Genomic DNA, 72089 nt, shown 5'->3' with positions numbered 1-72089 from the left:
GGAATACAAGAAACCAGATCACACACCATAGTATGAGTACCAGGTAATGCTTAGTCAGTGACTGGATGGAGCATGGAGATTAGGCAAGTTAGGTTCACTCAGATGCATAGCATGGGCTCACAGTAATGGAGGTGCAAGATCAGGTAGGACACAAGAGGAGGAGGACCTTGCCCAAAGGCTTACAATCTAGGTAAATATTTACGTGTTTTTTTTAGTTTTTTTTTATTGTAATATTTTTTTTTGTTTTTTTTATTAAACATTTTATTTGGGTATTTTTGGGAGGGTGGGATGTAAATAGTAATTTTTTTAGGTAAATATGTGTTGATTTTTATTTTATTTTTTTTTGCATTTAGATGTAGTTTTACTTTTTGGCCACAAGATGGAAGCCATGAGTTTGTTTACATGATATCATTCTAAGCGTAACATGTACGCTTAGAGGGACGTAGGGGACCAAAGAGACAGAAAAAGCTAGGCTTCCGAGACAAGCCGTCGCTTTTTCTGCAGGGGACATGAATCAATCATCGGGCACCATGGCCCTATTGATTGATTTCTGGGCTAACGATCCGCAGCCGGGAGCGCACGTGCAAATGCGCGATCGGCCACGGGAGCGCACATGGCCTCCTGGACGTAGCTGCTACGTCCAGGAGGCATAAATGGTTAAAGAGAAAACAAACAAACAAAAAACATACTACCTGATCTGGTGGGAAAGCCAGATCAGGTAGCATCTATTTCATCTAGTTTCATTTTTATGAAGAAAAACAAATGGTTGTGACCCTGGGGTCACACTGATGCAGATGAGAGCACTGAGAGGAGGGGATGGAGGCGGAGAAGAGCCATTGAGAAGGCTGTAATAGGCAGTGAAGGGACAGACGCAGGAGAGCCTCTCCTGCTGAAGAACTCACTTCCCTTTAATCTATTGACAAGTTGCTTGTCTGTAGATTTGAAGGAGGGGGACTAGTGCAGCAAAGGGGCGCTGAGAGCAGAGGGGGACACAGAGGCATGTCCTTCAGATGGGAACATGCCTCTGTGACCCATTTGTGACATGAAGAACCGCCTCAGGTACACGTTAAGGGCCTAGAGCCATACTGTCTGTAATGGGTTAACTGCTTGCTTTATTTTTTATAACAAAAAAAAAGGACCAGTACTTTTATTCTTCATATATGGCAGTGACATGTGGCGTCCTCTTTCTGCTGAATCTTTTCCACCTATTGAGAAGAGGCAATGGCCCATATGCAACTAACTTTTTCTCCTAAGTTTTCTCCTAGGAGATAATTTTTAAACTTCTATTTATAACAACTTTCAACACTTTGCAATTGAAAAAGTACAAAAAAAGGTGAACAAGTACTATCAAGGAGTATTTTCTTACTGGTGGTTTGAAAGGTTTTTTTTATTGACACGTTTGAAAATATAATCTAGGAGAAAACGTAGGAGAAAAAGTTAATTGCATATTTGCCAATGTGATCCACAGCACAGGAACAACATCCTATCCAACCTTTAAGTGGTTTTATCAGAGCTACAGCACAACAAGTGGATTCCACAAGTTTTTATGAATGCTTCTTCACTTGAAAGTAAAAAAAAAAAAAACTCTATGCCTTGAGCTCTGATTTAACCCAGTTGGATTTGATTTTTGAAACATGCAAAGGTTTAACTGATCTGGCAAGAGAAGACTACTTGCCCTTTCTCAAAAGTCGCCCTGTAGTCTTGTAAATTGTATCAATGGATTACACTGATCATTTGAAGCACATCTTTTGGACTGTATAGATGTCTGGGCATGCTGCCAAAGAGAAGGATTTCCTGGATTATCCTATAAGGATTAGTAGTGATCCTGAGCTCCTGCTAGTGTATAAACTTTATTATTTATATATTATTTTTTTAAATAAAATATAAACTTTAGAAAAGAGAGATTAGCGAAGCTTCACACTCATTCATTAAGAATCAAAACCTAATTTATTATTGGTAGAGAGTTAATTGTAATCATACTTCGACTTGGGTAGCCTACCTTTGCTTTCTGCTTAAGCTTTGATGGAATTTTAAGTTATTCTCTTCAACCTCTCTGAGTGTATGAAACAGCATATTTACTATTATGGATTTATTTAGCACCAATGTTTTCCACAGTGCTGAACATGTAAATATTTTACAGACAAGTTGAATAAACACACGAGGTCATTATGGATCAAAGTACAGTTGAATAGCACAGCTTGTAGTAACTACCGTATATACTCGCAAGCAAGCCGACCCGCATGTAAGCCGACCCCCCCCACTTTTACCCCAAAAAACAGGAAAAAATGATTGACCCTCATGTAAGCCGGGGGTAGGAAACGCTGGCCGCGTGATCCCCCCAGTATGTCCCAGTATAGCTAGTATAGTGCCCAGTATAGGTAGGTAGTGCTCAGTAGTGTTGGGCGAACATCTAGATGTTCGGGTTCGGGCCGAACAGGCCGAACATGGCCGCGATGTTCGGGTGTTCGACCCGAACTTCGAACATAATGGAAGTCAATGGGGACCCGAACTTTCGTGCTTTGTAAAGCTTCCTTACATGCTACATACCCCAAATTAGCAGGGTATGTGCACCTTGGGAGTGGGTACAAGAGGAAAAAAAATATTTAAAAAAGAGCTTATAGTTTTTGAGAAAATTGATTGTAAAGTTTCAAAGGAAAAACTGTCTTTTAAATGTGGAAAATGTCATGTTTCTTTGCACAGGTAACATGCTTTTTGTCGCCATGCAGTCATAAATGTAATACAGAGAAGAGGTTCCAGGAAAAGGGACCGGTAACGGTAACCCAGCAGCAGCAGCACACGTGATGGAACAGGAGCAGGCGCAGGAGGAGAAGGCCATGCTTTTTGAGACACAACAACCCAGGCCTTGCATGAGGACAAGAAGCGTGCGGATAGCATGCTTTTTACCGCCATGCAGTCATAAATGTAATAAAGATAAGAGGTTCAATAAACAGGGACCGGGCGTCAACGCTAACCCAGCAGCAGCAGACGTGATGGAACAGGAGGAGGCGCAGGAGGAGAAGGCCACGCTTTCAGGTGCAACTCAGGCCTTGCATGAGGACAAAAAAATGTGTGCGCAAAGCAATGCAATGAGTAGTTTTCAGGACACAATGGGCTATTCGGAGGAGCTATTCCCACCCCCACAATCTTCTACCTGTGAAAGGTCAATGGAACAGCCACAAATGTTGTGCCCGGATTCACAACCTATTTCTGTGGAAAATGCACCTCGCACTGAAATGCAAGGCGAGGCCGAGGATGAACATGACGTCAACAACTCAACATGACGCAAAATGGGGGCGGAACAGAAAGCTGCTTTCAATGTTTTGAAGGCCTTAATTGCCTCCGGTGGCCAGTTAGATGCATTATTCATCACACCCAAATCCCAGAGCAATGTGTGCAGGAATTTGAATCTCAGGAGGTGTACCGAGATCATCTGGACAAGTGACCAAGTGACAAAGTGACTAGTGACAAAGTGACAAAATGACAAAGTGACAAAATGACAAAGTGACAAGTGACAAAATGACAAAGTGACAAGTGACAAAGTGAGAAGTGACAAGTGACAAAATGACAAAGTGACAAGTGACAAAATGACAAAGTGACAAGTGACAAAGTGACCAGTGACAAAGTGACAACTGACAAAGTAACAAAATGACAAAGTGACAAAGTGACAAAGTGACCAGTGACAAAGTGACAACTGAGAGGTTGTTCTGGGGAGCTCCACTGCACTCATTTGCATATGAGGAGAGGTCTCGTCGGGACTGCTGATCCTCCTCAGCTTGCTCAAAGCCTTGAGGGTTCCTGAAGATCCTCTGCTTGGAGTTCGCCGGGGTTCAGCTTGGTGTCGGGGTCGGCGGCGTCCTCCTCACTCCAACGTGGCAGATCTTCTGTTGAAGGGAAAAAAAAAAACCGTTGTTAAAAGTCCAGTGCCGCTTCTGAAGGACTCACCAAGAGATGCAGGAGCGCTTCAATCCAGCGCACCATCGCTCGCTGGGTGATGTCCCTGCCTACGCGCTGGAATTCTACGCTGCACATGCTAGCACGCTTTTGCGCAGTGCCGAGGCGCATTCCAGCAGCTAGTAGCTACCAAGCTTCTGTGGATCTGATTGGGCCACCATGTTGGATCTCTGCCAAGTCCTCCAAAATTTTGAGCAATCCACGTTGCGTGACTGAGCAGTGACAACTCTACAGTCAGCATTACAATACCACTGCTGTGTTTACTGAAGAAATCAATGTTGAAGATGGAAACCGCTGGCATGATGCAAGTGGGGGATTCTGAAGATGAAAACGATCAGCGTGATGATACCAACATCAGGCAACCTGCCTCAGGAAACGCTGGTCCCAGCTATGACAAAGAACAGGACGAGGAACAGCTGGAGTTGGAGCAGGAATTGGATGCCCCCACTGCCGAGGGACAGAGCGGTGCACGTTGGACTTCCACAATTTAGCGGGAAAGGACAGCAGAAGAGGAAGAAAGTGATGCTGGTGACGAATATGGTGCATCACAACAATCACAACGCTTACAAGAACATGAAGATAGAGGAGTCTGGCAGGACTCTCTGGCACACATGGCTCAATTCATGCTAGACTGCATTGAACGCGGCCCGCGCATTATTCACTATTCATTATTATTCATTATTCTGGAATCTGGACAACACCAATTACTGGGTTTATACCCAGTTTATACAAACACAATGTTAAAAAACTGATTGAAGAAAGTGTCAGACAGGTCAAAAATGGAACAATTCCAGCAGGCCCTTGAGGATGGAGACTTTAGAGAGGAGATTGACATCCTCGTCCTTCTCTAGCCAGTTGTACGCCGACAGACTGACTTCAGCAAACCCAGGAGGACCAGGAGGGCAGCAAAGAACACAAGCTGCTGCTAGTGCCCAAAATGGAATGGTATTGGCAGTGTCCTTGGAGTGGGAACATTTTCTGACACCCATGCAGCAGCCCACAGAACAGCAATCGGGCAGTTCCACGTCCTCCAACACCAATCGCCTAGAGAAGATGGTCAAGGTCCAGGACTACATGTCAGATGGCGTAGCTGTGTTGAACAATCCATCTGCAGACAGACGGTGAGTGTGACAGGCAGCACAGAAGGACCATGGCAACTCACTCATAGTACCACAGTTTGATAGTGCTGCCCAAAAAATTATATGGATCCGTGGACCCGGGCACTGCAGGCAGTACTGGGAAGTGGGAACGCAGATTTTAGTACCTAAACACACGATACAACATGTTTTCCGGGGTCGGACTCTGAGGCACATACAGATGGTCCCGATCATCATCCTCATCATACAACTTTTCTCCTGAGTCTGACCCACCCACCACCTCTGCCACCCCAACATCCCCAGACACAGACCCCTCATCGTCCTCAACATTAACTTGGGATGCTGGCCTGAGCCCGACCTCCTCCTCCACATCAGGCCCCATCATCTCCTCAATGGCAGCCCTCATTAATCGTTCTGGCGACGGACCGATGGACACAACATTCTCCTCCGGAGAGGGCTGCTGCTGACCACTGGCTGCTGTAGTGGATGTTATAGCTTGCGTGGGGCGTTGGCTGTTGCTGTTGTTGGGAGTGCTGCTCACAGCGGAGGTCTCTGAGGAACTCATGGTGAGCTCATATAGTGGTTGGCGGTGAGTGGAGTATTACTGATCCCAGCAATATACACACTGACTGGCAGAGTACGCAATGCTATATAGTCTGGCTGAGCGGTGTACACAGAGTGGCAGTACACACAATGCTATATAGTCTGGCTGAGCCGTGTACACAGAGTGGCAGTACACACAATGCTATATAGTCTGGCTGAGCGGTGTACACAGAGTGGCAGTACACACAATGCTATATAGTCTGGCTGAGCCGTGTACACAGAGTGGCAGTAAACACAATGCTATATATAGCGTGGCTGAGCGAGGTACACAGTGGCAGTACACACAATGCTATGTAGTCAGGCTAAGCCGTGTACACAGAGTGTCAGAAAACACAATGCTATATATAGCGTGGCTGAGCGAGGTGCACAGTGGCAGTACACACAATGCTATATAGCCAGGCTAAGCCGTGTACACAGAGTGTCAGAAAACACAATGCTATATATAGCGTGGCTGAGCGAGGTGCACAGTGGCAGTACACACAATGCTATATTAGTCAGGCTAAGCCGTGTACACAGAGTGTCAGAAAACACAATGCTATATATAGCGTGGCTGAGCGAGGTGCACAGTGGCAGTAAACAATGCTATATATAGTGTGGCTGAGCGAGCGGTGTACTACTGTTCCCAGCAGCGACACACAATGACTGGGGGGGACCCTGGCTAGCGTGGCTGGAGAGCGAACTACCCTGCCTGCCTACCCAAAGCTAAACCCACAGACAAATGGCGGAGATATGACGTGGTTCGGGTATTTATTTACCCGAACCACGTGACCGTTCGGCCAATCAGAGCGCGTTCGGGCCCGAACCACGTGACCCGTTCGGCCAATCACAGCGCTAGCCGAACGTTCGGGGAACGTTCGGCCATGCGCTCTTAGTTCGGCCATGTGGCCGAACGGTTTGGCCGAGCACCGTCAGGTGTTCGGCCGAACTCGAACATCACCCGAACAGGGTGATGTTCTGCAGAACCCGAACAGTGGCGAACACTGTTCGCCCAACACTAGTGCTCAGTATAGCAAGTAAAATGCCCCAGTATAGCTAGTATAGTGCTCAGTATAGCTAGTATAGTGCTCAGTATAGCTAGTATAGTGCTCAGTATAGCTAGTATAGTGCTCATTATAGCTAGTGAAGTGCCCCAGTTTAGCTAGTATAGTGCTCAGTATAGGTAGGTAGTGCTCAGTATAGCTAGTAAAATGCCCCAGTATGGCTAGTATAGTGCTCAGTATAGCTAGTATAGTGCTCAGTATAGTGCTCAGTATAGCTAGTATAGTGCTCAGTATAGCTAGTGAAGTGCCCCAGTTTAGCTAGTATAGTGCTCAGTATAGTGCCCCATTATAGCTAGTATAGTGCCCCATTATAGCTAGTATAGTGCCCCCAGTATAGCTAGTATAGTGCCCCCAGTATAGTGCCCCCAGTATAGCTAGTATAGTGCCCCATTATAGCTAGTATAGTGCCCCCAGTATAGCTAGTATAGTGCCCCATTATAGCTAGTATAGTGCCCCATTATAGCTAGTATAGTGCCCCATATAGCTAGCATAGTGCCCCATATAGCTAGCATAGTGCCCCAGTATGGGTGGGTGGGTAGGCGCTGTCCCTCCCCGCTCCCCCCGCGGCCGCCGCCGCTGCTGCTGCTATTACCTTAGGCGGTGCCGCTTCCTCTATCCCCGTCCTCCTCCGGTAGTAACTCATTCACAGCAGCGCGCCTCTCGCTGCTGTGATGACGAGGAAACCATAGAGAGCGGCTTCCTGTAGCGCGATGCCGTTACTATGGGAACCGCTCTCTATGGTTTCCTGCGTCATCACAGCAGCGGGGGGCGCGCTGCTGTGAATGAGTTACCGGAGGAGGACGGGGATAGAGGCAGCGGCGCCGCCTAAGGTAATAGCAGCGGGGGCCGCGGGGGGAGCGGGAGGGACAGCACCTATCCAACCACCCATGACTCGCAAGCAAGCCGACCCCCCAACTTTTGGCCCACTTTTGGGGGGTCAAAAATTCGGCTTGCTTGCGAGCAGGGCTGAGCTCTCGGATTCCGAATTTCGAGTTTGCCATCGGAATTTGGCAGTTCCGAGTAAGCACTCGAAACTCGAAAATTCTGCAATTCCGAGTACCGAATTCGTGTTTACATTGAAGTCAATTGTGCTAAATTCCGTGGTGAATTGTGAAGCCCCCTTACATGCTATCATCACCAAATTTGGCATGTATATTAAGCAGATGAGTAGGAACATGGTAAAAAAAATTGTGAAAAGAGCTTATAGTTTTTGAAATAAACGATTTTAAAGTTTCATAGGAAAAATGATTTTTAAACTGTGTAAAATGACACTGCTGCAGAGCAGGTTACTGCATTCCGAGTTCTGTATACATATTGTATACATTTCATGAAAACAGACAGCGTGGGGTCCCCCCTCCCAAGCCTCCTTAACCCCTTGTCCCCCATGCAGGCTGGGATAGCCAGAATGCGGAGCCCCGGCCACGTGGGGCTTCGCACCCTGAGCTATACCAGCCCACATGGTGCATGGTATGGGGGGGCTCTGGAGGAGAGGGGCGGCCAACCTCCCCCTCTCCCCCAGAGCCCTTGTCCAATCCATGGACAAGGGGCTCTTCCCCACCTCCGGTGCCCCAGGAGGAGGTGGGGGCCGCCGACGTCCTGGGGGGTTCATGGTGCCATCCGGGGTTCCCCTTTAACAAGCGGACCCCGGAAGCCGCCCCCTTCCCAGGAGAAATGAGTATAGTGGTACACAGTACCCCTTACCCATTTCATCAGAGTTAAAAAAAGAAATAAAAACACGACAACGAAAAAAGTCCTTTATTGTTCTAAATTAACCAGGGATACTTACCTTGGGATAATCTCACGCCAGTAACCTCAGGAGTGGTCCCACGCCAGTATCCTCTTAGGATATCTCACCACCCTCCCACACTGACTAACTCCCACCACTGAATGGTCACAGTCAGCCTCTGCATCTGTATAGCAGAGGCTGAGAACACGAAAAGTTTCCCTTTAAAACAAGAAATTTCGGCAAACAGTTATGCAATCAAAATGGCCACTGGGAAATCCCCGATCGCTGGAGGCCACACTAGAGTGGCGAAACCAGTGATTTTTCACATAGATGGTGGGTCCATGTGACCAGAGCAGGAGGTGCCCTAATCCCCTGGACCCACCCATTCATGTGAAATAACGCATATTCTGAAACTCTGAGGTGGCCTCCGGGGAACGGGGATTCCCCAGCAGCCATTTTGTTTATGACACTGTTTGCCGAAAATTCTTGTTTTAGCAAACAATTTTTGTGTTTCTAGCTTATGCAATACAGATTGCAGAGGCTGTCTACAGCCATTCATCCCCAGGAGTTCTGCAGGATCGGCAGGTGCGCGGGACCTCCTAAGAGAATAGAGGGGGGCACAGTGCAGGAAGGTGGGAAAGTGGGCACAGAGTGGCTGGGAGGGGGGGAAGCCTCCCCTCCCTCACCTAGGGCCCCCCCTTGCGCACTCCCCCCCACCTCCAGAATTTCAGCCAGCCAGCAGAACGGCTTACCGAGAGCGGTAGCTCTGTGTGCCGCTGGTCTGGTATTCTGCACTGACACTGTCCAATCACGCTCTCGCAGTACTTCCTGTGAGAGCGTAATTGGACAATGCAATGCAGGAGACCAGACCAGCAGTGGCACACAGAGCTCTTCTCTCGGTAAGTGATTCCCGCTCTCTGCCGCTGCTGGCTGCAATTTTGGAGGGGGAGCACGGAAGGTTGACCCTAGGTGAGGGAGGGGGGAAGGCTTCCACTCCTCCCCGTCACTCTGTGCCAACTGTCCCCCCTTCCAGCATGGGGGCCCCGACTAACTGGTGACCTGCCTACCTAAACTGGGGACACCTATAGACCTGGGTTTATCTATACTGGGGACACCTATATACCTGCCTACCTAAACTTGGAAACTTGGCAGCGAGCGGGAATCACTTACCGAGAGAAGAGCTCTGTGTGCCGCTGCTGGTCTGGTCTCCTGCATTGCATTGTCCAATTACGCTCTCACAGAAAGTACTGCGAGAGCGTGATTGGACAATGTCAGTGCAGAATACCAGACCAGCGGCACACAGAGCTATCGCTCTCGGTAAGCCGTTCCGCTGGCTGGCTGGAATTCTGGAGGTGGGGGGGAGTGCGCAAGGGGGGGCCCTAGGTGAGGGAGGGGAGGCTTCCCCCCCCTCCCCGCCGCTCTGTGCCCACTTTCCCACCTTCCTGCACTGTGCCCCCCTCTATCCTCTTAGGAGATCCCGCGCACCTGCCGATCCTGCAGAACTCCTGGGGATGAATGGCTGTAGACAGCCTCTGCAATCTGTATTGCATAAGCTAGAAACACAAAAATTGTTTGCTAAAACAAGAATTTTCGGCAAACAGTGTCATAAACAAAATGGCTGCTGGGGAATCCCCGTTCCCCGGAGGCCACCTCAGAGTGTCAGAATACGCGTTATTTCACATGAATGGGTGGGTCCAGGGGATTAGGGCACCTCCTGCTCTGGTCACCTGGACCCACCATCTATGTAAAAAATCACTGGTTTCGCCACTCTAGTGTGGCCTCCAGCGATCGGGGATTTCCCAGTGGCCATTTTGATTGCATCACTGTTTGCCGAAATTTCTTGTTTTAAAGGCAAAATTTTCGTGTTCTCAGCCTCTGCTATACAGATGCAGAGGCTGACTGTGACCATTCAGTGGTGGGAGTTCGTCAGTGTGGGAGGGAGGTGGGATGTCATAAGAGGATACTGGCGTGGGACCACTCCTGAGGTTACTGGCGTGAGATTATTGCAAGGTAAGTATCCCTGGTTAATTTAGAACAATAAAGGACTTTTTTCGTTGTCGTGTTTTTATTTCTTTTTTTAACTCTGCTGAAATGGGTAAGGGGTACCGTGTACCCCTATACTCATTTCTCCTGGGGAGGGGGCGGCTTCCGGGGTCCGCTTGTTAAAGGGGAACCCCGGATGGCACCATGAACCCCCCAGGACGTCGGCGGCCCCCACCTCCTCCTGGGGCACCGGAGGGCTCTGGGGGTGAGGGGGAGGTTGGCCGCCCCTCTCCTCCAGAGCCCCCCCCATACCATGGACCATGCGGGCTGGTATAGCTCAGGGTGCGAAGCCCCACGTGGCCGGGACTCCGCATTCTGGCTATCCCAGCCTGCATGGGGGACAAGGGGTTAAGGAGGCTTGGGAGGGGGGACCTCACGCTGTCTGTTTTCATGAAATGTATACAATATGTATACAGAACTCGGAATGCAGTAACCTGCTCTGCAGCAGTGTCATTTTACACAGTTTAAAAAACGTTTTTTTAATGAAACTTTGAAATCGATTTGCTCAAAAACTATAAGCTCTTTTCACAAAAATTTTTTTTACCATGTTCCTACTCATCTGCTTAACATACATTCCAAATTTGGTGATGATAGCATGTACGGGGGCTTTACAATTAACCGCAGAAGTTAACACTATTTAATTCAATAGAAATGCACTCGGAACACGAAACTCGGTTTTCGCATGCGGTACACGAAATTTCGACGAAATCGGAATTCAGCTGTTCCGATCAGCCCTACTTGCGAGTATGTACGGTAATAGTAAATTAATCAGCAAATACAGCAATACTAAGATACAATAAACGAGAGGTCCCCTATTACACAAACCTACAGTCTTATTATCATAATGCCTAGTACACACCATGCAATTTTTTCTGTTAGATTTTTCTGTTAAGGTGCATACACATGCACTACTGCCGGCAACGACGGGTACGCCAGACCCTCCCGCTGGGCGGACGTTCAGCCGACAGTAGCACGTGTGTACACGCTGTCGGCGGACTGATAAGGCTGTTTCTGAACAGTCCGCTGAGCGGATCGTTTAGAAACAGCCTTATCAGTCTGCTTGAAAGAACAAAGTGAAATCGAGAGCCCAATATGGTGTAATATTGTTGAGTTGGTTGTGGTTTAAAGAGAATCTGTACTCTAATATTCTTACAATAAAAAGCATACCATTCTATTCCTTATGTTCTCCTGTGCCCCTATGTGCTGTTTCTGCCACTCCCTGCTGCAATCCTGGTTTGTAATGAACAGTTTTAGGCAGTGTTTACAAACAAAAGATTGGCTTCTAACCAGAGTATCATAGGCTGAGAACTAGCTTACTGTGTGACTCATGCAGAGCTTGGAGGGTGTGTGTAAAGCTTCTGCCAATGACAAGCAGTGCTGCACATTCCACAAATTCCAGCCTCAGCCCGACAGACACGAGAGAGGAAAGGAGAAAAGATTTATTACAGAGACAGTGCAAGTAGGAAAGGCTGCAGTAAGACAGGCCACATTAGAACAGGTATTGGAACTTATAGGATAGAAGAAATAAGGCTTAAAATTTTGTTACAGAGTCTCTTTAAAGCAAAATATTTAGATATACTCACAAACATGGGTTACCCATAGGCAACCACTTCAAGTGCAGGTGGGGAGTATTAGAACCTGACCCCACTCAGGTTTTTAAGATGTCGCTCTCTATAGATAGGAAACGGGGTAGCACCCCTCCACCGAGGGTGGAATCAAGATTGCAGCAAGGCTTGGTGTACAGAGGTGCCAGAGTAGAATAAAAACTATCTTAAAGAGGGGGATGTTCAGGTGGACTTACCTCCCTCGAAAATATAAAACTCAATTGAGTCACAATATATCAATACAAATATTTTATTTAACTCCTCTTAGTGCCACGCGTTTCGCTGAGGTGTGGTCCCGCTTCATCAGGCAAACAGGAGTATAACTCAATGGGTCTAAATGCAGAAGTGAGCGCCTCACTTCTGCATTTAGACCCATTGAGTTATACTCCTGTTTCCCTGATGAAGCGGGACCACACCTGCGAAACGCGTTGCACTAAGTGGAGTTAAATAAAATATTTGTATTGATATATTGTGACTCAATTGAGTTTTATATTTTCGAGGGAGGTAAGTCCACCTGAACATCTCCCTCTTTTAGACGGTTTTTAAACGTTTTTATTCTACTCTGGCGCCTCTGTACACCAAACCTTGCTGAAAAGCCTTATCAGTATGCCTGACAGAATGTACACACGCACTACTGTCGCTGGAACGCCCGCCCAGCGGGAGGGTCTGACGGACCCGTCGTTCATTGCGGTAGTGCGTGTGTACGCACCTTTAGATTTTCTGTAAGATTTTCTGTAATTAGATTATTTTCTGTAAAGGACTGGTAGAGACTGGTCATTATCTCAATCAGCAATGCTTAATTGCTAGGCAGATAGATGGTTAGATAGATAATTTCCAACATGTTGATAATTATCTATCTGGCAGGTAAATCTAAAACAGAAAATCTTACAGAATATTGTATGGTGTGTACTTGGCATAAGGAATTTAGGGAGTAAACAGATATGATTGTGGGTTGGGGGCTTGATAAGCTGTACATTAGATAGAACACATGTGCATGTTCTTCATGCTTACACAGTTCAGATTATAAGCTTGCTTGGAAAAGTGAGTTGTAAGCCTTTTACACAGGCACAAGGACTGTTGCCTGGCAGGGGTTGGGACCTGATCCCTGAGGCAACAGTGCAAGCTGAGGCTGTACAGACATGTTGCTAGCCTCTAGGCTAGCGACACATTCTGTGGCAATTGGAGGGTGAGGGATAGCTAATTGATCAGCACGCAAAGAGTGTCACAGGGTGGGCGACATGAATGGGGAGAACAATGCCCTAGGCCAAGTAAATCTGCCAGGAAGATCACTCGCCAGCGTGCCATTGGGGATCGGGGGGCTGCTTTACACACCGTAGATCACAAGTGTTCAAACTCTAGTTTTCAAGGGTCATATTTTTTCAGTGTTTAGTGCCATAATTTCAGCATGGGGCAAAAATCCATCAGCAGCAGTATCAGAATCTTGTTGTGTCTACGCCAAGAAGAATATCAGCTGTGATCAGAGCTAAAGGTAGACCAACCCGTTATTAGAGGGTGTCTATTTTTTGACCACTCAAGATCATGTATGATCTTTTTTATCTATTGTAAGCAATTGCTGACTCTTTTTGTTTATGATTCAAGCAGATGTTTCTGATCAAAATAATGAATCCTTCATAAAAATTTTATTTTTAATGGGCATCTTTAGAGCCTTGAACTATATCCTCTGATTTTTAGTCAGTTGAGGGACTGACAGAAAGTGGCATCAACTGTGAAGCAAGAAGAGAGTTAGTCGAGTGGAGTAGTACATTTCCAAATGGATGGAAGAGGTACCTGCTAACTTATTGGTAGACCACAGAGCAGGGTATTGCAATAGTCTAGTTGGAAGGACTGTGGAGTCAGTACAAAAATCATCCGCCTCCGTCTTCTCAGTTTATGAAATGACCAACTCCGACTCCAGGTACCTAAATTGCTCTTACTCCTCGACTCCATCTCCTTAGTCTAATACGGTACTTACCAGGATTGTGGAGCTGGTACAAAAATCTTCCGACTCTTCAATTTATGAAACCGATGACTATGACTCCAGGTACCAAAAATTGATCTGACTCTGCCTCCTCGACTCAGGCTCCACAGCCCTGCTAGTTGGGAAATGAAGATGGTGTGCGCTAGCATTTTATATGCATCCTAAGTCAAGAAAGAGCATGTGAGAGATGCTTTTTTAGTTGGAGACTACAGGAAGCAGTTAACTTGTTAATGTGAAGTTTGAACGAGAGTGCCAAATTATTACCCCTAAGCGTTTAGCTTGAGGAACTGGTGTTATTGGGGTGTTATCAATAATAACTGTTTTGTCAGGAAGGGAAGCTGAGTTGCAAGGTTCATTGTTCCAGTAAATGAAGCAATGCTAGTTTTCCTGAATATAAGTGGTTATACCTTTGCACATTTTTTACATAAATAATAAGTCTATCACAGCAATGCAAATCAGTTCAATAAGTATTTGTAAAGTATTTAGGAAATACCTGTTTTGACACAAAGCTAATGTGTTTCAGATCATAAAATTATCAACTGCAACATCTGCCCCTCTGTCATGTAAATGAGGCAAGGGACCATGAAATGTTAATGGTTTATCTGACTGGCATATTGACAAACAAGGAAGCAGTGACAGTCTGTATTGGTAGACTGAACAGTCACTGGTGGGTTGAGGGCGGGGGGCATTACTAAAGTAGATGTGTCTGAAGCGTCTCTAGCAAGAACTGTCTCTGGAAAGTACATGGAATAACTGACTACACCATATTTATTTATTTATTGTATTTATAAAGCGCCAACATATTACGCAGCGCTGAACATTAATTTAGGTTACAGACAATATTTAGGGGTGACAAACAGCAATATGACAATACAGGAATACAAGAAAACCAGATCACACACCATAGTATGAGTACCAGGTAATGCTTAGTCAGTCACTGGATGGAGCATGGCGATTAGGCAAGTTAGGTTCACTCAGATGCATAGCATGGGTTCACAGTAATGGAGGTGCAAGATCAGGTAGGACACAAAAGGAGGAGGACCCTGCCCAAAGGCTTACAATCTAGAGGGAGAGGTAAGGACACAAATGGTAGGGGACCAGAGTTCAGCTGTAGGTTTAGGGCACTTGTGAGAGGTAGTAGGCCAGAGTGAAAAGGTGAGTTTTGAGGGCTTTCTTGAAGATATGAAGACATGAAGATATGAAGACTACTATATACATTTCCCAGGTTTCCACTTATTAGCCTTATTTATTTTTCTATAAAACTACACATTTTGACTGGAAAGACATAATGGCCACCTGCAACAGATCCTGTTAGTACTTGGCAGAGTGTTACCACACTGGGGACAGACCATGGCCCTTTCTTACCTAAATAACTGAACTTGAAGTCTATGGACTCTTCTGTAGCACAGAAAGGGCAATAAGTCTACTTTAACACTGGATGCATTGCATTGCATTCTCTGGAAAAACAAGATCTCAACGGATGCACTTTATGCCTGCCAATGCATTTCATACAGTGATTCATACAGTACATTGACTGTATGCTTCACTGCATTAATGTGTGCGTTACACGGTGATGCACTGCATTGCATTATTGCCAATGGATCTGTCGCATTGCACTGCTAACGTGCTGATGTTAACAGTACCATTACAATATAATTGCATTGCTTTAGCAATATGATCATATAATCCGACGCAAGGCAACAGACCAGTGTGAAGGTAGACTAAGAGCCAAAATTTGCATTTAAACCAAGGGAACAGACACCCCTTTTCGGTGCTTACACAGCATCTGCACTTCAGGAAGCGTTACCACCAGTGACGTCAAGCATTGATATTGGGCTATGGGGTTTATTCTATAGTCTGTATTACAGAATGTTAGGCATGGTCCAGGCCCAGATTTACATCACAGGAGCCTATAGGCACAGATGTCCTGGAACCCCAGACTCCACCCTCCATGAACCTACAAACCCCCACCAAACTTCCAACTGTGACTTCTAACTTACTTCCCTCACCCACCATAGATAGCTGCAGGTGCCTCTTAGTATTAGGTAGTTAGAGGACCCTCAGTATTAAGTAGTCAGAAGTGCCCCCAAGTATTAGGTAGCTAGAGGTACCCTCAGTATCAAGTAGCTAGAGGTGCCCCTGACTGAAGGGAGATCTCGTCAGTGGAATGCCAAGAGCAGGGCGAGTAACCTCTCATTTACGCTCTGCTCAGGCCTCTGCATAGGTAAGAGGGAGGCACTTGGGGAGGGGAGTGATCTGCCTTTCTTTGTCCCCTCCGTTTTCTATATCATAGACAGTCATTGCTGTCAGTTCTCTATAGAGATTCATTAGGTTGCTAGGGACGCCGTAGCCTTCCCTGGGATACGGGGAGTCGGACTTCCGTGGTCCGCGCTCTCTATGGTTGAGAGTAGGCAAGGGGCGTATGAATCCCTGTCACTAAGACGTAGGGGGTGGGACCCGTCTAGCCAGTTAGCACAGAGCGTGTGGTACACGCATCCCATTGGCCCGTGAGGTTTGTTGTATGCCACTTTCGCCCCTCCTCTTCCGGCCGCTGGAACGCAGTTGGCGTTCAGGAAGTACACTTTGTGGCGATGGTGGGTGTGCTGGGTATGGCGTCCTCCTCCCTCGGCGGCTGTTTTCCGTGAGTACAGTATTTAAGGGGTTATGCTTGGGGGGCTCATATGTCCTGAGGAAGCGCTCGTTTGCTGAGTGCGAAACAGCTGTCGACTGTTTTAGCTTGCTTGTCCCTCTCTCTCCTGGTACCTGTTGCTGTTGATGCCTCATATCAGCTTTTAACTTGTTTAAAATAAAGGTCTATTTTACTGGATGTGCCCAGCCGCTTTCATCTACACTAGTACCTGGCTTTGAACTGAACCTTGGACCTGGAGCACTCCGGAGTGACCAAGTGTGGTGGTCCTGTGCACCTCCTTCTTCATTACTGTGGATTCGGAATTTTTTTTGCTCTGAGGTAGCACGGACGCACTTCGGATTACCGACAGTGAGGATAACTTATTCAATGGCACAGTCTGCCTTAAAGGAAGGCCGCCGGGATGTGGAAATATTTCCTAAGGAGGGTGACAAATTAGCTCCTTGCTCCCAGGAATTAAGAGGCCTTGAAAATCGTTTGTATAACGTGATGGAGAGAGAGGTAAGGAAATACTGGACAATTGTAACCTTGAAAAAGTACAAGCATGTTAAGAGAGCTCCGAGGGGAGTTAGATTTTATAAACAACTAATGCAAGCAAAGACACGGCCGTCTGCAAAGGAAAAATGTGACAACTTATTCAAAAGATTTATTTTAGCCTTCCTTGATGTTGTAATAGAAGAAAATGAGATTGACTATGTTGAAATAACGGATGAAATTGCAAAAGTAAAATCGATCATTTCTGCGATCTCAAGTGAGGAACAGCTCCAGGAGATTATAGATCGGATTGAGCAGAAACTTGTTCCTGTTCAGGACCAAGTGAAAAAAGATAAAAATGAGAAATTTGTCAGAGATCGTTTGGATTATGAACAGGACAAGGTATTTTCATGGAGAAATGGTTATAGGAACGGTAATGGAGGCAATAGAAAGCGGCACCAGAGACGTAGGCGTAATTCTAAGAACAGGGGATCCTCTGATCCAGATACCTCAGTAGGTTCGCTTGGTGGTGCTTTGGCCTCCGGTAGAGATACTAACAGCTCGTCTGAGGACGATCTCCCTTTGGGAGAAGGAAGATCAGGAGAAGTAAGAGGAAGCAAAAGGGGCATATTAAAACAAATCAGTTGGAACAAGGATCAACTCAGGAGATCAGAGCGCAATCGGAAGAAATAAAAGTCTACAATCTATCTGGCACTGATCTGAATCCCGCCTGTTTGTCTCTGTTAACCAAGGGTTTGACATTCTGCCCTACTGCCTCTTTCGACTTTATAAAATTTGAACAAGAACTGTTCCTAAACTCTAGAAAGTTGTCCCTCCACCGTTTTTTTCAGAGTCAGAAGAAACCCCAAATTCAAACCATCCCTAATTTTATCTCTGTGCCCCCCCTAATGGGTGACTGTTGGAACTACTGGGACACAGAAGCTTTAAAGGATTTATGCGAATTAACTGGCGAATATGGTCCCAATTTGGTTGATACCAACCGGCCGGTCCCGTACCACATAGGGGGCCGTTCTACCTTTAACCCTCCAGCTATCCCCGGGGGTTCTGTGGAACTTTTTGTTAAAAATGTGATGGAGGAATGCAAGGCACTAATCTACCCCTCCACCCCAAGTAATCTGTCTGCATCAGAAATACAAGCTTTAAAATGGTTGAAGGACAATAAAGATCTCACTATCAGGGAAGCAGACAAAGGCGGGGGGGTAGTGGTTCTGGCCACCGGGGACTATCAGGCTGAATGTTTGAGACAATTGCGGGACAGATCTACCTATACAAGGCTGCCTTGTGATCCCACCCCATCCTATAGTTTGGAATTGAAAAACTTACTGACAAAAGCAGTGACTGATGGAATCCTCGACAGAACTTTGGCTAACAAATTGGTCCCACAGTATCCGAGGAGCCCCGTGTGGTATACCATCCCAAAGATCCATAAGTCCGCAGATAAGCCCCCAGGCAGGCCAATTGTTTCGGCAATTGGCTCCCTAACTGAGTCTCTATCCCAGTTTCTAGATTTCAAACTTAGGCCCCCCTTGAGATCTTTGCCAGCATTTGTGGGGGATACGGTGGAAGTGTTGAACATTTTGAATACATTTGATTGGCAGCCTTCTTTTCATTTAGCCACTATAGATGTCGTATCGTTATACAACAGAATATGTCATTGTGATGGGTTACGGGCTGTAGCAGAATTCCTACCGGCTTTGCAGTACACAGATGGGGAACAGCGGTTCCTCTTGGCGGGTCTGGAGTTTGTCCTCACCAGGAATGCGTTCCTGTTTGACCGCCAGTGGTACCGTCAGGAGGTCGGCACGGCAATGGGGACCCCTGTGGCCCCCACCTATGCCGGCCTCTTCATGGGCCACTGGGAGGCCAACTACGTCTTTACGGCGGGGAACGCGTTTCTGGGGAGGATCAGACTCTGGATTCGCTTTATTGATGACATCTTGGTGGTGTGGGATGGTGATCGGGTTTCGTTCTCAGAGTTTGTAGCCCAGATAAATCAGAACGATGTTAATATGGCTTTCACATCAACGTGGGGAGAGGAACGGGTAGAGTTCCTGGATCTTAACATTGATGTAAGTAGAGGGGCAGTGATAACTAACACCTTTAGAAAATCCACAGCGGTCAACTCTATCCTACACTCCACAAGTTACCATCCCCCTTCAACAATTAGATCATTACCTTACAGTCAGTTTCTCCGTTTGAGGAGAAACGCAACTACAATGGAGGACTTCATTGACCAGGCAGAATCCCTGAGGGGAAGACTTTTGGCTAGAGGATATAGTGAAGAGGTGATCACTGAGGCCTTTCAAAAAGCAGCCAAGAGAGACAAGGAATCTTTGCTAACTCCCAAAGTAAAAAAACGACAGGATAGATTCTTCATGCACTTTACATATTCCCCTATGTTTGAGACAATTAAAAAGTCAATAAAAAATAATTGGTGGATCTTACAGGAGGATAAACTCTTAGTGGACAAATGTAGACAGACTCCATGTATTTCATATAAAAAAGTCCCTAACCTCAAAGACCAACTGTCCCATAGTGAGTTTGTGAGTCAGAACTCTCGTAATTGGTTAGGTACAAATAGACCCCCTGGGAACTACAGGTGCAATTCATGCTCCTGCTGTAACTTTTTGGTTACTGGCAAACAGTTCGTTAGATTTGGTAAAACGGTAAAATTTAGACAATTCATTAATTGTAAAAGTAAAGGAATTATATATGCACTTATTTGCCCCTGCCAATTTATCTATATTGGGTTATCTACACGCATGATGCAGGATAGATATCAAGAGCACTGTAGATCCTTGGGTAACCCACGAGCTAAGGGCTGTCCCAGGGTTATGGAACATATGAATAATATACATACAGGAGATTCTTCACAGTTGAGATTTTTCGGGTTGGAGGTAGTAGAAAAAGATTCTAGGGGTGGTGACTGGGTTAAAAAACTACAACGCAGGGAAAGTTTTTGGATTTCCTATTTTGAGGCGGTCGGTCCTATGGGACTAAATGAACGCAATGATTTATCAGTGTTTTTGTAGTTGCTATAGTTGTTTGTTCTTTTAATCTTATTTCTGAATTTTGCAATGTTATAATTCTGTATTTAACTCTTCTTTTGTCCCCTACTATGTATTTCAGGTCGGCGCTGAGGAGGGGGAGGCTGTCTGCAGCATCACCTACCTGTGGTATTAAACCAAGGGCCAGGTATTGTACTGCGGGCTATGCCCGTTGGGGTTCTTGTTGCCCATTTCCCTTTTGTTCACTATCAATAGTATGGTTCTACGGACACCCAGGTCCCCCCCTTTCTTTGTCCCCTCCGTTTTCTATATCATAGACAGTCATTGCTGTCAGTTCTCTATAGAGATTCATTAGGTTGCTAGGGACGCCGTAGCCTTCCCTGGGATACGGGGAGTCGGACTTCCGTGGTCCGCGCTCTCTATGGTTGAGAGTAGGCAAGGGGCGTATGAATCCCTGTCACTAAGACGTAGGGGGTGGGACCCGTCTAGCCAGTTAGCACAGAGCGTGCGGTACACGCATCCCATTGGCCCGTGAGGTTTGTTGTATGCCACTTTCGCCCCTCCTCTTCCGGCCGCTGGAACGCAGTTGGCGTTCAGGAAGTACACTTTGTGGCGATGGTGGGTGTGCTGGGTATGGCGTCCTCCTCCCTCGGCGGCTGTTTTCCGTGAGTACAGTATTTAAGGGGTTATGCTTGGGGGGCTCATATGTCCTGAGGAAGCGCTCGTTTGCTGAGTGCGAAACAGCTGTCGACTGTTTTAGCTTGCTTGTCCCTCTCTCTCCTGGTACCTGTTGCTGTTGATGCCTCATATCAGCTTTTAACTTGTTTAAAATAAAGGTCTATTTTACTGGATGTGCCCAGCCGCTTTCATCTACACTAGTACCTAAGTGATCTGCCTTTCCATCATCAGGTGCTTGTAGGCACGTGCCCAGGGCCGTGCCGACACAGAGGCTCAAGAGGCTGGAGCCTCTGGGCGGAGCTCACTGTAGTGTGGGAGGGGCGCAAGGAGCAGGTCTGTGCTGAGCCTGGCTTGCCCCCCACCACCCCCGCTGTGTTTATGCTGCGGTCACTTTCATTTGGTGAAAGGCAGGAGAGCTGGGGCGGGTGTCCCGCGCTAGCTGCAGACAGCTGTTAATCGGGTAATCAATCAGCTGTCTGCTGCTGCGCTGTCCCCAGTCTCCCTTGCGTGCATTGCACAGAACAGAGCGCCCCTCCCCTTCTATGAGTCTGTAACACTGAGGGGCGGGGCTGAGCACTGGAGACGAGAGGACCTGGACCCGGGAAATCTAAATGGAGCAGATGATTCCACAGGACAGGTAGCTGTGCTGGGAAAGGGGGGATAGGAAGGGAGAGAAGTCAGAGCAGATCATGCAGAGATTCTGCTCAGTACTGCACACACTGCCTGTTCTGCAGCTGGATCAGTTTCCCTAATGCTGCTGCTACAGTGTGTGTGCAGGATACTCTCACCCCCTCTGCAGTGAGTGTCCAGCTGGGAGCTCTGTGTCTCTCTCTCTCTCTCTCCTTCCTGGAAATATGAAGCTGCTGCATGGGGGTTGTTAGATAGCTGCAGTGTGTTATGTCAGAGCTGGGCTTCCTGGGTGATGGAAGAGCACAGGGGGGAGTGACTATGAGCTGTGTGTCAGGGCTGTGATATTGCTGGCTTCTGTCACCTGCCTCTCTCCCATTCCCTATCACTCTCCATTCCTCCCTCCTCATACTATATCTCCCCTTAACCTCCCCCCTTCCTGTCTGTAAAATTTCTACCTCTCTACCCTGGTCTTTCCTTCCCTTAAATATATCCCTCTTTAAAAGCATCCCATCAATGTTTCACTTTTAAAGTGGACCTGAACTCTTGAACAGGTTGAAAGGAAAACAGAGATAAATGCACCCTGGATGTATTCAGAGAGTTTAGCCTGTCTAATTCCCCCTCATCTGTGTTGAATCACAAGTTTTAATTTGATCTCTCCCCTGTGCCACCTGATTGCTATGGCAGATAAGGCATGTAAGCTCATTTGAAAGCACAGGATGTCAGCAATATGTCTGCTTCAATGACAGCAGGAAGTAAAAACAGTGCAGCTTTATTGCAGGATTTTTTTCAGCTGCAACAAATGTTTTTCTTTAAAAGTTCTTATGCTGTTGTCTATCTTTGAGAGCAGAGTGGAAGTTCAGGTATGCTTTAAAGTGGCCCAGCACCTCTCTCTGTTGTGCAGAGAGCCAGCCAGCATGCATCTCACATGACGTCAGTCTGTCTGTGTGATGCATGCCCCCTTTCTTATGCGGCTGAACGAACGTGCCTCTCAGCGTCTCCTCTCCTGTCTTGTGAGTGAACAGCCAGGAGTCAGGCAGGAGTGGTGGACTCAACTGGCACCTGCGGGCCTCGGCCATAGTTAGTGTGTTTGGCAATTTGGGCACTTGGCTCTCTGAGAGACTGTCTGTGAATGTGATGAGCCCTCCAGTCCCCTCAGACAAGTCGCAAGGGAGAGGAGCAGGAGCAGCACACAGAAACTGATATGATGTCAGAGTAAGACCTCTTTTCCACAGATTGTTTATTGGCAGTGAAATGCCTCTCATACTCTCCCAACTGCTCACTGCTGCCTGGTAACGGCTCACGGTTGTCTGCTAACTGCTTGCTGAGCACACAGCTCAACAGTCTGTGGAAAAGAGGCCTAACTGATGACAATTTAATTCTGCGTACCATTAAATATTTATTGGATGTGGAGATTTAGATTATAATGCTGCTGCTGTATTATGTGACAACTTTACTTTAATCAAGACACTGCCAGGTTGATTGAAACACAATGTATTATTTAGCCATCTTCTAAAGATTTAAAGAGACCCACAACTGAAAAAAATACTTTTTACAAACCTGGGGACTTTTTGACATACCTCTAGCCCCCCATAGTCTCCAAGGTCCCTCGGTGTCCTCAATGTCCCCATCAGTCGTTCGGCTGGAGCTCCTGAAATCCTGTGACTTCACTCAAAGTTGTGGCAAAGTGCGCATGTGCGCAAGGGGGGGGGGGGGGGGGGGCGCATTTGGGCAGCTCAGCCTCTGTTGATGGTGGACCTTGTCCCGGCCCTGCACGTGCCTACACTGCCTTATGGTAAATCCGGCACTGGTATGGTCAATAGTCAAAATTGACAGGAAATATGTTTGATTTGCCCAATTTCAAACTGCATATAATTTGCATGCAAGCTGGAACTATTCACATATCATTGACCATTTCTAGAGATCTTGTTATGCTAGATCCAGTAAAACATTTGTTTCCGCACCTCACTTTGCGCAGAAGGCTTTTGTCACAATAATCCAGAAGGCGCCTTACCCCGAGTGTTGCCATGAAGTTGATAGCCTCCAATTCTATAGAATCTCCTTTTGAAAGGTAAGTTTTTTCACATACGTATTTATTTGGTAGCCAGTCTAAATCTTGCTTTAAATAACTAATGCTAAGCGTGACCAAGTTGTACAGATCCTCTTGTGCATAATTTTGCTTGAGTCCTAATACCAAAATATCTTTTACATGTGTTTGCTGTAAAAGGTTGTGTATGTAAGACGACTTCAAAAAAGTGCATCTGATGCCTCAATACTATGTTAACTACAAATGAGAGGGAGTATAATTAGGTAATAAAACATCGTTGTTAAGGTTGTAAATGTTTATAGGAAAACAGTACATCTTTGAAAATAGGGTTTTAAATAATCAGGGAAATGTCAATGCCACATCAGAAAGTACCTGTAAATCTTTCTCCAAGTGCACAATCAGGACCTCAATGTCCAATAATCATCCCCTTATATTTCCATACTTCTACGGAGCAGCCATGCACAGATGTTAGCAGAGGTGCATAACACAACAGCATACAAGCACAAATCATACAGGCGCATGACTATTCACAAGTAATAATAATGAAGGGTCTGCAACACAGAAGTCCACATACAGTGGGGTGCGAAAGTTTGGGCAACCTTGTTAATCGTCATGATTTTCCTGTATAAATCGTTGGTTGTTATGACAAAAAATGTAAGTTAAACATATCATATAGGAGACACACACAGTGATATTTCAGAAGTGAAATGAAGTTTATTGGATTTACAGAAAGTGTGCAATAATTGTTTAAACAAAATTAGGCAGGTGCATAAATTTGGGCACCACAAAAAAGAAATTAAATCAATAATTAGTAAAGCCTCTTTTTTGCAGAAATTACAGCCTGTAAACACTTCCTGTAGGTTCCAATGAGAGTCTGTATTCTGGTTGAAGGAATTTTGGACCATTCCTATTTACAAAACATTTCTAGTTCATTCAGGTTTGATGGCTTCCTAGCATGAACAGCTCTCTTTAACTCACATCACTGATTTTCAATTATATTCAGGTCTGGGGACTGAGATGGCCATTCCAGAACATTGTACTTGTTCCTCTGCATGAATGCCTTAGTGGATTTTGAGCAGTGTTTAGGCTTGTTATCTTGTTGAAAGATCCAGCCCCGGCACAGCTTCAGCTTTGATTCCTGGACATTGGTCTCCAGAATCTGCTGATACTGAGTGGAATCCATGCGTTCCTCAACTTTGACAAGATTCTCAGTCCCGGCACTGGCCACACAGCCCCACAGCATGATGGAATCACCACCACATTTTACTGTAGGTAGCAGGTGTTTTTCTTGGCATGCTGTGTTGTTTTTTTCTCCATGCATAATGCCCCTTGTTATGCCCAAATAACTCAATTTTAGTTTCATCAGTCCAGAGCATCTTATTCCAAAATGAAGCTGGCTTGTCCAAATGTGCTTTAGCATACCTCAAGCAGCTCTGGTTGTGCTGTGAGCAGAGAAAAGGCTTAATTTGCATCACTCTCACATACAGCATCTCCTTGTGTAAAGTGCGCCGAATGGTTGAACGATGCACAGTGACTCCTTCTGCAGCAAGATGATGTTGTAGGTCTTTGATGCTGGTCTGTGGGTTGACTCTGACTGTTCTCACCTTTTGTCGTTTCTGTTTACCCGAGATTTTTCTTGGTCTGCCGCTTCGAACATTAACTTGAACTGAGCCTGTGGTCTTCCATTTCCTCAATATGTTCCTAACTCTGGAAACAGACAGTTGAAATCTCTGAGATAACTTTCTGTATCCTTCCCCTAAACCATGATGGTGAACAATCTTTGCCTTTAGGTCATTTGAGAGTTGTTTTGAGACCCCCATGTTGCTTCTCTTCAGAGAAAATTAAAAGAGGAGGGAAATTTACAATTGGCCCCCTTAAATACTCTTTCTCAAAATTAACTGATTCACTTGTGTATGTAGGTCAGGGGTCACTGAGCTTACCAAGCCACTGAGTTCCAATAATAGGTTCTAAAGGTTTTGGAATCAATAAAATGACAACAGTGCCCAAATTTATGCACCTGCCTAATTTTATTTAAACAATTATTGCACACTTTCTGCAAATCCAATGGATTTCATTTCACTTCTCAAATATTACTGCGTGTGTCTCCTATATGATATATTTAACTGACATTTTTTGTCATAACAACCAACGATTTATACAGTAAAATCATGACGATTCACAAGGTAGCCCAAACTTTTGCACCCCACTGTATAGTTCCAGCCTGCCTCTCTGCCACAGTTGCAGCCTGCTGCGTAGCCAGAGTTCCAGCCTGCTGCGTAGCCAGAGCTCCAGCCTGCTGCTGCTCAGCCAGAGTTCCAGCCTGCTGCTGCTCAGCCAGAGTTCCAGCCTGCTGCTGCTCAGCCAGAGTTCCAGCCTGCTGCTGCTCAGCTAGTGTTGGGCGAACACCTAGATGTTCAGGTTCGCGAACGTTCGTCGAACATCGCCGCGATGTTCAGGTGTTCGCGCCGAACTCCGAACATAATGGAAGTCAATGGGGACCCGAACTTTCGTGCTTTGTAAAGCTTCCTTACATGCTACATACCCCAAATTTGCAGGGTATGTGCACCTTGGGAGTGGGTACAAGAGGAAAAAAAATATTTGAAAAAGAGCTTATAGTTTTTGAGAAAATTGATTGTAAAGTTTCAAAGGAAAAACTGTCTTTTAAATGTGGAAAATGTCATGTTTCTTTGCACAGGTAACATGCTTTTTGTCGCCATGCAGTCATAAATGTAATACAGAGAAGAGGTTCCAGGAAAAGGGACCGGTAACGCTAACCCAGCACAAGCAGCAGAACACGTGATGGAACAGGAGGAGGCGCAGGAGGAGAAGGCCACGCTTTTTGAGACACAGCATCCCAGGCCTTGCATGAGGACAAATAGCATGCGGATATAGCAATGCTTTTTGCCGCCATGCAGTCATAAATGTAATAAAGATGAGAGGTTCAATAAACAGGGACCGGAAACGCTAACCCAGCAGCAGCAGCAGCAGCACACGTGATGGAACAGGAGGAGACGCAGGAGGAGAAGGCCACGCTTTTTGAGACACAGCATCCCAGGCCTTGCATGAGGACAAATAGCGTGCAGATATAGCAATGCTTTTTGCCGCCATGCAGTCATAAATGTAATAAAGATGAGAGGTTCAATAAACAGGGACCGGAAACGCTAACCCAGCAGCAGCAGCAGCAGCACACGTGATGGAACAGGAGGAGGCGCAGGAGGAGAAGGCCACGCTTTTTGAGACACAACATCCCAGGCCTTGCATGAGGACAAATAGCGTGCGGATATAGCAATGCTTTTTTCCGCCATGCAGTCATAAATGTAATAAAGATGAGAGGTTCAATAAACAGGGACCGGAAATGCTAACCCAGCAGCAGCAGCAGCAGCACACGTGATGGAACAGGAGGAGGTGCAAGAGGAGAAGGCCACGCTTTTTGAGACACAGCATCCCAGGCCTTGCATGAGGACAAATAGCGTGCGGATATAGCAATGCTTTTTGCCGCCATGCAGTCATAAATGTAATGAAGATGAGAGGTTCCAAAAACAGGGACCGGCAACGCTAACCCAGCAGCAGCAGACGTGATGGAACAGGAGGAGGCGCAGGAGGAGAAGGCCACGCTTTGAGACACAACAACCCAGGCCTTGCATGAGAACAAGAAGCGTGCGGATAGCATGCTTTTTACCGCCATGCAGTCATAAATGTAATAAAGATGAGAGGTTCCATAAACAGGGACCGGCAACGCTAACCCAGCAGCAGCAGACGTGATGGAACAGGAGGAGGCGCAGGAGGAGAAGGCCACGCTTTGAGACACAACAACCCAGGCCTTGCAGGAGGACAAGAAGCGTGCGGATAGCATGCTTTTTACCGCCATGCAGTCATAAATATAATAAAGATGAGAGGTTCCATAAACAGTAAACAGAATGCTATATAGTGTGGCTGAGCGAGCGGTGTACTACTATTCCCAGCAGACACAGAGTGGCAGTAAACAGAATGCTATATAGTGTGGCTGAGCGAGGTACACAGAGTGGCAGTAAACACAATGCTATATAGTGTGGCTGAGCGAGCGGTGTACTACTATTCCCAGCAGCGACACAATGACTGGGGGGACCCTGGCTAGCGTGGCTGGAGCGCGAACTACCCTGCCTGCCTACCCAAAGCTAAACCCACAGACAAATGGCGGAGATATGACGTGGTTCAGGTATTTATTTACCCGAACCACGTGACAGTTCGGCCAATCAGAGCGCGTTCGGGTCCGAACCACGTGACCTGTTCGGCCAATCACATCGCTAGCCGAACGTTCGGGGAACGTTCGGCCATGCGCTCTTAGTTCGGCCATGTGGCCGAACGGTTTGGCCGAACACCATCAGGTGTTCAGCCGAACTCGAACATCACCCGAACAGGGTGATGTTCTGCAGAACCCGAACAGTGGCGAACACTGTTCGCCCAACACTATGCTCAGCCAGAGTTCCAGCCTGCTGCTGCTCGGCCAGAGTTCCAGCCTGCTGCTGCTCAGCCAGAGTTCCAGCCTGCTGCTGCTCAGCCAGAGTTCCAGCCTGCTGCTGCTCAGCCAGAGTTCCAGCCTGCTGCTGCTCAGCCAGAGTTCCAGCCTGCTGCTGCTCAGCCAGAGTTCCAGCCTGCTGCTGCTCAGCCAGAGTTCCAGCCTGCTGCGAGCCAGAGCTCCAGCCTGCTGCTGAGCCAGAGCTCCAGCCTGCTGCTGAGCCAGAGCTCCAGCCTGCTGCTCAGCCAAGGTCAGAGATTTTGCCTGCTACACAGCCAGTATCTAAAGAGATCCAGTCTGCTCCCTGGAGAGTTTCTGTCTTCTGACTAGTAAGTGTCTTTAGATTTCCAGCCTGCTGCCCATCCAGTCCCTGTAGGGTTGCAGCACTGCCATATTACAACCAGGAGAGATTTTGTTTAATTGTCAGCCTGTTGCTCAGGTAGACTCTGCCACACTTCAGCCAGCTACCCAGGTAGACTTTTCCTCACTTCAGCCTGTTCAGACTGCCACACTTTAGTTTGTCAATCATGTAAGAGAAAAATACAGGAACACCAGGAGCCTGTTCTGGTGTAGTAGCGTCTGTAAGGTTGAAATAAGATTGCATGAATAATACAAAGTTTGGTTGCTTTATCCAGCAACCACAATCTGGGCATGTGGGGAAGTGCCATCCACACTTGGCCTTGTGAGATCTTTGACAGTCACAGCTCCCAAAAACCTTGAAAGGAGACTAATCAAGATATTTTTCAATAAATGTTATTTTGCGCATAGACACCGCATGTCACAGCCTAAAGCACAGGTCAATTAAGTGCCTTCAGGGAGAAAAGGACGACATTCAGGGCTCTTAATGGTAAACATTAACAATTGCATATATACATATCGTGTACAGCTATCAAAGGCATAAATATCAAACCATTGCTGGATGACATGCAATAAAATGTATTTTATAAAACTTACATAAATAAAAATGAAGGTCCAGATTAAAAAATAATAAAAGTATAAAGGTGGTGAGCCATGGAAAACCTCACTGGGGTCACTGGAGTTTGTGGTTTCAAACATTGTTTGTGGTTTAAAATATTGTGACATGGTTCCCAATCCCACTAACCTCAGGGAGGGACTGCACATAATAAGTGTTCCAAGTGTAATGAAAGTGTTTCGGGAGAGGGTGCATTATATAATAGTCTCTGAAAAGGCTGAAGATTAATGCCTTCACGAGTGATGTCACTGCTTTCTCTATTGTCCATCGGCCATTTTACTGGAGCCTCATGGGGACCACCATCTTGGGTGTGATAGTATTTACAGAGCGGTTGTGCGAAATAAAGTTTGTCGAAAAATATCTCGATTAGTCTACTTTCAAGGTAGATCTAAGGCTCCCTGCACACTGCAAATCCGATTTGCGATTCCGATTTATGATTCTAATTTTCCCTGAATACTATCAACAGAAAAACGCAGAAAAAATGCAGCATGCAGTAACAATTAAAAATCAGAATCGCATGTAAAAAACGATTAAAAACCAGAATCGGAATCGCATGCAGTATGCAGGGAGCCTAAGAGAGACTCTGCCGTAGCTCCAGAGTCCTAACTGGCCCTCTTTTGGAGGGACAATCCCTCTTTGGGAACCCTGTCCCTCTCTCCTTCTTTCTTTCTCATGTGTCCCTCTTTCAGGACTGTACAGTATGTACAGATCTGGGTAAAAATATGTATTTTTGTAATGAAAAATGTGTTTTAATTGATTCTAAACTTTATTACCTTCCTTTAAGGCTAATTTCACACCAGGACGTTGCGTTAGAGGGGGCGTTAAGGTCGCATAACGTCCCCCTAACTCAACGCCTGGTGGTGCTGGATCTGGACGTCAGAGTGAGCCGCGTTGTGCAGCTCACTCTGGCGTCAGTGATGCCGTGATGCGCACTCTTGTGCGCATGCGGCATCACGTGGTCCCGCCGGCCAATCGCCGCACAGAGCGGCTGCTCCAGGAAGTAAACACTGCACGTCATAACGTGCAGTGCATATTAATTAGCCATGTACCTGGCCGCTCTCCGCTCCTTCCCAACATTACTGAGCATGTGCAAGCAGTCTAACGCGGCTCAGCCGCGTCCAAAGTACTGCATGCAGTACGTTGTCTTGTGACGCAGCGTTACAATGTAACGCAACGTCCGCACTGTGAACAGCCCCATTGATTTTTCATTACTGTGCGGTGGGCTGCGTTACAGGCTGCTCTAACGTGCGCCTGTAACGTCCCACTGTGAAACCAGCCTAAATTAATATATCTTATTTTTTACATGTTAATATGAAGGAAAATGAACCAGGATAGAGATTACCAGTGTGGTTTGAATTACAAAACATCATATTTACTTATGAAATCTTTATAGTATGCATGACTAGGGGTGTGCCAGGGGTGTGATTAGGGGTGTGACAGGGGCATCGCTCAAGTGTCCCTCCTTCTTATCTTAAAAAGTTGGGAGGTATGGACTCTGCCAAGCTTCAGCCCATTGCCATACATGCCTTCTGCACTTTCCCATGCTATATACCGGTACTGCATCCTGTTGCCCAGCCCCAGAGAGACTCGGCTGCAATTCAGCCTTCTTAACCTCCTTCCAGCCTGCCATCCAGCCAGACTGTGCCACATTCCAGTCTCTTTTGACACGCCCCATAACAAAACTCAGATTTTAATAATATCCATCATAGAACAATCCTACATTATCTCACAAAAGTGAGTACACCTCTCACATATTAATACATATTTTATGATATTGTTTCATGGAAAAAGATATATAAGATATAACACTTTGATACACATACATTACACCTGGCCAATCTTTTTGCACTGGTGCAGTCACATGGGGAAGAGGTATGCCGATGCAACAGGAAGCTGAGCTTTTCAGAGTTTGCATATTACAGTCTGGTGAGGTGATGATAATTAACATGACAGTTAAGATATGGATTTAGGGCCTGTTTCCACTAAGTGGGAATTCACAATGCAAATATTCACATTGAAGCTGTAACCAGTGCATGTCAATGGAGTCATTTCCATTGAATGCAAATTTTCCAAACTTGAAAAAAAAATATGGATTTCATGCACCCGCTTTCCATACAATGATTGATGGCCACATCCCGATTTTCATATTAACATTCGCTGAAATTACGCGGAAATCCCATTCCAGAAAAACAGATGCAGAATGCAACATGCTAGTGAAAATAGGCCATTAAGGTAACTTACAGCTGCAACTGACACATTTGGGTGCTTGATGCCTAAAATTTTTGCCGCCCACTTTTTTTTTTTTTTTTTTTTTTTTAATTGTTCAGGTTTGCTTCAATAGCATCTTATCTGGGGTACATACATGTAGTTAATGTGTAACTTTCCTTATAACTCAAGTCCTCCACATCCCTTATTCATTTAGCAGTTTTAAGCTACATTTTTCCTAGCTACAGCACATTCTTATTTTATGAACTTATGCCCACAATTTAACTGCAATATTAAATCTTTTGTATGAAGGTAAATTATGTCTTTCCCTAGTCATCTTTGCTATTTAAAAGCAGTTTAAGGCTGCTTTCACAGTGGGAGGTTACAGGCGCACGTTAGTGCAGCCTGTAACGCAGCCCACCGCATAGCAATGAAAAATCAATGGGCTGTTCACAGTGCCCACGTTGCGTTACATTGTAACGCTTCACGTTATTTTAAAGTGCTGCATGCTGTGCGTTCTACGCGGCTAAGCCACGTTAGACTGTAAGCACATGCTCAGTAGTATTGGAGGAGGAGGTCGCCCCCTTCTCCTCCTCGGCCAGGCACATGGCTGATTAATATTCACTGCACGGTGTGACGTGCAGTGTTTACTTCCTGGAGCGCCGCCCTGTGCGGCGATTGGCCGGCGGGACCACGTGATGTCGCATGCGTCCAAGAGGACGCATCACGGGACGTGTGAAGAGCCGCTCAACGCAGCTCAATGTAATGTTCAGCTACAACCACACTATGCGTTGCGTTAGGTGCACGTTATGCGACCTTAACGTAGCACCTAACGCAATGTCTTAGTGTGTAAGTAGCCTTAAACGCTGACAAAATTTCCAACAAAAATGTATTTTCCTACTTTTTATAAGCTATACAATTATCATATTTGCTTTTGTGCACCAGTATTATTATTCATTTAGACATTATAACTTCCCAAAGTTCAGTTAATTTATGTTTAAAGCTGCTGGTGCATTTTATTCATAACTGTTGTAATTCTGTTGTGAATGCTGCCAGCAGTTATTTCTGACCTGTGTTTCACCCCAGGACTCATCAGCTGAAGTCCTGCACAGCCAGAGAATGTTTACATAAATGTATCAAGTAAAGAATGTGTACACAAGATAAGCTTAACAGCAGTTTGGATGCGGGTTCTCCCTGCAGAAGAAAGAGTCAGCCCTGTGATGTACCCCTTTGAATGCTGTTTTACTAAAAAAAAAAACATCGTGTTAGTATATTATATGCTGTAAATAATCTTTTAGCGCAAAGAAGAAATTCTGGGTTATATTCCCGCTTTAATACAAGAGAGAACTGTGCTGGATTTAGAAGCTGCAGATTAACATTGCACTCTGGTATTTTATCTATCATAGTTTAGACCACTTCTGCATCACTGACGCATTCAATTGTAACCCCGCAACATATTATCTATTGCATGTACTGTATATGTGCAGCTCCCCAATACATACCTTTACATTAAAGAGATATTGTAGTGACATAGTAGAATGCAGTAAGTTATTCAGGATACCCACTTTTACAGTAATTTTCCTGGTTTTAGCGTTAGAAACACTTCCTATATCAATATAGTGCTTTATATTGGTATGTAGCCCCACCCTCCCATTAATGCTTAGTCTAGGCTGTTAAGCTATGGGGAATTCTCCTCCCAGAGCATTCTGGGAGACTAAGCATTATTTTCCCTGGCTTTGGAATTCTCAGAATCAAACATTCCTCAGAGCTGCACCTGATAGCGCTAAAAATGTTGCCACCTGTGATAAATTTCAGAATGTAAATCAGAAATAGGGCGTGGACCCACTAGAGCGCTTTTGTGAGTATTTTGTTTTGCTAATGAAAGTTAATGGTATTGGACCCGTTAGAGAGATTGGGGCTGATTCACAAAGGTTACTTATTTTCACCTTAACTGTAAGGAGTGCTAATGCATGAAATAAAAACATAAGGAGAGATAATTCATGAGATAAATAGATAAGGAGAGCTAAACCATGAGTTTTTTCAAATAAGGAGAGCTAAACCATGGGTTATATCAACTAAGGAGAGCTAAACCATGAGTTATGTCAAATGAAGAGAGATAAATAATGATTTAAGTTAGATAAGGAGAGCTAATCCATGATTTAACTTAGATAAGGAGAGCTAAACCATGATTTAAGTTAGATAAGGAGAGGTAAATCATGAGTTAAATCATTTAAGGAGAGATAAATTGTGAGTTAATAAATAAGGTGAGATAATTTAACAGAAAAAGCTTTGTGAATCAGGCCCATTGTGATTAGAGCTAATCACAATCGCAGGACATGCAGCATTTTGTGAGCATTTGCTCTCTAATTTATTGTATTTCAGCAGGGAAATTGCTTCTAAAAACGCTTACAAAGCGCTACCACAAAACGCTAGCGATTGCGATAGCACTTTGAGATTTGAAGTGGGTCCCAGTCCTAAGGAAAGATTTTACAATGGGCAAACACTGACTAAATGATTTATAAATTTATATTGTACAAAATGAAGCAATTTTATTTATTGTTATTTTCACTACAGGCCCTCTTTAATTCAGACCTATAAATACATTATGAATAAAATAAGAAAAGCCAATCAAATCAAAACCTGCACTGAAAAACTGCAACTAAAGTCTGAATCTGACTGGTTGCTGCAGGGAAACACAACCAGTTCTCACATCAGTTTGATATCTGTAACATTATGTCATTAGATAGCCTGTGTTAAGAGATGATATGCTTGGTGGAAATGTGTGATCATTTGGCTGCACTAATATGTTACATCTTAATTATGGAGAACCAATAGAAGCTGAGAGTGTGCAGTATGAATGGCAAACATAAGACTAGGCAGAGCGGAGGTCTGCTCATTTCTTCCTCGCTGATTACCCAAATAAAATGTGCTGTGCCTGGGGCCTAATCCGATGACCCTTACTTGGATTTTATCTGGTGTAACCTCATTATCCACAGTACAGGTTTTAGCTATACAAGTCTGAAATCCCCAGGGGGTGGCACTGAATTATTTGATTCCATTCACAGTGAAGTGGCCCTAATCAACAGCAGTCAACATCTGATGGGGTTAATGTAATGTGTTAACCCTCTTACTGCCGGTAAGGTTTAGTTGTTCATACATGGAGAGATGGGATTGTTCAAAAATGATCTGTAATGTCTCCACATCAATGATGGGCAACCAATAGATCTCCAGATAGTGAGAGACTAATGTATGCTGTGTATCCCTATCTTAACACAGATTAATGTCATTAGAGGTTGTAAATCTTTTTGTGACAATCTGATAATAATCAAAATGTGTCCTCTTGAGGGACAGGCAGTACCTTGTAGCTCCAACTGGATAGAAAGCTACTTGTGACAGTGGAAAGTAAAAAATTCCCATTTCACTCAGATGAGGTTGTTTAAAATAAACTTCTTAAAGAGACACTGAAGCGAAAAAAAAAATATGATATAGTGAATTGGTTGTGTACTATGAATAATTACTAGAAGATTAGCAGCAAAGAAAATATTCTCATACTTTTATTTTCAGGTATATAGTGTTTTTTCTAACATTGCATCACTCTATAATATGTGCAGATTACACAACACTCAGCATTCAAAATGATTCCTTCAGAGCAGTCTGTGAAGTAATGACCTCTCCTCTAGCAGAGGAAAAGTAAATAGTCCAGGAACAGTTGAGATAATAAAAGTCAGATAACAGCCCTCTCCACGACTAACTTAGTCGGAGAGCTTAATGGCTTGTTTGCATAGAGATAACAACTGGAGTTTCTCAACTCTTCCTGTACTGGAAACAATTACACTGATGTATCTGATCTTAATGTTTTATTTCTTAGCTGTGCTACACATACAAATCATAATATCATCATTTTTTTTCGCTTCAGTGTCTCTTTAAGCAGCATAGATGCATAGTTATTTTGGAGGGAGGTATATTATTTAAACTCAGTTCAGGTTGTATAAGCATACAATTGTGTGATCTCTTCTCAAACCTAGGTTTATCCAAAACTTTGGCTAAATGTTGTTCTTATGATTTGTCTATATGAGAATAGGAGGATCAGGTAAGGTTTCTTTCAGTCTTTCATTCATCATACTTATGTAAGATGGGAAATCCTTAAAATAAACCCAAATACAAATAAATGTAAAATCACTATACTTACCCAAGAAGAAGGATCCATCAGAGGCTTCCCATGTCCTTCTGGATACCACTCTGCTGCCTGGGACCATCTTGAAGAGAGCAACTGCGCTCTTCTTCATGCACGAGTGCAGTTATGCTGCACCCACACGCAGAGCAGGGACAAGGTCCTCCAACACCCAAGGCTGAGACACCAAAGTGCACCCCTCCATCCCTCCCACCCCAGCTGTCACACACTGATTGCTATTAGACTAAGAGGTGCCACAGGGCCCACAACCTCCCCAACACCTTAATATCTAGTTATCTGGCTTGTAGTCACTGCTATGTATCCCCTTTTCTTATTTATTTCTGCTTCATACACAATTAGGAATGACAGCTGAATGAATTGTGCGCCCCCTCCTACACTGCACCCTGAGGCTGGAGCCTCTCCAGCCTATGCCTCGGCCCGGCCCTGCCCACACAAGCACAGCCACACCTGCCCAGTGACATGGAGCCACTCCTGCATGATCGGCTCCATTTACTGCGCAGGCATGGCCGTACTCAAGCAGGAGCATTATGGCTGTGCCCATGCATGAAGAGGCGCATGGTCACCAACAAAGATCTGACTAGCACTTGTCAGATTTCTTTTGGGGGTCCAAGTGGTGGGGGATGGGGCCAGAGGACATAGAAGCCTCTGTTGGATCCAGAGTCTTTTTTCTTGTTAGCTAAGTATCTTTTTTTCACATTAGGGTTGCCTTGTTAACTCTTTAAGGATCAAGGATGGATAGTGTAATGGTCAAGGGCTCTGACACAGGAGACCTGGGTTCAAATCTCATCTCTTCTGCTCAATAAGCCAGCACCTATTCAGTAAGGAGCCCTTGGGCTAGACTCCCTACCACTGTTACTGCCTACTGAGCACACCCTCGTGGCTGCAGCTCTGGCGCTTTGAGTCCACCAGGATAAAATGGCAATATAAATGTTATTTGTGTTGTCTAGGTTGTAATTGACAGAAGTTGTAATTAACAGAGCAGAGGGTGGGACATGATCTACTCCTGTTTGCAGGAGGTCATTTCTGTAACTGAGTTTGCTTTCGTGATATGGGTATCAACCATAAGAAATCCTAGTGTGAGTATAGTTTAGAGTACATACACAATTTAGATTTTCCTCAACCAAAATCATCATTTCTGAAAATGTTGGTGTGAAAAGGAATCCCCTGTCATTATTGGTCTCAATATAGCAATCTGTCTAATGGGATCGCTGTCCCCCAATTTCTCCAACATCTCTACCTCCAATGGATGTATATATTCTACATTTTTATTAATTGACACTGTTTAAACATCACTATGACATTAAGGTACTTGTGTTAAAAAGGAGACTCGAGATATGAAATTGCCAATTGGAATTCAATTCAAGGGTACTTTTAGAGTCCAATTATTAAACAGGTCAAAGATAAAAATGAAAGTATTGATGTTTGGCTGGCTGTGCAGTGTAACAGATCAGAGTGGATGGAAGTTTAAAAAACGTTATGAAAAGATAAACCTTTCAGTATTTCACATCATCTGAATTTATTTTGTTGTTGAAACTGTCTTTAAAGACTGACTCTAGGCCTGAAATATACACACACCCCATTTGTTGACCTAGCCCAATTTAGTAAAGAAAATCTATAAAAAAAAACACTTCCCTTCAAAGCACCGAAAATGAACAGCTGGGTGCCGTTCCTCCTGATCTCCAGACCTAATATTGCATGCACTGCACAGGCCATGACTGTGACCTCCTGCCAGACCCATAGAGGATTGTGAGTGCTATATCGCTATCCTGGGAAACAGCATCCATCTTCTAGATCAAGCAGGAAACATAACTAGTGGTCATGCAATCAGAACTTTCCAGGTGCATGTTCTTATTGAATCTTGCTAACCGAGCAAATGGGAATTAGGGGATTGTACATATCTATCCCAGAAAAGAATCTGCTTCTTCAGATTCTCTCATCACGAGGAATCAAGTGCCTATTGCATTCTTGGATTTCCTTTTACTAATCTTCTTCTCCAACTGTAAGGCTGGTTTCACAGTGGGACGTTAAAGTCCCACGTTACAGCAGCCAGTAACGCAGCCTAACTCACAGCACTGTAAAATCAATTGTGCTGTTCACAGTGCCCACGTTGCGTTACATAGTAACACAGCACGTTTAAACAAAGTGCTGCATGCTGTACGTTATGCTGGGCTAGACTGCTTGCACATGCTCAGTAATGTTGGAGAAGGAGGTCTCTCCTCCTCCTCTGCGGCCAGCTACATGGCTAATCAATATTCACTGCACTGCAGAGACTCGTGGTAGGACTGTAGTGTTGTCCGGATCATGAACGAATCGTTCATTTGATCCGGATTTTTTTTGTGAGTCGAATGATCTGAATCATCACAGTGAACAATTCGGTTCACAGTGGATGTCTGTCTGGAAGAAACAGGAACATACAGAATGTACAGTGCAGGGAAAGTCTGCAGGGAAAGTCCTATCCTGCTAATCATTTCACCCAGTCTGCTTCCCTAGTAAAATTATTCAAATGATTTGGTTCAAAGATCCGGATCTTTTCAATGATTCGATTTAAATGATCCGAATCCTTAAAAAGATCTGGACTTCCTATCATTAACCTGGAGCAGCTGCTTTGAAAGCTGCATAACTCAGCTCAATCTGACGTCCAACTTCAACACCACCATATGTTGCGTTAGGGGCACGTTAGCCTAAAAGTACCAATACATTACTTAATTTTCCATTGAGTGATTAAGCCTTCGACATTGATCGATCAACTACAGTGAGGTTGACTGAAAGTCGATCGACTAGTGGCACACACATTACAAGTGAGAACCTGTGCAATTCTTTACTAATCGATCTGAACAATGTTGTGCCTCCATGGTCTGAAACCAATTGATTCTGTGTCGATAGTAATCATGTGAACAGTAGCCAAATCCTTTGCTATTGACCAATATTTTCCATCCTGCCCAATAAGGTGAATTGGTTGATTCGACCAGATATAGGCCAATTTCCATCGATCGAGCAGAATGTAACAAAATTGATTTATGGGAGCACAACGGTCCTCCTTTGGAGGTATATACACAGCTGCTCCAGATGTCAAGAATCGCTGCCTCATCCACTGACCCCTTCATCACCTAGTGTCCACCCCTCTAGATTAAAGCTTGTAGGGGCTTGTAGAGTCCTCCTAGTGTTTCTGGTTTCCATGGTACTTATTCTATTGAATGAACATGTACAGTACATGCATTGCTGGATGTATTTGTACCATGAACTGTGGTTGTATTTTTTTTCTTGCATTGCAGGATAATCCCATTGTACTGTGCATGATCTATGTAGGTGTTTATGGTCCCCACTATTGCCTGTATTGTGCTTTGTACAATGCCAAAGAAGATGATGGCAATTTACAAATGAAATGTAATAATGATAAGTCTCCAGACTGCCTCCTTTCCCCCTACACCCTCTCCAATGTCTTCCATGAGGACAGAATATGCTGTAAAGTCACTCTTCAGACATGAGATCAGCGTTCTATACCATCATAACCTAACCTGTGCACACAAGGACACTACTGTTCTGCATCTGCATTGTTCATATTTTAAGTCAATGACCAATATCCTGCTGCCTTCACTGGGATTCTCTCATACTCAGTATCATAACAAATCTAACTACAATTCCAGGTTCTACAAAATGCCCAGGTCCATGGAAGGAAGAACGTTTAGTGATGAGTCAGCAGGGATGCTGCTTTTCTCAGGGATGGTTATTAGTGATCACTTTGTTTTTATGTTATACTTCTTTTTCCCTGACAGCAAAGATCTGGTAAGTTTCTGGTTTCTTACATGGTAGATTGTTGTTTGTCATCTGCTGTGTAATGGGCTGAAAGCCCAACTCCAGACACAAATATTCTATTCTACCTTTGGGATGACTAAGCCTAAGGTTACAGTGGGGCATTGCAGTGTGGGCTATGAATAAGGGCATTGCTGTCTGAAACATGTCAGCCATGTTGTTCAATAAAAGGATGTCACCTGTTGGAGTGTGCGGACACTACCTCCAAACGTATCCTTTCCGCTACAATTGGGTTTCCAGCACCTCAGGTGAGTGCAGCGATTTCCATCCCCTCTTTCGTTTGGGGATTGCAGGGTGATATACAGAGGCATTTTAACACACAACAACGCACCACGATCGTAAGTCTATGCTATGTACAGAGTACATTGGATGCAATGCGATCCAACACACCACAGTATCCCAACACAGTGCATGCAGTGCTTTACCACAAAACGCGCACATTAACAGTTGCAGTAATTCATACCTTACATTGACTGTATGCTTCTCTGTATGCAACACAATGCTTGTATAACATGGGATGTGACCTTTCTTCTCCATTGCATTCCTGTTTTAAAGGGAATGCAATGCACTTCCCACTGTGAACCTAGCCGAAAAGTAGTACACACATTAGATTTTGTGCACATTAGGTGATCATTTGTGATCATCTTAGGTAACAGTCTAACATGAGTACCTAGTGATGACAGGCTCTTTTTTTTGCCAATCTATGCTATATACTTGGCCAATCATTACTGTAGTTCCCACACTATTCCCCTCCCCATAAAGCTAGACTGGTTTCTTGCTAGATAGATGAGCAGTGTATCTCTACAACAATCAGTCCTAAGCTCTCACCTGAAATGAATATGAACAATTTGCAACAAGAAAACAAGAGAGAACACCAAGAGCCCAATATAGTGCAGTATGTACTGGATTGATGTGGGTAATGAGAGGCAAGTATGAAAAGTTATACTCACTAACATGGGTTACCACTAAGGCAACCACTGTAGATGCAGGTGGGGAGATTAGACCTGTCCCCACTCAGGATTAAGAAGTCGTTCTCTGTAGATCTGGCAACAACGGGTTAACACCCTTCCACCATTGGTGGACTCGAACAATGTGGAAATGAACAGAGGCGCCAAAAGGATAAAATTAGCTAAAAAATGTTTTTTTAAAAAAGGGGTAGGCAGTGGTGGACTTACCTCCTTCAAGCAGACACAAAAACAGGTTGATATTATATCAACAAGCAAATGTATTTATATATACACTCCAAAGGGTCAAGGCAACACGTTTCGCAGGTGTGGCCCCACTTCATCAGGCAATAGGAGATGGAGCATAGAGCAACAAGTGTCTATGTCTCAGCCTAGCGCCTCTGTGTTGATGAACAATTGTTCTCCGTCACAGTTATCTAGGATTTATACACAGGCTTAGGCTGTGTTCCCACTTGAGCTGAGAACGGACATATTTTGTCCGTTCTCCGCTTATCGCAAAACCGACAGTGAATGGCTCCTGTTTTATAAATTGGAGCAGTTCACACTTGTCACTCTGCAATGGATCTGTGGGATCCGTTGCGGTAAACTCTTCTGCGATAATCTGCAATAACCCCGGGCAGGCGGTTATATGTTCTTCATGTAGTCTATGGGGGTAACGCATCTGCTACAGGCTCCAGCCAGACCACAGCGGACCATCAGAGTGGAGACTACACTGTCCGCTTCCGCTGGCAGCACATGATCCGGCAGCAGATGGGAACCGAGCCTCAGTGGTAAAGCTGTTTTTAATTTCATTTTGCTAATCTGCTACTTGATTAACACAAGCAAATTAAATCACTAGTACCTGGTTAGGCATCTCTAGCCACCTTCTGCACTGTTGACCTCCATTGTTTCATTTTCTCAGAGAGCTCTGTCTATGTTGCCCCTTTACATTCTGACAGCCCAGCAGCAGCATGCTCATCCACACAGCCTTCGGTTTAGGGCCGGATTTCGTCCAAGGCCACCTAGGCCATGGCCTAGGGCACCACAGAAGCAAGGGCACCAAAGCAACAGGCTAAACTGGTGCAGCATTTGCAAGCTTGGAAATGCTGCAATGCAGGGAGATCAGGCTAGTGCCTGACCGCAGTACTCTGCTGCCAGCGGCCTGTGCAGCATCCACCTTGCTCTCTGTGCACATTTGCATTGCGGCTGGCGGCTATGGACTTGGGCAGCATTGGAGATGGAAAGGAAGAGGAAACTTCTGCACTGGAGACGAGTGGAGAAGTGAGTGACACTGATGGCTGCTGCTGAGTGAAAGCGAGCTGGCTACCTATACTGAAAAGGGGGGGAGGGGGAATTAAAGAGACACTGAAGCGAGAATAAATCTTGCTTCAGTGCTTATATTCAGCAGGGGCATGTGTGCCCCTGCTAAAACGCCGCTATCCCGCGGCTGAACGGGGGTCCCTTCACCCCCAAACTCCCCCCTGCAAAATCAACGACCAACTTGGTCGTAGATTTTGCTGCTCTTCAGGCAGGGCTAACGGCTGCAGCCCTGCCTCTCAGCGCCGTCTATCAGCGGCGCATCGCCGCCTCTCCCCCGCCCCTCTCACTGAAGGAAGACTGAGAGGGGCGGGGAGAGGTGGAGATACGCACTGACAGACGCGCGTGAGGCAGGGGTGCGGCCATTAGCCCTGCCTGAACGCGGAAGTGATCCCCTGCTGCAGGGAGGTAAGGGACCCCCGTTTAGCAGCGCGATAGCGGCGGTTTAGCAGGGGCACACGTGCCCCTGCTGAATATAAGCACTGAAGCGAGATTTATTCTCGCTTCAGTGTCTCTTTAAGGGAGTGATCTGGCTACCTATACTGGGGGGGAGGGGTCATCAGCCTACCTATAATAGAGGGAAGGGTGGGGGGTGATCTGGCTACCTATACTGGAGGGAAGGGGGGGTCATCTGGCTACCTATACCAGGGGGGGAGGGAGTCATCAGGCTACCTATACTAGAGGGAAGGGGGAGGAGTCATCTGACTACCTACACTGCAGGAAAGGGGGGAGAGGTTATCTCACTACCTATACTGAAGGGGGGCGGCTGGTTACAATGGCCTTGGGCGGTGAACAGTACAAATCTGGACCTGCTTCTGTTAGCACTTTCAGCTCTGCTGCTTCCAGCCATGTGACCATATTGTAAAAACACAGGAAAGTAGCTTTTGGATGCTCTGATAATGAATCAAGTAGTACTTATAGATTTCTACCTGGAAACGGGCTCTAACTAAAGGACAAAACAAGCCATCACAGAGGATAGTCATACTCATCTTCTTAAGCTGAGTACACACGTACGATAACGATCGTTCAAAAACGAACGATAACGACAATTGGACCGATAATCGTGCGCTCCAAATTTTCCAACGATCGTTTTTTGGAACGATAACGACCGTTATCGTTCAATCCGACCGATCCAACCCGGCGGATTTTTTCGAAAGATAATCGTTCAATCGTTGCAGTGTGTACAAAGATCGTCCGATAACGCATGTTCTTATTGCCTGTCATAACGTCACTTCCGTTTGCGCACGCATTTTTTAATCGTTCGTCGTTCAGTACTTTATACTTATATCGTTCACGTGTGTACACAATCGTTCATTACGAACGATCTTTTCCGTCTAATTTGAATATCGTGTAAACGTCACGAATCGTTCGTAACGAACTATCTTTATCGGACGTGTATACGAACCTTTAATAATATGGAAGCCTTTACAGTTGGCAGGAAGTCCTCTGAGTTCAGAAAAATGTGTCCCCAATACAGGACTTGCCTTAAAGTGAACCTGAGGTTAAAAATTATCTGATGAGATAAACAATTATATTTATCTTCCTACTCCTAAAAAATGACTTTTTTAAGTATGGCAGGTTTTCCTTTTATATTTAAACATTTATAAAGTAGGTTGAATGGTCTGCTGTCTCTAATCAGTGGCAGCCTATTAAGTTTCCCAGAGTTAGAAGAAGGCCAATAGTTCATGTATTTTATCTCTCCCAGCCCTCAGAAGTTGTATTCTGCCAGGAAAACTTGTATGGCTGTAATTAGCTTATCAGTGATGTGTACTATATTCCTGACAAGGTACTGACAAGACAGAAGCTGTCACTTCCATGCCTAGAAATTAACTCTTTCAGGCAGCAAAATAAAACAAGCTAAAACAGCCTAGTTATTGATATGTTTTGTCCTGTACAGGCACATGTTTATCTCATCATATTGCCTCAGGTACACTTTAAAGGACAACTGAAGCGAGAGGGATATGGAGGCTACCATATTTATTTCCTTTTAACCACTTCAGTACAGTAGGCTTACAACCCCCCTAGTGACCAGGCTATTTTTTACAATTCAGGCCACTGCAGCATTAAGGGCTTGCTGCAGGGCCGTACAACTCACAAGTGCACAAGTGATCCACCCCCCCCCTTTTCTGCCCACCAACAAAGCTTTCTGTTGGTGGGCTCTGATCCCTGCCGGCATGTGTTTTTTTTATTATTTATTTATATATTTATTTTAAATAAATGTGTCCTTTTTTAATATTTTTTTCACTCCCTCCTTCCCTCCTCCCGCCAGCCAATCACAGCGATCGGCTGTCATAGGCATCAGCCTATGACAGCCTATTGCTCCTGAGCCTCCCAGGGGGGACAGCCGAATGACACGGATGTCTCCAGTACAGCGTTGCCATAGATCGCAGCACTGTACAATGTAAATAGAAGGCGGTTTCGCCATCTAACAGTCACCTAGCGGTGATCACTGCTGGGAGACTGATGACGGAGGATGACAGAGCTCCGCTCCGTCATTTACGCGAAGATGTGCACGTGTCGGCACGCACAATCTCCTGTAGAACACGCCCCCAGGACTGCACGCCAATTGGCGTTGAGTGATCCTGGGGCTCCTGCCGCGGTTGGCAAATAGTTAAGCTATACCAGTTTCCTGGCTATCGTGCTGATCTTCTGCCTCTAATACTTTTAGCCATAGGCACTGAACAAGCATGCAGCAGATCAGGTGTTTCTGATGTTATTGTCACATCTGACAAGCTGTACTGCATGCTTGTTTCTGGTGTGATGCAGATACTACTGAAGCCAAATAGATCAGCAGGACTTCCAGGCAACTGGTATTGTTCAAAATGAAATAAATATGGCAGCCTTCATACAGTATTCTTCTCACCTTAGTTGTCCATTATTTTTTTTGGACAGGGAAGATTGAAACCAGGCAACTTTATCAAATAAGAGCATAGCTTTCCTGATTCACAAACTGATTTGTTTCTGGCAACTCTCGAAAGTCTGTTCTATTTTATCAGTAGGTATTATGCCTAGTACACACGATGCAATTTCCTGTCAGATTGATGGTCGATTAGATCATTTCCTATCTGATTTCCAATCATTTTTCTGATCGATTTTCTGATCACCTCTATAGAAAATTGATCAGAAAAATGATCGGAAATCAGATCCGACACATTGGAAATTATCGATTTTATCTTTAATCCGATGGGAAATTGCATCGTGTGTACCAGGCATTATGCTGAGTACACACAATGCAATTTCTTGTCTGATTGACTGGTAATCTGACAGGAAGTTGCATCGTGTGTACATATCCAAACTGCTCCCAATCGATAACGTGATCTATTTTTCATGATAACTGTGCAAAATCAATCCCCTTTTCTAACAGGAGATCAGACATGACGGAAATAATCGTCCAATTCCCAACGATCGGACTGGAAATAGCATCGTGTGGTCCCAGCATTTTAAAGGGACTCCGAGCAGTGCAGAAACTATGGAAGGATGCATACCATGTTGAAGCTCTCTTTCTCCTCTTTCCAATGATATATAAACCGCCGCCCTACGCCTTTTAGTTTTTGCTATTTTTGCGATCGAAATCACGGCTGCCGTGATTTCGATCGCGAAAATAGCGAAAACTAAAATGCGTAGGGCAGTGGTTTATATATTGTTGGAAAGAGGTGAAAGAGAGCTTCAAAATGATATGCTTCTTTCCATAGTTACTGCACTGCTCGGAGTCCCTTTAAGTTTATTTTTGTAAACCAATTTCCCATATAAAATCACAGTCCCTTTTAGGATGTTGTTTCTGTCATCTGCACAGACATATCACTGGAGCACAGTCTCATCCTCCCTCCATCTGCGCTGTGGTTCCAATGGCTCAATGGCTTCCCTGTTTACCCCACACAACCAGGCATGCAGGCTCCAGCGTTTTACTGCTAACTAAACCTCATTATTAAGTCACGAAACTAACAAAGGAGTTTTATTCCACCTTAACCTTGCACACAATCCTTTAACAAATTAATTAATCCTAATGAATTAACACTTCATTTATTTAAACGTGCTACAGTTCATGAATTAAAATTTCATGCAGTGATTAAAGGCTGCTAAAATATGCATGATTTCGTTAAAATTTTATCATAAATCAGGGCAATGTGTTTCATGACAAGGCAACTATTTTTCCAACCCCTTTGTATATGCCTTGGTGACTGAACCAAACTGAGGGCTCTCTTATTAATGAGAGGGGGAGGGGGGGTCTGCTATTTGTGGATAGTGTAAGTATTTTGGAGCAGATGGAGAGAAGCATCATCAGGCATGCTCATGTGTAAATAGACTGTGATCTCTGTATAGACAACCTGAATGAGATTTCTAGGATGTTCAGGGGAAGCTCTGCTAAAACATTTCACTCCAAGCCTAAAAGGGTGATGGAAAATGGAATTCTTCAAGCCTGATTGGCTGGTGGAAGATAATGGGGGCAAGAAGAACTTGTATAGTAGTTTTACTGCTGTAGAAACATCTAAGGGAAGAGCGTTAGCAGTCAATCAGCTGTCTTGTTCCATCAGTGAACTTTCAAGGGACACACACGACATTCCAACCTTTCAATTTTTAATTTGACAACCTTCTACACTTTGGCACTAAAGGATATAATTGCAGCGTGTACTTGGGTAATTAGCAAAGGCTGCTGATGTCAGGAAAGCCCCGTTCCTTTGACATGGAAAGACTTTCTGTGCATGCCTATGTAGGGCATCTCGGGATACGGTTTTTTTTTATAATTTTAGTATCTTTTTTAAGGGAAGTTTCTTTGGATTGGGCAATGTATAAGGTTGGGCCATTTGTAATTAATACATTTCAATATATCCTTTTAAAATGATGGGTTGCAGAATGTATTGATACCCCCTAATCTGTCTGTTTAGTCAGCCTATCGAATGGTTTCCAGGGAATAGATTGGTCAATTTAACGTTCGATTGACAGCTTCAGAGACAAAAGAATGGGCTGCTTCTACTGGGAGTAATTGCTTACGTCACTGGTCGGTAAGACAGACCTGCTTCTACCCTATTCAGCCTCTGTAAGCCATATAAAGCCATTAAAAGATGGGCAAGGGCTATATTGATTATGTATGTTGCAAACAGGGTCATTTTCTATTTAAAGGGAACCCGAGGTGAGAGAGATATGGAGGCTGAAATGTTCAATTCCTTTTTAAATAATGCACATTGCCTGGCAGTCCTGCTAATCCTCTCTCTGGAATACTTTAAACTATTGACCCTGAACAAGCATGCGTATGTCTGCGACAAATTTGACAAGATTAGCTGCATGCTTGTTTCAGACCCTACTGACCAGAAAGATCAGCAGCACTGCCAGGCAACTGGTATTTTTAAAAGGAAATAAATATGGCAGCTTCCATAGGTCTCACACCTCAGGTACCTTTTAAATAATAATCAAAATGAACATGTAACCCAGGGATACTCTTGTTTGATGCCTATTTTCAATAAACGTCAGATTCAGTATATAGGCTGAATGGGTATATATCGTATACAAACAAGCTAAAATGACGCCTTAATATTCCGTTCTGGTGCTGGGAAAAAAATAGCACTGATCTTCTTGATGGGCCAAAAAAGATGCCTGAAAAGTAATTAGTGCTCAGGAATGCGCCATAAAGGCAATTTATTTGGTGTGTGTTGTGCCTCTTTGCATGGTAATGAGCTGGTGGAGGGGTGCTCTCCTGGAGACTATGCAAGGCACATTATTCTGCATAGCACTGTTTTCCTTCACGCCGAGGCCTTGCAGAGCAGCCACGTCTCCTCATCCATCTCCCAGTAGACAAATCAGTTACCAGCCATCCCTTATTCTCTTTGAAATCACGTTTTATATGGCTTGGTGTCAGCTAGCTCAAGTGGAAGACCCTTACCTTTCAAATGCCAATTACTTTACCAGGTCGATTTTCAGCAGAGTGTAGTTAGTAATAATAAAGGTGATAAAAAAAAATAATGACGTGTGCACATATAGATTTAACGACCTTATGCATTTGGTGTTTAGTCACAATTAAGAAAATAAAGTTAAATTGACCATCTCAGACAAAAGTTAATCAGATGAGAAATGCTGTCCAGGAATTGCACAGTGTGGTCAGACACCCCTGGATATGGGTTATTTTTATGTATGCATCCCTGGGGGGATCATGAATGGTACCCTGCCCCCATGGCCAGCACTGAGTGAGCTGTGTGCTGAAAGGCACTAGCACGTCCCATAGACGAGCATTATGAGCTGGGGGTAGCAGTGTGTGTGTGTCACTGGCTCCTAGCAGCCAGTGACAGTGGGGTCACATGCGTGATATGGGTTACTTGGTTCTTATCCCCAGATATTGTGCTTCTATGTATTCACCTCCAAGCCTGCTTTTCGTGGGTCACTCCATCAGGAGATAATTCATTAAAATGCTAATTGAGATTGTCATCCTAGATCTGTTTATCGGTGTACAAAGTAAATGGACACTAATAGAAACGTGTATGAGAGAGCTCTGCGCCGAGATGCTGCCTTCATGTCTGGCTGCTGCCTTTAAGTGGAGCCTTTAAAGCTTTAACCCCTTCCCTGCTGGTTGTGGATGCTGCAAGTGCTGTCACGACCCACTCAGGTCCTGTGTGTGTAGCTTGCACTTTTTTCCAGCAGAAGTGTACTCCAGTTCTCCAGCAGATAGTGATAGAGGACAGACATGAGACGCTGAGCTGTGCAGAGGAGCCTTGCATTCTATAGCAGGGAGCACCAGGCATAGAGAAATAACTTAGATCTTGTAACAGAGCCACTCTCTGTAGGTATGTAGAGACTAGTGATGCTGGAGGCGTGCAGACACTAAGGAGCAGCGCATGCCCAGTGGCTGCTGTCAGGTGTAGCACCTGCTCTGCTCCTCTGTCTGCTGCTGGTCACTCTATAAGAGCAGCCTCCAGTCCCCAGCACCGCCCAGGCATCACACTGAGCAGTAAATGCAACAAGCCCCAAATACAGCCAGCTGATGAAGTCTGCACTCTCGCGATACGAGGAACCGGCTGGTGCTGCGAGATCTGGGGGCTCAGGTGTAAGAAAGCATCTCATGATCCCAGTAGTAGAATAGAGCAGACAGATAAGTGAGGCTGGAGGGAGGCACACACACCCGCACACTGTGTGCTCAGCATCAGGACCACAGAACAAGGAGGATAAGGAGCATCCCAGCCACAGCAGCCGGCAGCACTTTACTCCACACTTCAGGACCCTTACAGGATTCCATGCAATTCTTTCAAGATGATGTCCATGAACAGCAAGCAGCCCCACTTTGCCATGCACCCGAGCTTACCTGAGCACAAGTACATGCACACTAGTTCGGAAGCAATAAGGAGAGCATGTCTGCCAACTCCGCCGGTAAGTAGCCCATGCCTTGCATTATACGTGCCATGTCTCTTGTTATGTATGTATGTTTGTTTATTTTCATTTACTTTTTGCCTCCCCACATGTCCTGTTCTGGTGATATACCTTTATTTATGTGGGGATAAATATTGCTGCCAACCTCTATGACTGTTTTATCTCTTTATACTGTTGTGCATTGTCCTGTTTCCAGCCTACGGTGACAGTGACTTCATGATGCACTTGTCCCGTTTGTTTGTATTAGAAGTCCTTAATAAGTCACCGATTCTGTATTCTCCACTTTATACTGTGATTTGTAAGGTGATGTGTATGGTAGTCTATTGAAAGTTTGGGCAGATGTTATAGTGTACTTATAATTCTGGTGTTATTCTAAGCCTGGTTGTCTGTTCTGGTTTCAGATGCAGAGCAATATCTTCGCCAGCCTGGATGAGACCCTCCTGGCCCGGGCCGAGGCGCTGGCCGCAGTGGATATGGCAGTGTCCCAAAGCAAGAACCACCCGTTCAAGCCTGATGCCACCTACCACACCATGAGCAGTGTGCCATGCTCCTCCAACTCCACGGTGCCACTCGCCCATCACCATCACCACCATCATCACCATCATCACCAGCCACTGGAGCCCGGGGACCTACTGGACCATGTCTCATCCCCTTCTCTGGCGTTGATGAGCTCTGGACACGATGGAGTCGGGGGTGGCGGAGGAGGTGGAGGGGGTGGCGGCGGAGGTGGCGGTGGAGGAGGCTTGATTTCCACCTCGGCCCATCCGCACAGCCACATGCATGGCCTGAGCCACTTATCCCACCAGGCAGCCATGAACATGACCTCTGCCCTGCAACATCCTGGGCTGGTGGCTGCCCACCATGGACAGGGTGGACAGATGGCCTCTGCCGTAGGAGTAGCGGCAGGATTGGCCTCTATATGTGACTCAGAGACTGACCCCCGGGAGCTGGAGGCGTTTGCTGAGCGTTTCAAGCAACGGAGGATCAAACTGGGGGTTACCCAGGCGGATGTGGGCTCTGCTTTGGCCAACTTGAAAATCCCCGGGGTGGGTTCCCTCAGCCAGAGCACCATCTGCAGGTTCGAGTCCCTCACCCTGTCCCACAATAACATGATTGCCCTTAAACCCATCTTGCAAGCCTGGCTGGAGGAGGCCGAGGGGGCCCAGAGGGATAAAATGAACAAACCCGAACTGTACAATGGGGGGGAAAAGAAACGCAAGAGGACTTCAATCGCTGCCCCAGAGAAGAGGTCCCTGGAAGCTTATTTCGCTGTCCAGCCTCGACCCTCCTCGGAGAAGATAGCAGCCATAGCAGAAAAACTGGACCTCAAAAAGAACGTGGTGCGGGTCTGGTTCTGTAATCAGAGACAAAAGCAGAAAAGAATGAAATTTTCTGCGACTTATTAAAAGTCCTCCTAAAATAGTTCTGTATTTATTTCCTAATTTATTCTGAATTTAATTTATTTTGGAGGGCTTTCTTCTCTTCTAGAGGACTCTAGTGAAACTTGAGATCAAGACGGAGAATTAAATCTTACTAAATAAGAATAAAAAATAATAATATTTATTGCCGGGACCAATGGACAATATACAGTAAAGGGAGACATTGGGCGGCTGTGACTCTCTGAACTGTACATCTTTTCTTGAATTTTACCAGTAAAATAAAAATCAAGGGGATGTGTACTTGCATTGAACAAGAACATCTCATATACGGTTCATCACATTGAAGCCCTAGGGGTGAAAGTGTGGGTGATGTTAATGCTAATAATGCTAATAATGTGAAATTGACAGTATTATAGCCGAGGCTGTGTTCCCTTCCTCCCCTTGCTCTGTTATTTCCCTTTCTGTCTCTTGTTGCTGGTCATTAGGAGGGCTATAGCTTACGGGTGATATAGAACCAGGCCGGGATGATAGATCAGGAACCCAGTTACATGAGTTTCCTCTACACTTATCCCCATTCACTATTAGTTGATGAATACAAGCTTCAATGTAACAATGTTGCACTTCCAAAACATCTCTGCTGTCTCTATAATAGAATAGGAGAGCGTTCACCTCTGCTGGCTGATAGATGATGTGTCAGGATTCATTATGATCTGTATAGCGTTAGGAAACGTTCAGTTTCTCGCCATGAAAACAGGGGTTATATGATCACTGCTTCATTAAACATTTTGCACTAGGGCAGTGTCAATAATTTAGCAATCGGCATAATATATTCAGTAGAACCCTCTTTTGTGACTTGCATCTGTGATCTACAGCTCTGCAGATCCATTCCATAATTTGTTCCTACTCATAGATCTGACAAGGCGATCTGTCACCCACCCTGCAGGCTCTATCGTCTTTCTATGGAAGAGTTGCCAGTCCGACTGGGGATCACCGATAACTTGTTCTTTCCTTGTTTGCAGAGCAAACTTTCTATGCATATGGGCACTACATAGGCTAGTTTCTGGTAGACTTTGTGTGTGCTGTGATTTTCACTGTTTTTTGGCTGTCTTCACCCAAGATTAAAAAAAAGAAGAAAAAAGGTATTCCACCACATTGATGTCCAGTATTTGTGTAATGCAGAGCAAAACATTGTAAATATTTTTAATTTTGACATGATGGTGAAAAAAAACAAATTTACAAAAAATGTGAGACCACAAGTTATTTCCTCCAAACGGCTCATGGTTTTATCTACCTGTTTCTACAAATTTGCAGATATTTTTTTCCCCTGTTTTCTTATTTTCACCACCCGACCCCGTTATTTTATTTTTTATTTATCTTTATGTACGCCAGCTGCAATATGAAGATGTGCAACGGTGACAAGATACTTCTAAATAAATGCAAACATTCAAAAACTTTCCAGTCTGTGGGTTCTTCAATGCTGTGAATAGCTGGTGTCATGCCATCCATGTTTTCCAGGGGGTAATATGTGTAATGTGTGCCCAGGAATAGGATGTGGTGTGTTTCTGTGGTATATGGGAGATATATATATATATATATATATATATATATAGATATAGATATAGATATCTATATATATATAGTATCTATATCAGACATGCATATATATTCTCTGTGCAACTATACACATAACAATCAAAACTGTCTATCTATCTATCTATCTATCTATCTATCTATCTATCTATCTATCTATCTATCTATCTATCTCTATCTACCTATCTTGTAACACCAGAGATAGGTGGTGCATTCCAAGATTTAGAGACATGATTGCAATTTGTCATTAGATGTCAGACGGTTTAGCCGATAGACTTTCCCTTTTGCACTAAAGATGATTAGCAGAACCAAGAGCTGACCGAACACGAGTCTTGTTAGCGGTTCATTAGGAGCTATAGGATGCCACCTACCGCTCCGAATGATCAAAGGAGACGTTGACTGCCGATATTACATAATATGCCAAATAGTGCTTTTAAAATCCAGTCAAGTCTCCACAAGTTACTGCAAGAATTAGGAGCTATCGGCAGTCCGAGCACACTACTGTACATGTCACAAGGAAATCTGCTAGATTACTGATATTAACAGTACTGTACAAAGCTAGGAGAGGTGAGCTGGTAGCCCTCATAGGACGTTTTATAACAGCTAATCTAATTCCATAATCCACATATGTTTTTGCTAATATAGTGCAGTATATGACAATGACAATTTCTGTTTTACAATCTTTTTATTGAGTAAAATTTAAAAAAGTGAAATGCACGTGATTGCAGAAAAAGCTGAAATTCAGAGAGTGCAATACATATCAAGGTGAATGTAATATTATAATAACAGGTGTAAGGGAGCATAGCATGGGGTGTTCAACACCAAAACTTTATTTTCTTACAGGAATAGGAAAAATAGACATAATCGGTAATAGTCTCAGATACAGGGTCATTGATGTAAATGATCTATCCATCCATCCGTGTGTGTTCGTATCTATCTATCTATCTATCTATCTATCTATCTATCTATCTATCTATCTATCTATCTATCTATCTATCTATCTATATATCCACTCACACAGGTAAATGATAGACAGATACATAGATAGCTATCCATATATAGTGGGAGCATATGGTTCTTGCCATTTGCTAAGCAGGTGTGAGCAGCTGCAGAAGACCTCAGGTAGACGTGGTCCCTGGTATAAGCTTGGCTCTCCTCCTGCTCCATAGCTCCGGTGTGTGAGTTAAAGTCCTTGAAGTGAACCAGGCTGAGTGTGTGCTATCGCTTTCACTGCACTGCTTCTAGAGTGCCCTTCACTTTACATTAGACTCTTGTCAATGAATAATAGGCAGTAGCTGCCATGATACTATCGATTTTGTTCTCCTGCGATATTAAAGCTATTTATGGCTTCATTCAACAAGTGCAGTGATTGAACAAAATACATCTATAGATACAACATATAGCTATATAAATAAAACAATATTTATTCCTTGATTACCAAATACACCATGGCTTCTGTCTTCGCCCAAACTAGAAGTATCTATCAGATGTTCTTTAATAGCATTCATTTTTTATACGGGCTGACCAACATGTATCTGTTATTAGTTATAGCCGCTTACATGCACCTGCTATTAGTTATAGCCGCTAATTTGTAGAAAATGTTATCAGAGCAGATCATTACTGTGCGCAGCCGGACAGCAGAGAGCAGATAGAAAGTACAAGACAATAATGACTTTAGGCAGAAAGAGAGAGGAGGGAGGACAGGAAAGAGGGAAAGTTTTGTGGACCACCAGTTTTAATCACGTGCACTACAAAGGGATGTTGTAAATACAATTACAGAGCCGCTGTGAATAATTCATGGCCTGAGATTTGGAAAATTAATAAAATGAATTATAACAAGAGGCTAATTAAAAACTTTAGTAATTGTTGTGAAGACAGCAGAAGGGGAGGAGTAACACAAGAGAAAATTCATAACGCATTCTCCTGGCCATCTGTGGACTTGCATGGTCCATTTCCACTCTTCCTCGCTGTTTATTCTATTCTATATGTTCTTTTAACTCTTGAAGACCATTTACATAGCAGTCAGCTGATGTCTCACCAAAAAATGACAAATGAAATGAATAACACACGCAGTTTATTATTAGCATGCTGTAGCATGATTGTTTAACAACTGTCAGACACAAATTATATAACATATATCATGAGGATCACATAGGTAGGAGCATACATGATATATATATGTGTGTGTATATATATATATATATATATATATATATATATATATATATACATATATATATATATATATATATATATATATATATATATATATATATATACATACATACACACACACACACACACACACACACACACATATATATATATATATATATATATACATATACACATACACATATACATATACATATACATATACACATATACATATATACATATACATATATATATGGTCTAGGAGCTTGTACACTCCATACACAGACGATGGGGTTGCTTCTTTGGGGCACAGTTCTCGTGTTTCGCTTCCCCTCTACATAAAATGTATACAGACTTTGGTACACATTGATCAGAATGAAACAAAATGTTGACAGCATCCAACGGTGGAAATTCACTTACAGGAGCCTCTTTCTCTCCACTGAAGTGTTGACAATAAACATTTAATGAAGGCAGAGACTTGGATGTCTCCAGACAGAGTCAGAATACTTTAACAGACCATTAGCATGGCGTTCTCTACTTCAAACGCATCACCCTATACCATAACATCCTAAATATGAAGAGGAAAAAAAATAAAATAATAATAAATACAAAGCAAATAGGACGCATCTAGGAAGGTTGGAGCCGTTGTGCTGCTTCTGACACACACTGTATTTGCTAGCAGAAATTTGCTCATTGCAGATCACTGGCTCTTCAAAATGTTAAATACAGTTAATGCAATATTAATCGCCCTTTGGTGATATAAAATGCAATATTTTCAGGCAGCTATCGAGCTTTTTGTAGAGGAAGAGCTGAGAACAGTCACAGCTGAGTAGTGGGGAGAAAAGCTCCATATTTATTGCTTTTGTTTGGCTTTTGGCTACAGACACCAGAACATTGTAATGGGGTAAGGACATTTATTTTATCTGCTATCTATAGCGGCACGAGCACCACTGGCAGATGGGCTTTGTTGCCCTCTCTCTCTCTCTCTCTCTCTCTCTCGTCTCAGTGTCGTTTAGAGAAAATCCTAATAACTAATAATGATTTATGTTAATTTGCTTCACCTATGCTACTTTATTAAAGGCGCATTATGCTATGGAAAGCCCATCGCGGGGGCTGCACAGTCACTGAAGCGGTCGGGAACTTGTTTACTCTAGAATTTGATCCTTTTCAGCTCTTTGATGGGGGAATCCTTTTCTTTTTTTTTTTTTCTTTCTTTTTTTTTTTACATTTTTAATGTTAGAATTTCCTGCGGATTAACCTCTGGCTCAGCTATTTGCCTAGGTGATTTGCCATGCAGTGTTATGCCTTGTAACAAAAAATTGTAATAATTAGCCACATAATAGAAGTTTCTTGCGTGTTTTGTAGAAGTGGAAATGAACTTATAGGCTAGGAATAAATTGCGGAAAGCTATAGGAACCAATTCTACACTGGGTATCATCGTTCTACCACCTCTAAAGTGGATGAAGTATGCGTTGTTGCTAGGGGTTACGGCAGTGTTGCGCATCTTCCTCACCGCTTGGATAAGCATATGTGTGTGAATTTCTCGACTAGTTCTTTCGGTGCCAGTTTGGGGTTTTACTGAGCTAATAGCGGCTGAAAAGAGCATCAGGATTCTGGAGAGCTGTGTGATATTGTGGTAATTTCCCTTCCACTCCTGCGTCTCATCCCATCTGCCTAAAGGCACTCTCTGAGAGAATAACACCCCATCAAAGAGCCTTATTAACACTATTTTCCACAGATCACACACTGATTGCTCCTCTGGTTTAATACCGCTAAGTAGTACCAGCCTGGATCACAGACGGGGCATCGGTGTCACAAACACAGAGCACGGAAACAAGATTATATCACAACGATCTGGAATCAGACTAACAAACGAGAATTTTATCCCTTACACCATGGACTGCAAAGTCTAGGAGAAACTTTACCGAATGTATTATTATTTTTATTATTAGTAATTTTTTTTTATTATTTTAATGCATCTTATTTCACAATTTTTTTTACTTAATTTATTCGGCTGAGTATCTCACATTAATTTTTTTTTCTTTTAATTTTGCTTATTGATACATTAAAATACTATAGTAACACACCTGACCTGCATTTGCCATAATAACTGATGTGAAAAAGGCTTTTCTGCATAGGAACATATTTGTCCTATTTGCTGCCGCCGTCTTGCTAGTAATGTAGACACGTGATATAACGTAAACAAGCGGCACCCCAGTCTGCGGCTGACAGTGCTCAGCTGAAATGGAACTTTTGAAACGCACTAATGTGTTTTTCCCTGTGTGTTTTAAAAAAAGAAGAGGCAGATTTGTCACTGAACTCTGCCAGGGCTATACCATTCCTCCTCCTCCACAACAAGCGTCTCCCTTAAAACTGAAGAGTGATGCATTATTTAAAGACTATATCAAACACCTCTGGCTTGCAAGCTTCTCTACGCTGGGCTCTGGATGAAGTCTGACTGTCTGACTGCACATAAGCCTCTAATATGTTAATGGCCGTAGGGGATGCCTTAGGTAGCATCTCAAGCTGCTTCGCACACCATATGTCAGACCGTTAGCCACATGGATCTATTAATCAAAACAAAACAAAAAAAGTACCCCACATACAGTATCCTGCTTCATACTCTCACTAAATATACACCGAGAAAAAACTGGCTCTGGCAACAAATGTGAATATTACATTATATGTGTGTGTTTATGAAAAAAAATAAAATAAATATCTATCTATCTATCTATCTATCTATCTATCTATCTATCTATCTATCTATCTATATATATATATATATCACTTGAAGAACAACACAATGTAAGTCAAAGTGTTCCCTTTATTTGTTTGAGCAATGTATACATATATACATTTTATATATATTCATTTATGAGTCAATACGCAAAATCCAGTAACCCAGAGCAATCAGAACTTACCACCTTTGACTCTATCAGCTCTTACCTGCACAAGGTGCAGTTTGATTGGATGCACAGCACCCTGCACAGCATCATTCCCAACTTAATTATGAAACGTTAAAGGGAACCTGAAGTGAGAGGGATATGGAGGCTGACATATTTATTTAGTTTTAAACCATACCAGTTGCCTGGCTGTCCTGCTGATCCTCTGTCTTTAATACTTTTAGCCGTAGCATACAGCTGGTATTGTTTAAAAGGAAATAAGTATGACAGTTTCCATATCCCTCTTACTTCAGATTCCCTTTAATTATAACGTATATGGCCTTATCTCTATTTATTTATGTATTTTTATTTCGGTTTTGTATTTTTTCGTTTTTTATTGTGGTCTTAATCCACAAAATGACATTAATCTCTTGATAGAGTGATGCATCTGGGTGGAGTATTTGGCAGAGGAAATAGTAACAGAGTTCTCATTTGTTCAGACTCACCGATAAAGAGTTAAATCCTCCTTACATTTGCCAGGCATCCCTGCTTTTAGGTGAACACGTGGCTAATTGTGCATGGCTGAGTGGGAAAGTTTTAAGGCGCTGCAGTCAGTCAGTATGTCAGCATCCAGATGGCGGTGTAGGTGGTGGCAGCGAGGTTTTGAGGCACAAGGCAATGTTTTATTTGATCCTTGGGAAAGCTGTCCTGCATGTCTGTCGCTTGTGGTTAGCCTTGTAACACAATTCCTGCAGGCTATTCATCAACACAGTAATTAAACCAACATATGGATGTAAATAAAATCAAATTGGCTTCATGACAGGCCTGACAGGGCAGTCTCAGGTTGGACTGGTCTCTAAAAAGAGCACCAGTTCTAAAACGAGGAGGTGATTGAAGGTTTCTCTTGCAGCACCCTGACACCGACACGTGTTCCCTGAACAGTATTAGTCTCCAAACACTGCTAACATAATGATGTGTTAGGAAACATTATTTGTAGGTGACAGATTTTCTTTCACTGTACATCATTGGTCTCTATGGCAGAGTTGCTGTTAAAGGCATTAGATACATTGCAGTAGTGCAGAATAGCAACAAAGGAACTTGGAGCTCATCAAAACCAGAACCAGTCTGTGTGTAAAGGTGCACTGCACACATTCCTTCTACTAAGGTGATGAAAAGAGAAAGAAAGAGAGAGAGAGATAGAGAAGAGAGGGAGAAAAGAGGGAGAGAGGTAGCTTAAAATGACGTTTCAGGGATAAGTTTATAATGTCACACAACAAATATCACCTGTTATTTTTGGTTCGGTTCAGACGTTGCCGAGCTACAGGTATTGCTTAACAGCAGCATTGCATTGAAACAAATGCAATTAACAGTGCGCCTGTGGGGCAGTGAGCTGGAAGGTAATGACTGTGCTAGTCCTGCTACTATCACTAGATTTCAGCACCAAGGTCAGCGCCAGCTTCAGCACCGCTCACTAACGGAACAAATCATACTGTCCAGGTATACTCCTATTCCCTCCTCTTTTCTCCTCTCTATCTCTTCCCTCTCTCTCCTCTATCTCCCTCTCTCTTCCCCCATCTCTCTCATTCTCTCTCTCTCTCTCTCTTCTCTCCCCCCTCTCTCTCTTTCCCCTCTTTTCCTCTCTGTCTTCTGTCTAGTCTGACTGTTTTAAAAGTATTTTTTTTGTCTCTGTCGATAGCTGGCTTTACTTATTGAAGAGTGTATAATTTTGAATAGATCGGTGGCCCTATAATATATAGCGGAGTTTGAGAGCTAGGAGCTGAAGTCTCACCATATTAAAATTAGGCCCACCACTTAATTAGAATACAGTATGAATAGGGGTAGCATATGGAAGATAATGTCAAGAGGAAGACGCCAGGGGCAGATCAGAGGAAATTTGTATTCATTTCGGGTTCTTATTTGTTCAGTAATCTCTACCATCATGACTAAATCTTGAAGCAGTGATGTAGTTGAAGTTGTTGTTGACTTAACGTCAGAATTCAATCACTAGGGGTTTTGCTTCAGCCGGACTCCTTATTTGTCTAATAAATCCGTCATTTTGTAAGAAAAATATTTGAGCAGTCGCTCTTGACCTCTTAGTATCCAGAAGTCACACTTTTCCCTACCAGTTTACAAATGCAAAATCAAGATGATAATTTAATGTCTTGAGGTAAAGTGTTGATTCCTGATTGGATTTTAGATGGAAATGTCTATTTTAAATACCTTACCAATTATATTGTAAATATATGCTTTCAGGAAGAAATTTACAGTTCGCTTTTTATTAACAATGATTTTTTTAAAATATTATTTTAACTAGAAATAATACTAAGTTTCCATGGTTATAATTCTGTACTAGAAGAAAGACCTGGTGCAAGGTATTTCCTTTATCTATATTATTATCTTATCTCACACACACACAGCGCGCGCGTGTGCAAACACACACACACACACACACACACACACACACGGCGCGCGCGCACACACACGGGACACACACACACGGAACACACACACACACACACACACACACACACACACACACACACACACACACACACACACACACACACACACACACACACACACACACACACACACACACACACACACACACACACACACACACACACACACACACACACACACACACACACACACACACCGCCCATGGATAGTTTGATGCCTTTGATCCAACACAGAACTGTACCTATGTAAACCAGGGTTATTACTCAAATACTGAACAAGGATTTAAACTTGTTCAATTTGGCGAAGCAAATTAGATTGTAAACTCTTTTGGACAGTATATGCCTCTTTTCTATACAGTATTGTTGGTGTTTGTCTTAAGTTTTTAATTTAATGTACAGCACTGCATAATGTACTGGTACTATATAAAGAATACTACTTCTGCTAGTACAACAACAACAACTATCACTACTACTAATTATTATTATTATTATTATTATTGTTATTATTTTACAAGACATACTATTAATAAACAAGCCATATGATACAGAGGGAGGTAAAGCAGGTGTAATTAACATAGAATTCTGTAACTTTGTTTTCTGCAGTGCCCATCGATCATGTTTCCAGACTTTATTGGATACTTGTGCCTTGTTTATAAAAGGAACTATGAAGAACATATTGTATACCCTCATCTATTGAACTTTACTAACTGTTTTCCACAAATAGTACAGGAGTGAATTCATACAGATAAAGCAATCCATAGAATTCCCTGGAGATGCAACTCTTGATGGTTGAACAATTCTAAATGTTTAACAGGATACAGCAAAATAGGATTACTGTGTAATACCTAAACAGGGCAAATAAGTGACTGTAGAAGGATGGTTGTGTTTCTGTATGATTCCACTCGTGTGACATCTGGAATATCTTTGTCATTCCTTACCCTCTGCTCTAGCCAAGTATACTGTACATCTGAAGTGGAAGTACTGCTTAAGTCATTTCCACTTTTCTGCTTCATTGCTGTACTGGCTTGAACTATTTATAGTATCATGCCTCATGCAATGTTAAAGGATTAATATTGATGGCAGATTGATTCCTGCAGTATTTGTCATTGAGTCAGAAAAGCACATTTGAAGCTTACAATAGGAAACTTGACTTTTGAGTGTACTTATTGTAGTGGTAGTAGCACATTCCCTTGAAATATAAAGGCACATACACACACTACACAACTTGTCCGAAATGGCTAATAACTACCACCTCAGCTGATGATTGTGTGCTTGTCTACTTTTGTACAGTGGCTGACTGACATCGCTTAGGGCCTGAACCCACTGACGCTGTTTTGTCAGCTTTTCCGTTACACATCAATGTTACAGATGCTGAAAAGCGGATAGAAGCGGACACAACTGCGTTAGTGGGCTGAGGTCCTTAACTACTAGCCAACCGCGTCATGCCAAAGGGCATGACTGCGGCAGCAGCCCCAGGACCACCTAACGCCGGCGTAAAGTCCTGGGTCTCTGTTTTGCAGGAGATTGCGCACAGGCTGTGCGTGCATCTCCTGCTTGGTGGGCGGAGCGGAGCTCCGCTTTCAGTCTCTTAGTGGCGATTTGCCGCTCAGGAGACTGCTAGATGGCTAAATCGCCATCTATTTACCTGTACAGCACTGTGATCTACATGGCTGCCCCCCTGTGGTACAAAGGAGCGATCCGCTGTGATAGACTGGCCAGGGGAGGGGAGGGAGGGAGGGTAAGAAAAAAAAATACATATATTTATAAAAAAACCAAACATAAATATTAGCCAAAAAATAGACAAACATCTGGGGGGCGATCAGATCCCACCAACAGGAAGCTCTGTTGGTGGGGAGAAAAGGGCGGGTAGAATCACTTGTGTGCTGTGATGTGCGGCCCTGCAGCTTGGCCTTAAAGCTGCAGTGGCCTATTTTACAAAAAAAGGCCTGGTCTTTAGGGGGGTTAACACTGTGGTCCTCAAGTGGTTAAGGAGATGGGTCGAAGACTGCTCACTTCCGCCGTGAGGCTTTGGCAGTCTTTATCGGTTGGAGACTACTGATGGGAGAGTCAGCGCTGGAGCGTGGGGACCGTAGGAAGATCAGGAAGGCTCTATAGGACCCAGAGCCATCCTTCTCCTTAGGTGAGTATCTTTTTAAAAAAAAATCATTTCAGACTACCTTTAAGAATTCAGCATGTCAGATCTTTAACAATCTCCAACACCCCAGCAGACCTGATTACACTGTTTTTAACATTCACCCCGCCTGTGGAAAGCATCTCCATTGTGCATTGTTAATCGTCCCTCTGCCCCTTCCATAGCAACAGAATACATCACTAGCCTAGCAATGCATCTGTAAAGCATCGGGCCCCGAATTGTTGCCCAAGGGATTGTTTCCCTATTCTCTGCCGGGCGACATATATACCTTTCCAGTTCTTGTCCAGCCAGCTAAGAATTTCTAAAGCTGACAGTAAGCTGAAATTACTCTTATTTGCAACCATGGCAGCATGGGTACTCTTTTCGGAGTACAGTACTTTAAGGCCTGATTCACACTTGCGTCGGGGTGGCAAATGGATCCATAAAAACGGATCTGATCATTCACTGTTCAATCAGATCTGTTTTCACTCTGTTGCCACTCTGTTTCTGTTCCACTGCTTCCGTTCCATTTCCTCACATCCCCCCAACCCCCACCCCCAATGTGGATTTTTCTATTTAGAACATATGTGAAGAAATGTTACGTTTTCTCATTGCCCCCAATGCAGTGCTTCTGCTTCCATTTCAGGTCCGCTGGGCTGTGGCGTCAGGAAAAATTGGTGCTGCAAGAAAGTTGTGGTCTGTTCAGCGGAACCTAGGGAACTGATCCATTCGAATGGATGGATGTGAACGGATGGATGTGAATGGTTCCATAGGTTTACATTGGATCCATTCGCATCCGTTCCGTTAGTACAGTATCCGTTCCGGGAACGGACCATTTTTTAAGGCAAGTGTGAACCGGGCCTAATTTTCCTATCTGCCAGTTTTTGTAAAAAAACCTTGGAATGACAGTGTTTAACCACTTAACGACCGCCTAACGCCGATAGGCGGCAGCAGGTCGTTAGTGGTTTCCCATGTCAGTTCACGGAGGGTGTCTCAGGCTAAATGTAAACACGCTGGGAAGAAATCCTCACTGTTTACATCATACGGCGCTGCTGCGCAGCAGCGCCGTAAAGGAGATCGGCGATCCCCGGCCTCTGATTGCCCGGGGATCGCCGGCATCTGGTAGGCTGAAGGGAGAGGGAGGTAAGGAGAGGGAGGGCGGAAAACACTGCGGAGGGGGGCTTTGAGGAGCCTCCCCCCGCTGAACCACAATAGCCGGTGGCGATCAGACCCCCCCCTGCAGGACATCCCCCTAGTGGGGAAAAAAGGGGGGAAGTCTGGTCGCCCTGGCTCAAACACGATCTGTGCTGTGGGCTGGAGAGCCCACTCAGCACAGATCTCTAAAAGTGAGCCCGGTCCTTAAGTGTTAATATCCACATACAAACAAAGTAAGTAAGCTGAAATGATGTTTGCTAAACCTTGCAATTTATAGCCAGGCTGAAAACATTCAGTTTTTCTCAACAAAAGTGAAATTTCCATTGAATGGCATCGCAGGAGAATAGATGAGATAAAATGTGTTCATGACTTTACCAGCATGACTTTACTAGCATTAGGCAGGGAGCACACATAGTAGAATCATGTGTGCCTTACTGCTCATGGCCAAACACACACTTCCACACACACGTCATTTGCGTTCGCATTGCGTTTTTGGATTGGGTTTTTGCTGCGGTTTTGAATTGCACAGCAGTTTTACTTTTTTTCTTCTGCACAACGCTCTCGTTTCCAAATCAAATACATTGCACTGCAATCTGAAAAATTGAGAATAGTTGCAGACATGTTGGAAATGTGATCTCAAACACAGAGCAAATGCAGAGAATGAACGCAGAGCTCTGCAAACCCCCAGAAACACCCTCAAAATGGCTGATGCAAATGCGCTCCCAGCCATGGAAAGTTTTTCATTGTTTTCTGAGGCAAAACGCTCACAGTAGAAAAAGCGCTAGTGTAATGAAACCCTATGGGCCCTGTTCAGTGATTTTTCCGCATGAAATCGCAGAAAAATTACTCCTGCAAAACACCGGTAAAAATTGCCGGCGTTTTGCATTTCTAAGTGTGAATGGGGCCTCAAAAGGCAGATATTCTATTAAAGCTGCGCAAAGCTGCAGAAACACACCCTCATTGTGCTCATTAGAAGTACAGATAAGCAAAATAAAACTGCATTTTAAATCCACCGACAAACTTTTTGATTGCTATTAAGGGCTAAAATTGATCAAACGAACATACTAACTGTTTTTTATTTCCATTTATGATCATTTTATTTCTATTGACAGAAAATGCTTGTTCTCACCTAATGTGGCTTGATGGTGAGAATTGTCTAGTCTACCAATCTTGCAAGAATCTCATTAACCACTTCACCACTAAGGGGTTTTACCCCTTGAACACCAGAGCAATTTTCACCTTTCAGCGCTCCGTCCATTCATTCGTCTATAACTTTATTATTACTTATCGCAATGAAATGAACTATATCTTGTTTTTTCCGCCACCAATTAGGCTTTCTTTAGGTGGGACATTATGCCAAGAATTATTTTATTCTAAATGTGTTTTAATGGGAAAATAGGAAAAAAAATGTAAGAAAAAAATATTATTTTTCAGTTTTCGGCCTTTATAGTTTTTAAATAATGCATGCTACTGTAATTAAAACCCATAAAATGTATTTGCCCATTATTCCCGGTTATAAAACCGTTTAAACTATGTCCCTATCACAATGTTTGGCCCCAATATTTTATTTGGAAATAAAGGTGCATTTTTTTCAGTTTTGCGTCCATCCCTAATTACAAGCCCGTAGTTTATACAGTAAATATAACAGTGTTATATAACAGTGTTATACCCTCTTGACATAAATATTTAAAAAGTTCAGTCCCTAAGGTAACTATTTATGTTTTTTTTTTAATTGTATTTTTTTTTTTAAATTACAAAAAAAAAAAAAATGGGGAGTGTGGGAGGTAATGAGTTAATTTATTATGTAAAACAATTTATTTTTATGTGTAAAATGCATTAGGGTGTAGTTTACTACTTGGACACAAGATGGCCACAGTGAGTATGTTTACATGCGACCTGTAAGCGACCGGAAGGACGCTTACAGGAAGCAGTAGGAGGCTGGGAGACTCACAATGATCGCGCTGTTTCTGAAAGAAGCAGCAGATCATTGCGGGAGCTTAGAACAACGAACGGGAATGGATTTTCCCGTTCATTGATCTCCGGGCGAGCGGGCAGCGGCGTGCACGAGCGGCGGGTGCGCGCGCACGAGCGGCGGTAGCGCGGACAGCGGCAGTAGCGCGGAAGGTACGGATTTCTCCGTCCCTGGTTTTTTAGGAGGGAAAAAAGGGATGGAGAAATTCGTACCGCCGGGGGTAAAGTGGTTAAAGGTGGCCACTAATAATACAATTTTGATTGTACAATCTTACCCCATCTGTGTAGTAGAAGGTTAACCCTCCTGGCGGTATGAAAAAATCCGCCAGGAGGCAGCGCGGCAGTTTTTTTTCGTTTTTTTTTTTAAATCATGTAGCGAGCCCAGGGCTCGCTACATGATAGCCGCTGCTCAGCGGCATCCCCCCGCCCGCTTCGATCGCCCTCGGCGATCTCCGATCAGGAAATCCCGTTCAAAGAACGGGATTTCCTGGAGGGCTTCCCCCGTCAGCGACGTCGTGACGTCATTGGGAGTCCCGATCCACCCCTCGGCGCTGCCTGGCACTGATTGGCCAGGCAGCGCACGGGGTCTGGGGGGGGGGGCCCGCGCGCCGCAACGTATAGCGGCGATCGGGCGCGGGGGGGTGGCGATCAGTGTGCTGGCACAGCTATCAAAGTGCTAGCTGCGTCCAGCAAAAAAAAAAAATTAAGAAAATCGGCGGAGCAGGGCCGGAGAAAACCTCCTGCGCGGCTTACCCCGAACTACGTTCGGGGTTACTGCCAGGAAGGTTAACTGAGTCAATATAATTTAAATGGATACTTTAGGCAGTTCCTCATACTACTTAGAAGTAGTAAGATTGTACTAGCAAAATCATAAAATTAGTGGGCACCTCAGAGCCGGTTCTAGACAGGCACATATGAGGGGGCAGTCAAAAATGGGTAGGGGGCATCAGGGAACGGTAAATTTGCGCGCCGTGGTGAAAAAATGGGCATGGTCATGACAGCATGTGGGCGGGGCTAACTGTAATGTAGTTATACCAGCTAATGTAGTTACATTAAAAAAATATGAAGCAAATGCACATAATGACAGACAGCGTTTCCCCAGGAAATGCATGTTATGAGAGACAGTGTTTCACCAGTAAATGCATATAATGAAAGACAGCCTTTCACCAGTCAATGCATGTAATGAGAGACAGTGTTTCACCAGTAAATGCAAATAATGACAGATAGTGTTTCCCCAGTAAATGCATGTAATGAGAGACAGCCTTTCACCAGTAAATGCACGTAATGACAGACAGCGTTTCCCCAGTAAATGCACATAATGAGAGACAGCCTTTCACCAGTAAATGCATGTAATGACAGACAGCGTTTCCCCAGTAAATGCAGGTAATGAGAGACAGCGTTTCACCACTAAATGCACGAAATGACAGACAGCCATTTCACCAGTAAATGCATGTAATGAGAGACAGCGTGTCACCACTAAATGCACATAAGAGACAGCGTTTCACCACTAAATGCATGTAATGACCGACAGCCTTTCACCAGTAAATGCACATAAGGACAGACAGCCAGTGTCCCCAGTATAGGTAGTCAGGTGTATAGCTGTCCCCAGTTTATTAGCCAGGTGTATATATCCCCAGTATATGTAGCCAGGTGTATATATCCCCAGTATATGTAGCCAGGTGTATATATCCCCAGTATATGTAGCCAGGTGTATAGCTGTTCCCAGTATATGTAGCCAGGTGTATATATCCACAGTATATGTAGCCAGGTGTATAGTTGTCCCCAGTATATGTAGCCAGGTGTATATATCCCCAGTATATGTAGCCAGGTGTATATGTCGCCAGGTCTATAGGTGTCCCCAGTAGATGTGGTCAGGACTTACCGTGTCCCGACTCCCTAGTATAGCCAGGTGTATAGATGTCCCCAGGTGGGGTGGCAGACGAGTCTGAGAGAGAAGAGGAAGCTGTGGGCACAGCGGGGAAGGGGGGCATCTCCCCCCCTTCCCTCACCTTGGGGCTCCCCCTCTCTCTCGCACTCCCCCTCCAGATATCAGCAGGTGGCAGCGGTGGTAGAACACTTCCTCTCTTCCCAGCGCGGGACAGAGATCTATGCGCCGCTGCCACTACTCTGGTCTAGTCTAGACCAGAGTAGCGGCGCACAGATCTCTCGCTCTCCCATGCCCTTGGAAGCAAGTAAGTGTTCTACCACCGCTGCCACCTGCTGATATCTGGAGGGGGGAGCGAGAGAGAGGGGGAGCCCCAAAGTGAGGGAAGGGGAGGGAGATGCCCCCCTTCCCCGCTGTGCCCACAGCTTCCTCTTCTCTCTCCGCTTCTCTCTCCCCTGCCACTCCTGTTTGAGGGGGCAGAGTAATTATTTAAGGGGGCGATGCCCCCTCTTGCCCCACACTAGAGCCGGCCCTGGGGCACCTTAATCAAGATTGGGGCAGATTCGCTGCCAGACTAGTCCTTGGAAAATTTTGCTCACTTATCCCTAATCAGAAGAAAGATGCTGTCAATGTGAAATTTGTTAACTCCGAAAACATTACTTTGAAAAAGCATTCTGCTGTAACTACATTCGTCATCTGTGCTACAGGTCCTCAATGGCCAGGTCTAATATTTGGGGAAATACTATACACTGCTGTTTTGAAAAAAAAGTGTTGCAACATTTGACTGCCTTAAAGAGACATTGAAGCAAAAAAAAAATATGATATAATGAATTGGTTGTGTACTATGAATAATTACTAGAAGATTAGCAGCAAAGAAAATATTCTCATACTTTTATTTTCAGGTATATAGTGTTTTTTCTAACTTTGCATCATTCTATAATATGTGCAGATTACCCAACACTCAGCATTCAAAATGAGTCTTTCAGAGCAGTCTGTAAAGTAATGACCTCTCCTCTAGCAGAGGAAAAGTAAATAGTCCAGGAACAGTTGAGGTAATAAAAGTCAGATAACAGCCCTCTCCACGACTAACTTAGTCGTAGAGCTTAATAGCTTTTTTGCATAGAGATAACAACTGGAGTTTCTCAACTCTTCCTGTACTGGAAACAATTAGACTGATGTATCTGATCTTAATGTTTTATTTTTTAGCTGTACTACACATACAAATCATAATATCATCATTTTTTTTCGCTTCAGTGTCTCTTTAAAAGGTAACATATGCAAACAAATATCTGTCTTGCAACAGTGATATTTCTTTCCCATTTTCCAACTGATTGGTAAATGCCAGAAGTTAGAGACATACCGTATGTAGGCAGCCTTAAATGCCATTTTTCTTGTTCTTCTGCTTTTATATTAGCTTCAGTTTAGTCTCTGAATCTTATCTGGAACTACTAGGCACCGTATGTGAGATTGACCTCAGAACAGCTGATCTGCACTCTTCTCATAGGACAATTATTCAGAAACGAGTTAGGGCTAGTGCACACAAAAAATAAATCGCAAACGCTTAGTGATTTGCAGTAGAGATTCTGGGCATGTGAGGAGCGATTTCCTATTTATGCCTAGCAATTTTGAAGCGTATTGTTGTAGTGATTTTGTAGTTTTTGTAAACTTTGATCTGGAAGTAAACAGCTTTGTGCAAAAAAAAAAAAAACGCTTTGAAAAATCACTTTGTTTAGCGCTTTTTAGAGCAATTTTCCACATTTTTGGGAGTGTAGCAGCCCTAAGCCTGGTACATTTTGTAATTGATAATTTTGTGAAAATATGTACATTGCGAAATTTCACTAAAAATAGAGCCAGATGCCCTATCAGGTTCAGCGCTGGTTTGCAGTAAAATTGTGCATTGTATTTTTGCATTTATATTTGACCCTCTTTTGTACCTTTTTCCTAGTTGTGAGATTGTATTATCTCAATTGTTGCCTTGTCTTTTTATGTTACACTTTTAAAAATTGTTAAATAAAGAATTTACAAAAAAAAAATAGAGCCAGATGAAAATGCAGATTTTGATTCAGTTAATTTGGCAAAAATTGGAGCTCATTCCTACAGCAGGGCCATACTGGACAGTGTCTTGCTTATGCAGTATAGTATTTAGTATTACATTGCTGTATCCATATGTATATTTGTCAGTGAACTTTTGTCATTGAAAATGCATTTTGTGCAAGCATTCATTCATCTAAAACTCTTTTGTTTCTAAATCCCCTATATACGGTGTTTAAAAATGATTCTGATTCATGCAATTTGCATACAAGGAAGTTATACAAAATCTTAGGGGTGCTTAGGGGTAATATTTGACTCCTCCCTCACTCTTTTATTCCTCACATTCACTCCCTAACCAGCTCCTGTAATCCCCCAAACCATCCAAACTTTCTCTTTTAGGACACTACTAAAATGTTAGTACATACTGTTATATCCCGTTTGGACTATTGTAATATACTGCTTTGTGGACTACCAACTAACAGACTGGCACCACTCCAATTTGTTCTGAATTCGGCTGCTCATATCATTCATCTTTCTTCTCATTCTTCCTCTGCTGCTCCTCTCTGTCAAGCTCTTCATTGGCTGACAATTAATGAGAGCATCCATTTTTAAACTCTTAACCCTAACCTACAAAGCTCTCCACAGTCTCTTTCCCCTGTACATCTCCTCACTAGTTTCCAGATAGCAATCCAATCACAATCTCAGATCTGCACATGACCTTCCTTTGTCTTCCTCTAAAGTCACCTCTTTGAATTCACGTATACAAGAATCCCCTTCACAACACACCCGTCACTCTCCAACCTTTGATATCTTTAAACGCTCCCTCAAAACTCCCTTTTCCAACAAGCATACACTCTACCTCAGGCCATTCCCGCTTTGAACTCTGGTCAAGTTGTACTCCTTACTATATAACCATAAAACACACTGCCTGTAGGCATGAATATTGTATGCTTTCCCACCTCTTGCCCCCCCACCCCCCATTCTTTTAGATTGTAAGCTTGCAAGGGCAGGGCTCTCACCCTTTTGTGTCTTGGAATTTGTTATACATTTTATTAATCATGTTACTTTTGTAAGTGTAATTACCAATTCTGTATTTGGTGTATTTGGTGTACACCATTCAAACAGTAGAAACTGTCAGGGTAAAACAGGCTTTTATTAGATCAATTAAAAATCAAATTCCATAGTCATCAGGACAGGTCAGAAAAGGGGGTGCATATTATTTTGGTGCCGCTCAGTTCGAATGACGGCTCTCACCGCTGCCGCTAAACTCCGAGGCGGCGTTAAATACTATTCCCCCTCCTAGTTGTCGCAACTCGGAAGGAAATGTAATTTGGGGTCTGGCAGCCGCCGGAGCCCTGAATTACCGCTACGCACCCCTCACAGCATAGCATTGCTGCTATGGGGCGTCCAGTTTCGTCGCTCGGCTCTGAGAGCCGCGTGCCGAAATCAGCTGATCCACAGAAAAGGAAGGATAGATAAGCATGTTCAGTTGACAGCCATTTCGCACCCTCTATAGGGGCGCTTCATCAGGACCAGTTTTGGAGCACTCTGGTGAGTCTGTAACAGAGCTTGTGCACCTACTCTACTCAATACTGTTTTGGTGTACACCATTGCCTGGATTATTATGGACTAGTAGACCTAAGCCTGTTTAAAAACGGGCTCTAGGTTTCTCTCTCACCGCCGTATTAACTTTGATAACGGGTGATAACTTTTGATAACGTGTGATAAGTTTGATAAGGGGTGCTATTTGTCTTATCACAGTTTAGTGAATCATGCCCGATAAACAAATGTTTGCGCACGATCACGTGTGTGTTTCATGTGAAAAGTACACGTGATCGCGCGTTAACCTTCGTTTATCACGTAAACTTAATACACATTTAACCTCCTGGGGGTTTCAATTATTTCGCCCAGGAGGTGGCGCAGCACTATTTTTTAATTTTTTTTATTTTTAAATCATGTAGCGAGCCCAGGGTTCGCTACATGATAGCCGCTGTGCAGCGGCATCCCCCCACCCCCTCCGATCGCCTCCGGCAATCAAATCAAACAGGAAATCCCGTTCAGAACGGGATTTCCTGTTTGGCTTCCCCCGTCGCCATGGCGACGATCGGGATGACGTCATCGACGTCAACGACGTCGTGACGTCAGAGGGAGTCTCGATCCACCCTTCAGCGCTGCCTGGCACTCATTGGCCAGGCTGCGCACGGGGTCTTGGGGGGGGGGAGCGGCGCGGCACGGCGGGTAGCGGCGAATCAGCGCGGAGCGGCGGCGATCGGTATATACACGCAGCTAGCAAAGTGCTAGCTGCGTGCAACAAAAAAAAATTTATGCAAATCGGCCCACCAGGGCCTGAGAAATCCTCTGTGGCGGCTTACCCCGAGCTCAGCTCGGGATTAGCCCCCAGAGGGTTAAGAAGGAACTTAAAGAAAATCTATAATGAGAAAAAGTTCCCCTTGGGGATACTCACCTCGGGTGGAGGACGCCTCCGGATCCTATCGATGCTTCCCCTGTCCTCCTGTGTCCCACGGCGGCGTCAAAAAAGCTCCCGGAACGGCGAGGATGTAAATATTTACCTTCCCAGCTCAAGTGCAGGCACAGTATCGGCTCTCCGATCGCTGTCGGGCCGCCTGCACCTGCATAGTAGAGCGGACCCGATAGAGATTGGCTATTTCCGCCTATCTCCGTGCTAAGCGCCTCTGCTGGAGCCAGGGAAGGTACTGTAAATATATTAGCCTTGTCAGGATTTTTCGAGCCCGGATTGCAGGACACTTCGGGGGAGCCAGCACTGGATTGCCTGCAGCTACAGCGGATGGGGAAGCCTCATTGGGACCCTGAGGCTTTCCCCTAACAAGGTGAGTACCCCCCAGGGGATTTTGTTTTGTTACAGGTTCTTTTTAAGTGAATATAGTTTAAAGAATAATATTGCTTATTTTTAACAATATTACATAAATTATTTTGTCAGTGTTTGCCTATTGTAAAATACTGTATGTCCTGTTCTCAATTTATATTCTTAAATTTATCACATGTTTACGACTGGTAGGTGCACCACTTTGGAGTGTTTGCTTACTGCGTATTCCGAAATCAATAGAAGCAACGCCTGGTCTGCCAAAAGGCTGAGTGGAGAATTCTGCATACCTATACACCCTATGCTAAACATCACTGGGAGGGTGGGGTTACTTACCAATATACAGCTATATATTGCTACAGGAAGTGTCTCTGATGTTTAAACCTGGATAAACAATGTGATTCACTACATTCTACTATATGTCACTATGGTGCCTCTTTGACTGCTTGAGAACCACAGGCTTACACCCCCCTGGTGACCAGGCCATTTTTTACAATTCAGCACACTGCAGCTTTAACAGTGTGCTACACGGCCATACAACTTAGCACTCAAAATAATCTTGCCTCCTTTTCTTTCCATCAAGAGAGCTTTCTGTATATTAAGAGGAAAGAGGTGGTGCTAGTATAATTTAGGCTCCTGATTTCAGGGAAAAACCGCATCTTTTGGTGAACAGGGTCCCATAATGAAGCTGAGGAAAAGGGGCCCTGCCATTTGTGGCAATGATAAAAACCATGCATAGTGGCTGACAGGGGAAATTTGGGTGGCACCTGATAA

The 72089-nt window shown here is 44.1% G+C and overlaps 1 protein-coding gene across 1 annotated transcript; it reads left to right on the top strand.

Annotated features, from left to right (window-relative positions):
• Positions 1-48341: 48341 nt before the first annotated feature.
• Positions 48342-51645, top strand: POU4F1 (POU class 4 homeobox 1). Its single transcript, XM_068265247.1, has 2 exons — positions 48342-48830; positions 49232-51645. The coding sequence occupies exons 1-2, from the start codon at positions 48714-48716 to the stop codon at positions 50234-50236; spliced, it is 1122 nt and encodes a 373-aa protein (XP_068121348.1). The 5' UTR covers positions 48342-48713; the 3' UTR covers positions 50237-51645.
• The last annotated feature ends 20444 nt before the right edge of the window (positions 51646-72089 follow it).

Source organism: Hyperolius riggenbachi, chromosome 2 (genome assembly GCF_040937935.1).
Source record: "Hyperolius riggenbachi isolate aHypRig1 chromosome 2, aHypRig1.pri, whole genome shotgun sequence".
Taxonomy (NCBI): domain Eukaryota; kingdom Metazoa; phylum Chordata; class Amphibia; order Anura; family Hyperoliidae; genus Hyperolius; species Hyperolius riggenbachi.
The sequence above is the reverse complement of the archived record's forward strand: the minus strand, read 5'-3'. Positions and strand labels throughout refer to the sequence as shown.

What these genes read in the sequence shown, in the direction of transcription:
- POU4F1 (XM_068265247.1), top strand. Translation starts at nt 48,714, where the DNA reads ATGATGTCCATGAACAGCAAGCAGCCCCACTTTGCCATGCACCCGAGC. An exon ending in CATGTCTGCCAACTCCGCCG is followed by an intron (nt 48,831 to 49,231) that starts GTAAGTAGCCCA and finishes TTCTGGTTTCAG; the next exon opens with ATGCAGAGCAATATCTTCGC.